Source organism: Tamandua tetradactyla, chromosome 19 (assembly GCF_023851605.1).
Source record: "Tamandua tetradactyla isolate mTamTet1 chromosome 19, mTamTet1.pri, whole genome shotgun sequence".
Lineage (NCBI taxonomy): Eukaryota > Metazoa > Chordata > Mammalia > Pilosa > Myrmecophagidae > Tamandua > Tamandua tetradactyla.
Window position 1 is genome coordinate 58679032 of NC_135345.1, and position 72089 is coordinate 58751120.

Consider the following 72089-nt stretch of genomic DNA (forward strand, 5'->3'; position numbering starts at 1 on the left):
TTCATTTGAAAAGTTATTTAAAGCTGATGATGGTGTGGAAAGGGAGGAGGGGCACTAACAATCAAAGTCACCTGGAGATTGTAGCGTGCATTACAAAATACATGTACCTATTCCCTGAATATTCAGCTGGGGATATCATACTCATTCCTGAAGATTCCAAAATCCCTTGAAGGGTGGATGGCCATGAACATTTCAACTCATTTTTTTATTATCACAAGAAATTCGTGTGCTTTTTGTAAATGGAGGCATTTTCTAGAAATAGCTAATTCCACTTGTCTTTGAATGAGGAATTTCAAATCAAATGTTTCCTCCTAATTAAATACATAATATACTAGACAATGTGGACTTTGGGACCAGGCAGTCAGAGGAGACAGCATTCAAACCCATCTTGACTTGTGTGTGACATGAGAATTTTATGATGCCTCTAAACTAAAGTTGTTTTCTTCAGAAAAGAGGTTTAACAATTTCACAATTGTGTTTTAAGAATGGGATCAGAAAGTATATGTAAAATGGTCCATATGGAGTACTTCCTTTCTCAGAGTTATTCCCTTTTCCCCTGCCAGTTAAAATGATTAATGAAATAGGCCACAGTTAGTTTCCTTATGGGAAGAAGAGGTTGAGGATTAGGGCAGTTCTTTCTTGAGAAAGTATTTCACTGCTCCTGGATGAAGTTTTATTTGCTCTGTAAATGATGACTTGTTGCTTTAGCTTTTCTGCTGGGGAAAAGCAGGTCTTACTTTCTCTCAGCAGTCCATATCAATCCCCCATGCCTGGGTGACAGAATGCTGTGGTACATATTGTAGAGTGGGTGTTTTTCCATTATTTACTTCCTCTGAAGAGAAACATTGATCAAATCCAGCTCATCTGTACTGGTGATTTATTATTCCATTTTATTCTTATACAAGAGGATTAATGAGGACTTAAAAGTCCATTCAACTAGAGAAGTGAATATATATGCTACTTAGTTATTTTATTACACCAAAAGAATCTCAAGTCTTTAATGTTCCATTGGGTTTAAGATACCTTTGAGCACAAGTTGTAAATTTTCCATTGAGAAATTTTATTTTATTTTTTGGTAATTAAGGTATAATATTCTGAGCTCTAAAATTCACTGTCAATATTTAAATCTCATACTTAAATCAAGCTGACAGAATGAGTTTTAGAAAAAATCACTATGGAACTCTGGTTTTTCTGAAAAGAAAGATTTGTTCCTGCATGAAGAAACAGGAGGATTTGAAAGCTTCACTTCATCTTGTACCTCGAGAGTTCATCTTGTGAAAGCAAAATCTACCACGAAAGGGTAAAGCAGACACCTACAGTTCTTTAGGCCACACCTTTATCTTTGCAGTCAGTGGGTCTATAATTTGCTTTTCTATGCTGGATTGTACACTAATGCCTCTGGGGATGGGATACTAAATATTGACCAAAGCTGCCATGTGTACTACTTCCCCATCGACTGCTTGATCTCAGAGTCGCCTCATGGCCCCATTTCCTAACAAAACTAGCAAACACTCTCTGGTTTCTCTTCTTTAGCTTCTATTCCAAACTTAATGATTAGTCTTTTGAACTTCTCTCTTACCAACATCTTCAATTTCCTTATTCTTAGCTTTCCTTCTGTCCTAGTCAGAAAACCTCCATGCCAGGATACAGATGTAATTCTCTCTCTCTTCTTATATCTCAATTTTTGGAAGCTGTATTAGTTAAGGTTCTCTAGAGAAACAGGATCAACAGGGAACACTTGCAAATATAAAATTTATAAAAGTGTCTCATGTGACCGTAGGAATGCAGAGTCCAAAATCTGCAGGGCAGGATGTGAAGCCAAAGATTCCAATGGAAGGTCTGGATGAACTCCACAGGAGAGGTTCACCAGCCAAAGCAGGAGGAGAGCTTGTCTCTTCTGAATGTCCTTAAAAGGCTTCCAGTGATTAGCTTGAGCATCTTTCATTGCAGAAAACACTCCCCTTGGCTGATTACAAATGCAATCAGCTGTAGATGCAGCTGAGGTGATCATGATCTAATTCTAAGAAATGTCCTCATTGCAACAGACAGGCCAGCACTTGCCCAACCAGACAAACAGGTGTCACCACTTGGCCAAGTTGACACATGAACCTGACCATGACAGTCCACCCCTTGTCAACTTGACAGCTATATATATCACCTTAAACCATACTTTATTTCTAAATAAAAAACATTAAAACACATTTTTTTTCTTTCACCTAACAATATTCAACTGCTCTGCATATAACTGGAAACACGCTAACTCTCTCCAAAATAGGGTGCAAGTCCTCGGGTAATATTCATTCTTAAACTTGTTATCTTACAACTTAAATAGTATAACAGGAAGAAAACAGCAACACAGTCCTTGTTTCTGTAACTGATCACATGGTCGTAGTTCATATTTCTCACTACCTTCTTTCACTACCCATTCCATGTTCCCTTTACCCTCAGCAAGCACTTCAGCTGGCCATGGTTCTTTGCCTGGTGGGGTGACCCAAACCTTCATTCTTGAAGTTTCAGACCCATTGGTAGTCCTGCCTGGATTGGGCTGTTGCAGTTTTCCATTGATTTTAATCCCAGCACATGGCAGTACTAAAAGACACCCTAGGGTATCTCATATATTCCAAGAAAACTCTTCTTTACCTCCATTGTGTAGTTGCAGTCCTATATCCCCCTGATAGTCAGGGTCAATCACCCCAGACAATAATGCAATCCCCTTCTTGGCTTGTTGATCCAGGGGCATGAGTAGCCCAAAGTGACCAGGTGGCAGTCTTAGATTCCAGTTCAATGGAATTATTGTTGTTTCTCCTGGTGGAAGTACTCCCCCTTTTGGAACTAAAACCTGTAGATCAGCAGAGTTCAGGGTTGCAGGAACAGGAAGCAAAAATTTTCCTAGTGGATCACTAGGGGTAATAGTGAGTGGTACCACTCCCATCTCCACCCCCTGGTTCCTGGACCCATAGATCCTGGCTATGGGAGAAACAGCACCATACAGTGGATGCTGATTCAGAGCATATGTAGCTTCCTGGAGAACATTACTCCAGCCTTTCAAGGTGTTGCCACATAGTTGGCACCATAATTGAGTTTTCAAAACCCATTCCACTGTTCTATCAATCCAGCTGCTTCTGGATGATGGGGAATATGGTAAGAACAGAGAATTCCATGAGCATGTGCTCATTCCCACACTTCATTTGCTGTGAAGTGTGTTCCTTGATCAGAAGCAATGCTATGTGGAATACCATGACGATGAATAAGGCATTCTGTAAGCCCACGGATGGCCACTCTCAGTACAAAGATGTATTAGTTAGCATTCTCTAGAGAAACAGAATCAACAGGGAATACTTGCAAATTAAAAATTTATAAAAGTGTGTCACGTGACGGTGGGAACGCAGAGTCCAAAATCTGCAGGGCAGGCTGTGAAGCTGACAATTCCGATGGAGGGTCTGGACGAACTCCACAGAAGAGGCTAGCCAGCCAAAGCAGGAAGAGAGCCTGTCTCTTCTGAATCTCCTTAAAAGGCTTCCAGTGATTAGACTGAGCATCACTCATTGCAGAAGACACTCCCCTTGGCTGATTACAAATAGAATCAGCTGTAGATGCAGCTGAGATGATTATAATCTAATCCTATGAAATGTCCTCATTGCAACAGACAGGACAGCACTTGCCCAACCTGACAGACAGGTACCACAACTTGGCCAAGTTGACACATGACCCTGACCATGACAGAAGCTGTTACAGGAAAACACACACACATACAAGTTTGCACGCTGTTACCACTGAGCATTCATATTCTTCAGTTTCCTTTGTACTCGAGCATGATCATCTGTTATTTTATAAAAACTAATCAGGCTTTTTACTATTTTTCTTAACAATGAAACTAACCTTCATCATTCTCCTCAATCATTCTCCATGTGACAATTGTACACTCAACAGAACTACAATAACTTAGAAATATTAGCCCAGTTGGGTCTAGCACACACGGCAAAGGGGGTGGTACCTACTGCTAAAGGACAAAGGCAAATTCATTCCCGAGTATTTTTATTAAGTTACTTAAGAATTCGTTAAAGAAAGATATATAAAAAGCTATGAAAACTAGTAAATATAATGCATTATTAAAATACTTTCATATGTGATCTTTCTCCACTGTTCCATACATTTCCGCATTCCCACAATTGCAACCACATTCGTCCTTACTTACTTTCTTAGGTTCAAATACTGAAGTCTTAAGATCGTTATCTCCTTAAATCCAGCAACTTCTGTCTCATGTATCCTGGCAATAAAATATTGAAGAAATAAAATATTTCTTCTGTCTCATGTATCTTCCCAATGTAATCATCCTTGACTATTTCTTCTCTGTCTACAAAAATATTTTACTATTTTCCATCTTTCAAAAGAACACTTCTTATATCACCTGTTCCTTTCTAGTTACCTTTTACTGTCTCTTTTTTTCTCTTTATCATCCAAACTGTTTATAAAAGTGATTAGCACTCATTTCTGTCCTTCCTTTTGCTCTCCAATGCATTCTAATTTAATTTATTTTCTTACCACCTCACTAAAATTGTTTCTGCCCTATCAGTAATAACTTACTAATTGCCAAGTCCAAAGGGCAGCTTTAATATTTAAGACTCTTGATCACAGTCTCCATTATAATACTCATATTAAAGGAGGACTAACTTTTACTAGAATTTTGTGATATGCAATGATTATACTTTTGTATTCATTATCTCTCTGAATTCTCACAATGACTCTGTGATGGGGTTATTATTACCCCCTTTTACTGACAAGAAAATTGGGGGTCAGAGAGATTATGTAAATTGCCAGGTTACACTGTTATGAAGCAGCAATGCCAGAGCACAGTCTAGATCTTCTTACTACCCGTTCCCTTATCTTTTGGGACATAACTCTCTTGTTTTCTCATTGATTCCACTGACTCTTCCATTTAGTCTTCTTCCTGGATTACTCTCTTCCGTTCACCACTCAATCACTGCTTCTCAATCTTGTTTGTGAGGTAGAATTAAAAGTATTTTTAAGACTACAGAGATTATGACCTCATCCCCTAGCCAGTGAATAAGAATATCTGGAGTTGGAGCCAAAGAATCTGTATTTTAAACTTTCACACTGATTTATGTATACAGTATAATTTGAGAGCCTCTGCTATACTATATCATTAATGAGTTCATCTAGTCTCAGAATTATACATACCAACGATAAACAGATATAGCCAAATGTATATTACCTGGGAAAATGTCTCAACTTTATCCTCCTGCCTCTGAAATCTGGACTCAAATATCCTTTCGCCTGTTGGACAACTCCATCTGTATGTACTGTAAAAAGTTACCTTTCGCTTCATGCCTCCACATAAGCCTGCAGATATGGTCACTCTGTCTCTAACTTCTTAGATTATTCCTTTGCCTGAAAGATTATATTTTAGATTCTTAATATGGCATGCAAAACCCACAATAATCTGTCTGTACCAATATTCTAGAGTTTTTTCTCAGTAGTCCATAAGCCCCAATGTATTCTTCACCTTGTAGAGTACCTGTAGCTCCTTCACTATGCACATACAGTTCCTTGCTTCTTGGTTCTTTGCTCTGATGCTTATCTAGTATGCTTGTCCATAACCTGTCTTACTCCTTACAGAATTTTATAGGTATCCAATTATCAAAGACTGAATCATGTCTCCCACAAAAGGCATCTTCAGGTCCTAATCCCTGGCCCCATGGATATGAAACCATTTGTAAATAAGTCTTTAGAAGATGCTGTTGTTTAAGGAGTGCCCAAACTGAATGAAGCTACATAATCCAACATGATTGTAATCCTTATAAGCAAAGTGTATTAGACATGGAGAAAGTAGAAGCCATGGGGCAGAAATTGGAAGTCAGTGGAACCTGTAACAGAAAAGGAAAGTCACAGCTATGTGTGCTGCCACGTGATTGAAAAGCCAAGAACCATGGATTTTCTGCAGCTACCACCAGCATGCCATGGTCTTCTGGAAGAAAATATCACCTTGCTGACACTTCAATTGTAGATTTTGTCTCAAAATCATGAACCAGTAAATTCCCATTATTTGAACCAACCCACTGTATGGTATTTGTTTTAGCAACCAGAAAATTAATTTATCATTCTTCTAGGAATTCTCTATTGCAATCCTCTCTTCTACTAGCTGCTCATTTGGGATTAAAAATGTCCCTTATCTACATGCTCATAATACACTGTGCATGCATTTGTATAGTATTTATAATATTATATGATGATCTATTTTATACCAGATGAATAGATTAGGTTTCAAGTGCAGAAATAAAACTTATTCAACACTGTATCCCCAACAGCTCAGCGTTCTGAGCAGATAGTGGGTATAAGTATTTTGAATATATAAATGAATATATAAATACTGTTATAATAATAATAACAATAGCTTCTGTTTATGGAATGCTTCAAAAGTGCCAACCATTGGATAACTATTTTTTCTGATCATTACTAGAAATCTACAAGGAAGATATCATTCCTATTTTTAAGGAAAGAAAGGGAGCCTCAAAGAGGTTAAGGAAGGTTTTTCAGGATTTCATAGGTATTGTGTGGCGGAGTCAAGATTTGAACCCATGTGTATGGGTTCACACCATTTCTTTGACTACCTGATAGAATTCCTTAGTATATGTGGCTCAGCTATTCCGATCAGCATTCCAGGTCCTACCAGTGTTTGAGCTCCACTATGAGTGTGGGCTCTTTGATGTCCTGAGCCCCATAAAAATCTCCTGTCAGTCTCTTCTTTGAGAACCCCAGTGCAAAAATATTAGCTCATTGGGGCTATGGTGCTACTAATTTCTGTTTTGTCTGCTGCTGCATTGTACCCATATGATGAGATCTCCTAGCACATTATGGCTGACTGAAACCAAGCCAGAACAGCTCAAGCCAATGTTTGTTGGTTTACTGATTTCCTTATGAGTGGTTAAACATTGACTTAGGTAAATTTTTCAGGCTCATTTCAGCAAGTCCCTGCCTTATTCTCCTTTCCCACTAAGCTGTATAGCCAAGTTCCCAATGACATTGAACACACTGCAACTATTACAAGCTAAGTTCTTGAGGAGGAGGACAAATATGATTTAGTATGGCAGATGATACAATACCATAGAAAAAGTATGTATGACGGCTAAGAGAATACTGAGAAATAAGCCTCTGTCTTTCTACTGAAAGAGCATCAAGGACATACCCATAGATTAGGTGATTTTGAGCTGGGTCTAAGTTAATAAATGCAGGTACTTTTAGTTTCAGGAAAATTTGGGTCATACCAGAAATGATGTATTTTCTTTTACAAACCAGCTAGATGAGTTATTTGCTGTATAGTCATTTTTCTTAAAAATAAAACATCCTTGAAACCATGATTATTTATCTATCATTCATTTATAGTTTGAAAGAATGCTTAAGTAGTTGACACATAGTTGACAGCATTGAACAATTCCTGAAGCACCATCAATACTGTTGTATTTTACTGCATTTGAACTTAAGTGCTACCATCTTTATAGTGGTAATATTATTCACACTGCATACTATATGAATATTGCTCCTTGAAGTTAGATGATACAGTAGTCCTGGGTAAAAGCAATTAATAGACAAATTTATGGAGCAACAAGTATATATCCATTCCTGGGCTAGGTCTCCTAGGTCTTTGGGGACATTGAAACAAACATGAGATCTGCTTTTCTGAAATCAAGAATTCTAAGGCAAGGTGCAGAAAAATAACTTACACATGTGTCTGACACAGGGTAATGCACAGCATTAAATAAATAAATGCTAAATTGTTAGGCATAAGGGAAATTTTTGGAGAGCAAAAGTTAATGTAAACCAGAATATAGTGGAAAGTCTGTTGAAAGCAGAATAGTGTGGATGATCAAGGACAATAGCTGAGTAATGCAGCACAAACTAAGGCATGGTAAATGGAAGTATATAATGCCGAAATGTAGAGAAGAGTTCAGAAAATCTCTCAAACTATTTGTGGTCAGCAGAGAATGCTGAAAAATGTTCAATCCACCAATCAGGACTAAGGAGATCAGCATTCTGTTTGCTTGTTTATGAGTTGTTTTTTGCCACTATTTAGTATTGTATTATCTCATAAACAGTGTTCAGAATTGGAGGAAGAACTGCTACCCATGGGCATCAAGGCAAACCAAGTAACCATTTATAAGGAGCAGTTAGTTCCTTTCTTCCTGGCCTTGATTTTATTTACTCAATTAATTATTTAATCTTAACAAGGACAGGCCTCCCTGTGCTCTCCTCATCCCTTTGAAGTCATCAGCAGTGAAGGGAGGCAATGCAGTAAGTGCATGGAGGACTAAATAAGAGGATCGTGGGTAACTGTTATTTTAAATACCATGAACATAACAGCAGCAGCTCAGTAATAATAAAGAAGTAATTTATATTGAGCACATCTTATGAAAAGTTATTATGTGAAGAATGATGATCAGACAGACATAGAGGAAGATGATCTGGGTTTCAATATTAGTAGACATAGTATTAAAAGAGAGAGTAATGTTTTCCCAGGAAGACTTTAAAATAAAAAGGAATGGTTATTCATCCATCAAGAACATTTGTAGATGGAGTCTATGTGCAGCCTGGGGCTATGGATTCAAATACTCTCTTGTAGAAGATTATCACTGGGATTTTTAATATATACATTGGAATTCCTAGAGATTTGATTCCTAGAATAACATCATATGCTGTTTGGATAGTACTTCACATCATGATGCTGTTTTCTTTGTGAGGTGGATGTTTTACTTTCAATTTTTCAGTGGACTCAATACAAGCTGAAAGTTTATGGGAACTAGCCAAGGTTGCACAGCTAATTGCAGAGTAGAATGTAAAACTAGGCTTTTTGATGCCAAAGTCAATGCTTTTAATTGCATCCTTGCCAGGAAAGACATTTAAAGATATTCTATAATGACCCTTCAGTTATTGCTGAAAAAATAGATAGTTAAAATAGAGCCAAAATAGTTTAAATTACAAATGTTTACTAAGAGTAGGATTTGAATTTCCCGTCTTCCATACAAGTACTAACCACCACCCTCTTAAACACTCCTTTACATATAAAAGGAAGAATGAGTGAGTGCTTGCACGTGCACCCTCCCCTACCTCACAGAGTCAGCAGCAGGGATAGAAAGGGTGATCTCCTTCTTTTGTTTTTTGTCCTTTGGTGAAAAGACAAAATATTAAAGTCTAAGAATTCATGGCCCTACCCTCATTTCCTTTCTTCCAAAGATGTGATTTTTGTTTGTGCTGATAGCCCCCCAGGTTGTTGCTGATAGCAGTAATGAAGTCAGAGGGACTTGGAAAAAACAAGACAAGGGCAATTGACCAACATTTCCATTAGAAGCAGCCTAGAGTTGCTTATGGAAGGCAACAAGATTAAAAAGGCTGGAGGAAGAGGTGGGTGAAAGAGTGGGGAATGAAGCAGGAGAGGGGATCAAGCTGTATTAGGAGTGAGGGGATAGAAATGGAGAAATAATGATTTTCTAAAGCAATTGCTATGACAAGAAGGAATCTGGGAAGAAAAATGTCTATTTAAGATATGTAATGGAGTTTACCTGGTTTGGGTGATATAATTCCTCACCTTTCTTCTTGATCCCCTGCCACCTTTGCAAGGGAATTCAGTGAAGTTCTGCATTACTCTGCAATGCTTTTGAAGCCAGGATTTCTGGTTTACCACTCCACACTTCAAAATTAACTTCACAATAAAATTTATACTTCTTCCTTGGTCTAGAGGACCACCATTATTTAGACAAAATCCAACCGTTCTCACTTCCTTCTAGTGGGCTTTGTGCTATGTGTGCCATATACAAGGAATCACTTTAAGTTCCATAAGCATTCTGATGTTTCTTCATGTGTATGGTTTTTGTATATATCATATCTGAATCCTTTTTTTTATTTGGCTTTTCTTTAGATCTAAGGATTTTAACCTTCACATTGAAACTTGAATATCACCTATGTCCTCTTTCCTGTATTCCCAAGGTACAAGGTACAAGAATTTCCTCCCACCTTTGCACAGTTAAGGATTTGGAGCATACCTTCGTCATGGTACATACCACAGTATTGTTCAAAGGTTGAGTTCTTACCTGTTTTCTGTTGGTTTTTATACATTATGTACATTTGCACATATTGTCTCTGTATCCTGTATCCTTTCCCTTTAGCTTTTTTTGCCTAAAGTAACACCTGGCATATAGAAGGTACTAATTAAAATTTTGTTGAATGAAATTGAATTTGATTTGTGGTCAAATTTCTTAAAAAAGTGACCTGATAGTACTGCATGGATTAAATCAATATATTTCAAGAAAAAGAACAGTCATGCATCACACACCTTCTCTGGTGCATTTTCCTTCATTCTTTCATCAATGCAAATGTGTTTATACAATGGTTATAGGATTCTTTTAAATATACTCCCTTGTTATCTGCCATGGAAGGTGGCCTGCACAAGTCTTGATAAAAGTCAAGTCTTTCTTGGGGGGTGGGGGGTGCCACCAAATGGGGCTAGAGAAGAAGGAAAGGGAGCTGGAAGGCCCCAGGTTAAGGGATACTGAGTATTACATGGGTGATGAAGAAAGTGAATGAAAGCACAAATATCTTTGGACCATTCCTGACTCCTAAATTACAACTTTTATAGATACTTAAATTGTCCTTGCTGTATTCTTTGTTTCATGTGATGGCAAAGACCAAATCATTCATTTGTTTTAACTCCTACCATCTACTCTCTTGAAAGAGGTGAAGACTAGTACCTATGAACAATTAAGGGGAAAACGGAAGTTTGTGTGGTATGTTAGACAGAAAGAATGGAAGATTATTATCACATTTAGTGCCTCCATTTAGCCTGGTTTATGTAGTTGTAAATCCATTTTTGTATTAACTGCCTGCAGCAACCCCTTTCTTCATGAGGGTTTTCCCTTTACAGATGTTTTCCAGGGTCCACTTAAAAGGTCAACTTAAAATTTAATTCCTAACAATTGACTCCTTTTGTGATGTTTGAGGGACATTTACCTTTATTTTCCAAAAAATGGAAAAAAAAAAAGTTTTTTGGCCTCACTGCTGACCTGTTGGTTTTGTGATCCCAAAGTTAGAAAGCAGTAAAAAGTAGTATAATGCCTGTGTATTTTATTCAGTATCATTTCTATCAGGACATTTCTATAGGTAACCAAAAACTTATTTATAATATGGAAGAAACTGCAGCATGAACCTCACAGTTGTTATAAAAGAACAAAACAGCCTAGGAATAGTCATTGACACAAGAAAATTATACTTTTCTGTCATTTCCTCAGCCAAGATCTTATGCTTTGAAAGTTGCCCTCATTACTTAGAGGAATCCTCTGTTGTAAATTTGCTAAAAGAAGATAAAATTGATCCTGGAGGCTTTTTTTTTTTCATGTTTGATATTTTATTAGGTAATAGAATGACTTTTTGTTGTTGCTGCTGTTCTTTGGTCTCTGATGGCGGTAGCAGTTCTCTCACTTTCAGTTTAAGAATAATTGAACTTGAGATTAGCTGCACACAGTTGCTGGTAAATCTTGCCATGTGTTGCCTAAAAACAAATTCTTACTTCAGTTTGAATAGCACCTTCCATATCACTGCCCCAAATTGCTTCACAGTAATATATCATCAATATTTCACAACATGACATCTCTGAGCATCAGAGTCAATGATTCAGCTATCACTGCAAATAATCTAGAGAAGCAACAAACAGAGGAAAGTAGGTCTTTTTATCATACAGTGGTATAGATTTAATAATTTCCAAATGTTTTACTCTTACAGCATATTTAGAAGAACAATCTGGCACAAAGTTGCAAAACTGATTCAGGGCACCATTATTATTTGCACCAGTAAATCCAAATCAAACACAAATAAGCAAACCCTTATTGTTCATATAGGGCTAAACCTGTCATTTCATTTAGGATGTGTGCTTTGAGTACTGTATATGAAATATCTTAAAAATTAAGAACAAAAATTTACTTTATTTGAAAAATTAATTATGAGGTAAATGCCTAATTACCACCTAAGAATGCAACTTGCTCAAACTAGGAACAAGGACGTACTCTTGAGTTCCTTTTTTCCACTTCCCCAACTTATTCAGTTCCATCTCAATGTTTGTAGAGTCTTTATTATTTCTTCCCATCTTATTGTCATAAGCATAGTCCAGGTCTTCATTTTTCACTTGAGTTGTCTCAGCATTTTTCTGACTGCTGTTCTTGAATTTAGTTTTGCCTTAAAATCCTACCTTAAACCACCCCATATATTCCTCAAAGCAAGAATCAGAGTGAATTTTCTATAATGGGAACAGACAATGTCTTTTTCCAGCTAAAAATACTCTTGAATGACTCTCCATAAATTTCAGAATGTTTAAAATCCTCGGCATAGCATGTAAAACCTTTCATGGACTGATCCCTAAGTGTATTTCCATCTATATCTCTTTTTATTTACAAGATCAAAATCCACATTGCCTGGATTCTTGTCCTTGAACTCCTTGTACTTCCCCGAATATGTCTCTTCATTTTCTCTCTCATTTCTGGAATTTTAAACTCATGGAGTCTCTTGCCAAATATATAGAATTGTCTGCTTACTTGGATTTCTCCTTTATTACGACAAGACCTGTCACATTAAATCTCTAGTGTCTGATACTTGATACTTAATTCCTCACTCCTGAATTGAATATAATTAATATGAAGCATAAAACACCCATGCACTCATATCTCCTATTTGCTGTCAAAGATACACATGGTCTCCAATCTCAAAAAAATTAATTTTTAACATTTTAGAAGAATCATACATCACTTTTATAATCTGTTGAAAGCTATAGAACCTCTTGGAAGAATAAAATGCACAGACTATGCCACACAAAAATTTCCTTATGGATTCAGAGGGTTCATAATGCCTTAAATTCAATTTATGGTTTAGTAGCTAAAAATCTCTGCTCTAAGTCATTCTTAAAGTATGTTTACCACTGGGGAATTTATTCATTGAAGTGACTTGCTTGACTCCTTGACCTACCACAATTTAGAAAAGCATAAAATCTCAGGATGAGCAAACTGTCTAAATATTATTTATTCCAATTTCATATCTAATACATGAAGCATCTCTAAATGCCTATATCACAGGCTTTCCTCTTCAATGCCTAAATACTGGTATCCAATGACAGTGGAGTCTCTACTTCCTATGTCTTACTATTTCTATTTTGAGTGGTCTTGATTTTTAAAAAGCTATCTGAGATTTCTGGTTTGAACTCTGAGATGAAAAGAGCTTGGAAGTCATCATAGTTTTCCTTATAACAAGAAAAATAGAATAGACAAAGTAAAAATCAATGACTTTTCTTAGACTCATCAGAGAACTGAGATTGCAAGGTAAACTGTATCCCTGAAACCAGAAGAGACAGATACAGCCAGAGAGTCACAGCTGAGATCTGCTTAACTGGAACAGGTGTCACTGAGCCACACTGGTGGAAACACTCAAATGATAATTTCGATGAATTTCTGGAAGCTGACTATAGACTACCATGAGAGTGAGAGACTTGTGGGAACCACAGTCTTGGGGCAGTGGGAGGGAACACAATTCCCCGAGTTTTACCCCCAGGGATCCCACAAGTTCCTCATGGTGAAGATCTGAGAAAGATGCCCCTTGAGGTTCCAGCAGGGGGTGAGGAAGAGTAAACATTGTCAAGCACACCCAGAGACATGTCTATGGCAAAGACTTGCTGACCAGAGAAAAAGAATTTCTGGAGACTTATTCAATAGGAAGAAAAGGCGTTACTTCCACTCCAACTCCTCTTTAGCTTTCCTGTTTCATGTCAGGGGATAAAATCACAGTCAACAGAGGTTAGAGCTTTAAGAATTAGATTGAGAACACTTCGTCAGGGAAGGCAATAGGGACTAGGGAGTAATGGACTGTACCACTGGAGAAACACAGAGGCTAAGACTCACTAAAAGACTGAGATTTAATCAGAAAATTATAGAATGGTCCATTTTCCTACACCTTACCAACATGGCTCTAGTAAAATAATACTGAGTCCCAGCTTGAAGTGCTACAGAGACACAGGTTCTCACTGAAAAGAAACACTTACAGAAACCTAAGACAACAGGGAGGATAAAACCAGAGATAGTAGAGGAAATTGAAGTCTTTGACATCTATAGATAACACAAACATGAAGCACAGCCCAATTCTTAGTGAGATTAACACAAATACTTATATTAAATGCCTAATTAGCTCAGTTCCTATTTCTTAGTTCAATACATCTGGCTTTCAACAAATTATTACAACTCACGCCAAAAAGCAAAACAAACATAATCTTAGGAGACAAAGAAAGCATCAAAACCAAACTCAAATGTGACACAGATGTTGTATAATCACACAGGGAATTAAAAATAACTGTGAATAATAGGTTAAGCATTCTAATTGAAAACGGGCACAACATGCAAGAACAGAGGTGTAATGTAAGCAGAGATGAAGACCCTAAGAAAATTTTTTAAAATGCCATAATAAAGTGAAGATTTTCTTCAATGACTCGTCAGTAGATTCATCAAGACCAAACAAATAATACATCAATAGAAATTTCCCAAACTAAAATGCAAAGAAAAAAAGGAAAAAGAAGGAAAACAAAACACAGAAAGAACAGCACATCCAAGAATTGTGGGACAATTTCAAAGGGGTAACATAAGTGTAGCTGGAATACCAAAAGAAGAATAAAGAAAGTATGGGGAAGAAATATTGAAGTGATAATGGATGAGAACTTTCCAAAATTAACAACAGAAAACAAATCACAGATCCAGGAAGCTTAGTGAACATTATAAACAACAAAAAGGCAAATCAAATAAAAAGCTATCTAGGCATATGTATTAGTTAGGGTTCTCTAGAGAAACAGAATCAACAGGGAACACTCACAAATATAAAATTTATAAAAGTGTCTCACATGACTGTGGGAATGCAGAGTCCAAAATCTGCAGGGCAGGCTGTGAAGCCGACAATTCCGATGGAGGGTCCGGATGAACTTCACAGGAGAGGCTCGCCAGCTGAAGCAGGAATAGAGCCTGTCTCTTCTGAATCCTCCTTAAAAGGCTTCCCATGATTAGATTTAGCATCATTCATTGCAGAAGACACTCCCCTTGGCTGATTACAAATGGAATCAGCTGTGGATGCAGCTGCCATGATCATGATCTAATTCTATGAAATGTTCTCATTGCAACAGACAGGCCAGCACTTGCCCAACCAGACAAACAGGTACCACCACTTGGCCAAGTTGACACATGAACCTGACCATGACAGCATATCATATCCAAATAACAGAAAACCAAAAGTAAAAAGAAAATCTTCAAAGATACTAAAGGGGAAAATAAAAACACCTTACCTGTAGGGGAATAAAGATAAGAATTGCAGCAGAAGTTTTGTAAGAAACCAGGCAAGAAAGAAAATAGGGGAGTGGCATTTTTAAACTATTGAAAGAAAAAACAAACAAACAAAAAAGCCACTCTGTATTTTGTGAAATCACCCTTGAAAAATAAAACACAAATAAAGACTTCATAAGAAAAATAAAAACTGGAAGAATTCATCCCTAGCAAATGTTGTTTACAAGAAATGATAAAATGTGTTTTTCAAGCAGAAAAAAAATAATATAGATTGTAAATTGGTGTCTATGTCAAGAATGGAAAAGTTTCTGAGAAGGAATAAATTAAGGGAGAAATAAAATATTTAACATTTTTTAATTTTAATTGATCTAAAAGAAAACTGTTTTTAAAAATAGTAATAATAACAATATAGATCATGATTATAGAAAATAAAAAGTGAAATGAATGAAGGCAATATCACAAAGAATGTGAGGAAAAATTTGAGAGTAATAATTTAAAAGGTAACTGAAGTACAGCTAAAGGTGTATGGTATAGTGTTATTTAAAGATTAAATTAAATTATTTAGACTCTTTATTGCAAATTCCAGGGCAACATAATTTCTAATAGATACAATTTATTTATGCAAATAAATATATAATTAAGAAAATGAGAATAAATGATATGCTAAGAGGGAGTATAACATAAGATCTTATAGATGCTCATTTAAAACTAGAGATGCAAAAAAAGAAGGGAAAATAAACAGGAAATGCCAGAAATAGTAAATAGTTAAACTTATGTTAGGTATTAACTCAATTATATCAATAAGCCCTAAAAATATGAATGATCTAAATACAGCAGTTAAGAGTTTGTCAGATATTTGCAATTATAAGACACAACTATGTGTTATCTACAAGAAACCTACTTTACATATAAAGATATGAATAAATTAAAAGTAAAGGAATGTAGAAAGATATCACACACTAACACTATCCAAAAAAATCAAACTGGGGTATCTATACTTATTTCAGACAAGAAGACTTCAGAACAAAGAAAATAATGGGATAAAAAGTGGCAGTTATACTGATAAATAGCTCAATTCTCCAGGAAGATACAACAATTCAAAATGTCTGTGAACCTAATATCTAATCATAAAAATACATGAAACAAAAACTGATGGACCTATGGGAAAAATAGACAAATCTGTTATTATATTTGAAGACATCAATAACCCTCTCTCAGTAATTGATATATCAAGCAAAGAGAAAAGCAGTAAGGATACATTTGATTTGAACAGAGCTTCAAGTAACTTGATCTACATGGCATGTAAGCTTGATCTAAATCGCATTTATAGAATATTCCATCACTAACAATATATTACATATCCTTCTCAAACTCACATGGAACAGTCATCAAAATAGACCACATTCTGAGCCATAAAACGCACCTTAAAAAACTGGAAAAGATATATAGAAATCATTCAAGTATGTTCTCACACCACAATGGAGTTAATCTATAAATCAATAGCAAAAGGGCAGCTAAAAAATCACCAAGTAATTGGAAAATTAAGGATACACTCCTTAATAAAACATGGGTCAAAGAAGAAGTCTCAAGAGAAATTTAAAAAATATTGTGAATGACGTGCAAATGAAAATACAACTTAACAATATTGGTAGTATGCATTGAAAACAGTGCCTTAAGGGTAAATATGCACATATGTTGAAAAGAAGAAAGATCTAAAATTAATAATGTAAATCATAGAAAGTAGAAAAAATCAAATATATTGAAAACAGGAAAAGAGGAGAGGAAATAAATGAAATAAAAATTTGTTCTTCAAGAAGAACAATAAAATTTGATAATACTTTTAGGTTAAAAAATAGAGAAAATATGAACTACCAATATTAGAAAATAAAGAAGGAATATCACTACTAATCACAAAGACTATACAAAGTTTGGAAAGGAATACTACAAGCATTATGTCCACAAATTTGAAAAGATAGGTGAAATTGAAATAGACCAAATTTTTTGAAATATAGAAACTGTTAAGCCACCTCAAAGAGAAGTAGATAGCATGAATATCTCTACATCTATTAAAGACATTGAATCTATAATTAAAAAAATTCCAAGAAAGAAAACACCAATCTCTTTGGTTTCATTGTTGAACTATACCAAACATTTACAGATGAAATAATAACAAATCTTCGTAAACTTTTCCAGAAAATAAAAGAAGGGGAACCATTTCCTAATTTCTTCTATGAGGCCAGCATTACCTAAATAAAAAAAAAAGCAGAAAAAACATTACAAGAAAGAAAAACTACAGACCAACATCTCTCATAAAATTGAAACAAAAAGCCTCAATAAAACATTAACAAATCAGATCCAACAATATATATACCATGACCAAGTCAGGCTTCCCTCTGGTGTGCAAGATAGATGCAATGGTCAAGTATCAATGAATGTAATCTACCATATCAGCAAGCTATAGAAGAAAAAGCCAATGCTTACACCAATTGTTTCAGAGAAAGCATTTGAAAAAAAAAAAAAACAAAAAGAGCAATCATTCAGGAAAAATCTCAGTAAACTATAAAATAAGGGGAAATCCTTCAACTTGATAAAGGACATTTACAAAAACCTACAGCTAAAGCGCACTTACTATACACTTTCCCCTTAAGTTTGGAACAGTCAAGAATACCCTTTCAACCAATCTTAACATCATACTGAAAGTCTTAACTATTATAATAAGAAAAGAAAAGAATATAAAATGTACACAAGTTGGAAAGGAATAAACAGAACTTTCTTTATTCATACACAGATGACATGATCATTAATGTAGAAAAACAACAACAACAGTGATTTATAAAAATGTCTTGGAGTTAACAAGTGAGTTCAGTAAGACTGCAGGCTATAAAATGAATATAAAAATGACTATTTCTTTCTTATATACCAGCAATTACACCAAAGTATTGAGATATGATATTTAACAAAATACAGCACCATCAACAAAAGAACCAAAAAAAAGAAATAGTGTTTTGTAGTCAACCCACCACCAAAAACAAAGCTTTTTTTTGTGTGTTGAGACTGATGATGTCACACAAAATGGTATAAAGTTTTTATATTATATGGTGAGGCTCTCTGAGGAGAGCAGGACAGGTGTCCTAAAGCAGGTCCAAAAATGTCTTCAGAGAGTAAGGAAAGGAAATTTGCTTTTTAAAATAGAAATTAGAGGATGAGGCTGTTATAAAGTTATTTCATCTGTGGACAGGTCTTATTTGCTTTGAATCTCCCACCAGCAACAAGGAATGTTACGTTCAGAGTTTCTTATCAGCTTTCCCAGATGTGGAGTAGAAGAGGAAGAGGGAAAGGTAAGGTTTAAAAGCTCTCAGCAATGAAACACCAATAATGGAGTCAGATTTTTAAATTACAAAATATGCATAGAATCTTTATGCAGGAAACTACAAAATACAGGTGCAAGAAGTCAAAATATATTTAAAATAAAGAGACATATTCCATGTTCATGGATTGGAAGACAATATTGTTAAGATGCCAAATCATCTCAACTTAGTCACAGATTCAAATGCAACTCTAATAAAAATTCCAGAAAGAATTTGGCAAATATTGACAATCTATTTCTAAAATTTATGTGTAAAGACAAAAGACTAGCATAGTATTAAAGAAGATGAGCAAAGTTGGAAGACTCACATTATTAGGCTTCAAGATCTATTATAATGCTATGGTAATTAAGACATCACAGTATTGGTGAAAGAATAGACCCAAATAGCAGTGGAATAGAACAGAGAGCCGAGAAATAGACTCACACAATGATTTTTGACAAAGGCGCAATGAAGAGTCGTGGAGAAAGAATTGTCTTTTCAACAAACAGGGCTGGAACAATTTTATGTTTATATGTAATATATGATGCTAGATACAAAACTTATACCTTACACAGAAGTAAACACAGATCCAAATGAAAAATGCAAAAGGATAAAAGGTGTAGAAGAAAATTGGAGAAAATTGGCAAGACTTTAGGCTTGTTATTGATAAAAGCATGATCCATGAAAGAGAATTTGAGATGTTGGACTTTACTAAAATGAAAAAAACTTCTGTTCTGCAAAAGACACTGTTAAGAGAATGAAAAGGCAAGCCACTGACTGGGAGAAAATATTTGCAGAACACACATCTGATAAAGGACTGTTATCCAAAATGCAAAACAAAAGAAAACAAAAAAATACAACTATTAAAACTCAACAATAAGAAAATGACCCAATTAAAAAATGGGCAAACCTTCAAAAAAGATGCCTCACCAAAAGGGGTGAACAGATGGCAAATAATTATACAAAAAAGATACTCAAGATAATGTATTACTACAGAAATGCAAATTTTAAAATGAGACACCACTGCACACCTACATGTGTGAATAGCTAAAATAAAAATTCTGATGATAATAATTGCTGGAGAAGATGTGAAATCTCACTAATTGCTGATGGGAATAAAACATATATATATGAGGGTGTGGAAAAATCCCAGCATGAAATATAAAACTTGACAAAGGAATATGTCTTTATGATAAAGGTATGAACCAACCTCACTGAAGATGGAGGATGAGGAGATGGTGCTGACCTAAGTAACTTCGGAAATGAGCGAAGTCTTTAAAACCAAAGACAAAGGAACTGTAGTTGATAAAATTGCTTCCCACAGGTGAACAGGTTAATGATTTAACAAGTATATAAATGGATGATAGATCATGAGAACTAGGTTTCCACTATTGGAATGGGAAGTTGGAAATAAGCAAAAGAAGAAGGCTTCAATGATCCATATGGTAATGCACTAGTGTTGAAGACATTTAGGCAAAATCAAGTTTTGGCTTAGTGTAGATGCATAGAAATATTTATAGATATGGACATATTTATGGGTTGGTATACATTCATACATTTCCTTTTTCTGTCAGCACAGAGTTGCAAAAGGAGTGACACCTCTGTAGCAATGATCACCCAGATCTTGGCTTCCAATAATATTCTCCCTTGAAGTGAACCAGGGCTCCTTAGAAAAATTACTGATTTATGACTAGATGAGGAAATATACAAGGTGAACCTGAAGCAACCTGTCGTGGAAGAAATTAAGAAAGTGCTGAACATGCATACACATACATACACAGACCCTGATGATGGTTATGTCAAAGGGATATGGTAGTCTGAAAGAGCGCCCACTTCCAAAGCTGAAATAGTTCAAGTAAGACAATAAATAAAATAGTATTGTATTATAAACCAAAATATAAAATAACTATCTATATGCCCATACTCATATAAATAAATGATTGAATAAACAAGCAAAGTATATGGGAAAAAAGAGACAAATTTCTCATGCAGAAAAATTGCAAATAATCTACATACATACTCTACTCTCGAGGAGATAGCACATAACTTCCCAATCTTATTGAGGGCTGCATATAGTGACTTCCTTCCATAGTGTACAGTACAGATGTGGAAGGGAAGGAATTACTTTACATTGAGAAACCTGACAGCACTACTGCAACCAGAGATGGGTGATCAAGTTTAATATCAACAGTTATGCCATGTGGGTATAGATATCCTTGATATGATGTGATGAGAATAGCTCTTTGCCTCTGTGTTTCATTCCTGAAACCCATAACTTCATTCTAATCATGAGAAAAATGTCAGACAAACCCCAATTGACAGACATTCTAAAAACCCCATCTGACCAATACATCTCAAAAGTATCAAGGTCATCAAAAATAAGTAATGAGAAGTTGTCACAGCCAAGAGGAACCAAGAAGATTTCACAACTAAATCGATATGGTTTCCTGAATGAAACCCTGGGCGAAAGGGGATGGATTTTAGGGAAAAAACAGGAAAATCTGAATAAAATATGGACTTTTATAATAATGTATTAATGTCTGTTAATTAATTATGACAAATGATAGATGTGATTACTAGGGAAAACAAAATAGTACATGTGAGCTCTCTGTACTATTTTTGTAATTTTTCTGTAAATCTAAAATTTTAAAGAAAAAAGCTTAATTTCAAAAGTTATCTAATATGGTAAATTTCAAAATCACATGGAAATATCATCTATGGTTGAATACACTCATAAGTTTTTCCTTGCTAGTAAAATATTAAGTACAGCGTAATTAGTATTTTTCTCATGCTCTTCTCAATTTGTTGTGATAAACTTGGCTGAAAGATAAATAATGCTGTTATTTCTTTTCATTGGATGATGTGCTTTTAGCAGATTAGAATTAGATGTCTGAATTGTTGTCAATCCCTCTTTTATATCCTGAATTAGTGCCAGTACTGTGATTTTTATATTAAAATGGATCTGTGGATGTATAATCCCTATAAGGTTAGGCAATTCATTGTATGTTTTCTTAATATCACAATTTAATATTCATATATTTCATCACTTCAGGCAGTTATTTTCTCCTTTCAATTCCTCCGGGATTTGGTTCCTGTCTTTGTTACATCATTTACTAAAGTGTGCTGCATGTGTCCAAGTTATTTTCCAAATAGTTTTCTATTAAAATCAAACATGAGATCCTTGAAAGTATCTTTTTTTTTAGTTAGCTACTGCACTGGTTTGAAAATATTATGTGCCCAGAAAGGCCATGTTCTTTTAATCCATTCCTGTTGGTGTAGACCTATTGTGGGTGGGACATTTTGGTGAGGTTATTTTAATTGAGATGTGACCCACCCAATTCAAAGTGGGTCTTAATCCTTTATTGGAGTCCTTTATGAGAAGATAAAGCACAGAGAAGCTTGGAGAGAGAGCTCAGAGGGAAACTCTGGAGAGAGAGTTTATAGAGGGAGAAAAGTCCTGGGAGAAGCAAGCAAGGGTCCACAGAAACCAAAGAAAGCCAGGACCTGAAAGCAATAAAACCCATGAAAGAAGGATCAACAGACACTGTGTGCCTTTCCATGTAATAGAGGGAATCTCAGATGCCATCAGTCTTTCTTCAGAGAAGGTATTGTCAAGTTAATGCCTTAATTGAGACATTTTCATGGTCTTAGAACTGTAAATTTGTAAACAAACACATTCCCACTGTAAAAGTCAACCCATTTCTGGCTTATTGCATTCCAGCAACTTTAACAACTGAAACAGCTATTATTAAAAAAAATTCATCTAACAAACCATCCCAATATTCAATGACATACAACAATAAGCATTTATTTATTGATGAGATGAATGGGTTTGTGGAGGTCAGTTGACCTAACCTGAGCTCAATAGGGGGTATCTCATCTCCACGGATTTCTTATCATTTAACTGGGATCAGAACACTAATATAGATAGTTCTTCTCATTTCATTGACCAGAGGTAAAAGAGAACAAGTGGAAACAGGAAAAGGCTGTTGATGGATAGGTGTGCAGTTACATACTGTCAATCTTGCCTCATTCTGTTGGCCAAATAAAAGCATTTAGCTGTTTCTAAAACCAACAGTGAAGGTATCTACAGCTGAAGGCCACTTTAAATTTGTGAAAGGATATGGTAACAGAGAGAAGGGAAAATTAAAACCAGAAAACACAGTTAACAGCAGTATGCTTTATACACATTTCTATCTTTTCATCTTAGAACAATGCTGAAGCATACTAAATATTCAATAAATATCTATTGAATGAAAGGATGGGTAAAATTTGCCTTTGTGAATAAACCACTTTCTGAGGTTCTTTGGTACAGAAAAATGAAAGTGTTTTTATCTTGCATGTAAGCTTTCAATGTTTTAGAAATACTCTAATATTGTCACATTATTAGAGTATTATATGTTTGTGATTTGCAATTCAGCAATTTTGTTGCTATGTATAAAATAAACTAAATTTCAAGTGTTTTGCTCATACTTTTTCTATGAGAGTATAGACATCTGTGTGAAAAGTATTTTTTTCTCATCCTTTTTAACCCAAATTCTTTATTCAGAAAGACTGTGTATAATCAGCTTTTGCATTTCCATTTCACAATTGTGTGCCCTCTTTTAACGTTTCTTGACCTTCTTTCTGAAAATTGTCTCACCATTGAGAAGGTGTCAATTATTTGAGGTCTGTGTCCTTACATTGCTTGCCACCTGAGAAATATTTTCTTAAGCTGTTTTTTTCTTTTTTTCTAAATTCAAGAAATATAGCACTCTTTTAATTTTCCCTGTGATATTAAATTTTCTCTGAATTGTGATTTTGGTAGAAAACTTATCACTGAAATCCAGTTAACACAGAAATATACTGGCACCCTCAGGCACTGACAAACAACAATACTAGGGCTTTTTAGATAATTTCTGATGAAGTATCATTGTTTGGGTTTAAAACAAACAAAGATGGAGGGCTAGAACAACAATCATACTTTTGCTAACTTAGTGGATACTGTATTGCATTACCTAGATCTTCCCTTCTGAGCTGAGGTCCAAGAGCTAGGTGAGTTTTTGACTGATGGTTCATAAATAAATCCCCTTCCAGGATTGTCCCCTGTGGAAGGGGGCTGCCCCACCAAATGCCCCTCTCCTGCCACAGGGGAATCCTGCATTCAGTGACTGTTCTGTAAATGGGTGGAAATGCCTGGCCCCTTAATTCAATCTGAGATGACTCTTATGGGTCATTCCTTTCAAGCTCACCGTCATTTCAATCCTGCTTCCTTTACCCTTTTACAGGTACTCTCCAGAGCATTCTTCAATATTCCTCCTGCACTTAAATCTCTATGTAGAGTAAAATTTCAGGGAACCTGATTGTGCTGGTTTGAAGCTGTTATGTACCTCAGAAAAGGCCACTTTCTTTTAATCCATTCCTGTGGGTAAAGACCTACGGTAGGAGAGACTTTGATTAGGTTGTTTCAATTGAGATGTAACCCACCTAATTCAAGGTGGGTCTTACTCCATTTTATGAGAGGACGAAGATCACAGAAAAAGCCCAGAGATTCTAGTGAGAATTACCCAGAGAAAGCTGAGAGAGAAAAGCCTTAGAAATGCTAAGAGAGAACCCACAGAAGCTCATAGAGGAGGCCTCTTGAACCACAATTGAAAGACAAGACCTGGGAGCAAAGAACTGGCAGATGCTGGCCACGTGACTTATTTGAAAGAAGAACCCTGGATGCCAGCAGTCTGTTTTCAGAGTCCAGTTATCCTCCTGTTGATGCTCTAATTTGGACATTTCCATAACATTAGAAGTGTAAATTTTAAGTTAATAAATCCACATTGTAAAATCCAATCCAGTTTTCATATATTGCATCCTGCAGCTTTAGCAAACTGAAACACTCCAACTGAAAGCATAATTCAACTCAACTGGTGCATCTTTGTGCCCTCTCTTTCCTTTCTTTATGTCATATTTATAATACAAGGTGGCATATGTACTCTAGAGAACCACTTAATTGAAGAGTTTCTAACCTTATGCAAAAAAGTGTAAATATTCACTGACACAACAGAGAATAATTATTTTCCAAAATTTTCCTTAAAAAAAAGGAGATGTCTTCAACTATGGATGACTGTACATTAATATATTAAAAACCAAGTATGTGAATCTATGTCTTGATCAACAGCTTTCTCTGTGTTTTACAAATAGCAAAAGCAAAAGCAAGTGCTGGAGGAAATCTGAAACATGATACTGAGAGATAATCAATTATTAATTGTGGTTATAATGTTTCTAGCTATGTTTTTCCTTAGTTGAATGTTTTATCAATAATTACAACATGTTTGCCAAAAGGATGAAATGAGAAATCAGTAAGTTTTTCAGAAAATAAAAATATATACCTTATTGGGCATAAGTAATAATCTTTTCATAAAAGTGCTTAAGTCTGGAACAGCTAAAGAATTCATAAACTATCTTAAAGAATTACTATACCTCCCAAAGTACTAAAACTATTACTAGAATGAATCTTTAATCTTGGAGAATCTAGTCTTATAAACACATTTTTACCCTCCAAATTAAAATAACCTAAAATAGCATAACTTTTTGATGTTCTTTTGGAAACTTTGAGAAAAAAAATCTATCATCCCTGTTAATTATCTTAAAATGAAATTGTTGCTTTACTAGGCATTAGAAACAGTGTTTTATAGAAAGCAAAGAGAAATCAGGCTCTAAAGTGGTGGCATTACATTGAGTATAAAACATAATAGCTATGAAAGAATACACCACAGAAGCATGAGTTTTTTGCTGATTCATTGTGGATATTATTTTTCGTTTTTCTTGCACACAGGTATTCAATCTGCCACATCCAACCACACAGCTGAATATCTAAATGTGAGGTTGGCATTCCTTTACATCTTTTTACAAATTCCAAAGCATTATTCTTTTATCCCCATGGGGTGAAAATCCCTTCTCCTTTGTAGATAATATGTGTATGTGCCACCAGCCAACAACTTTGGCAAGTCTATTCATTGAAGTCTTTGATACTTTCTCTTTATCACATAATGTTAAGTGTCACCTGGGGGAATTCAGTGTTTGCATTAATAATGAATCCAATACTATAGTTCTTTGGTTCCTTAATACCCTGGTTTCAAATAGACTTCATTTTCACCCTACTTTAATCACCAACACACCCAGCTAGTCCATGGAATGATTATTTTTATAATCAGACACTGTACTCCATGATTTTACTTTCTGTTTACAGTCTTAGACACTTTCAGTACTTTCATATCTTTAAATCCAATTTTTAAAAAAATTCCAGAGCAACTTCTATTTCTTTTATGATACTTTGCTCTCAGTAGTTACTGCCATCTGACCTTTCTTTTGCTGCTCTCAGGGCAAGTCTTTTATGGATTTAATTCAATAACATCAACTATGTTGCGTATTTGCCTTTGGCCTCATCCTTTCAGCAAAATTGTAACTCTGTCAATGCTAAAAAGCTCCTTTTCATGCTGCTAATAGAATTTGAATAAAGGAAGCCAGCCTTGAAGATTGATGCAAACCCAAAAATCATATTCTTCAAACTCAGTTGGACCTTCAACATTGCAAAATACTTATTTTAATCATTTTTCATCAGTTACCTTTGTCCACTCCCACAGAAATTGCACAAACTCTTACTTGCCCTCTATCTCCCAGTTGACCTCATTTTCCCATTTTCTACTTCCAAAAGACTGAGTCTTCTACATATCAGATAACTCACTCTCCTGCCCCAAATTCACTGATATCAGAACCTATCCTCATTACTTTCCTTTAACATCAAAGGACAACACAGTAATCATTACTTTGTCAACAGGCAGGCCTGAAATATCCCAGCTTAGCCACACGTTCATGTTTATTCCAAGCATAGCTGTCAAGTCTTTTGTGTTTATTTGCTTTTTTATTCCCTTGTATCAGTTTCTCGACATGATGATGATGGATACCTTAGGAACTATCAGAATAATAGGTGGAAAGGTCACATTCTAAATATGATATTTATATAGCTCATTCAACTCAAAAGTTTAATGGCTTTTTTGAACAAAAGCATTCTAGTCTTATTTCGATAAGCAGTAGATTTTCTGAAAAACCCTGAATTTCTGGATTCTCTCTATTAGTTCTCATTTTTGCTTGGAAACAGACAAATTTCGCTTGCTTTTGTGTCTTTCTTGCAATGCTTTGCCAAATGAAGCCAAAAGTCTACACACAGGGCTACTTTCCTATTCTTTCTTAGAGCTATCATAGACAATTGATCTGCCTTTAAAATCACTGTAGGCAACAATTTTACCAAATGTTCTTCCATTCCTTAACATTGATCACTATCTTTCCTGTTCATCATTTCATTTTCTTCACCGACCTTGCCATACCAATAGACTAATACTATATAATTTTTACTTTGGCTCAAGTAGCAACACATTTCTTGTACCAATTTCTGCATTACAGTGAGAAACATTAGCTGACACAACAAAAAATAACAAAATCTCAGCGTCTTAGCACAACAAAGTTTTTTTCTCTTCAACTTTTCTGAATGTTTGAATATTTTTATAATAAAGAGTTGAAAGAGGATAGAACCTGAAAATGTTTACTTCTGGTCTGCAACTCTATAAAAGCAGATCTGGGTAACCTCCATTATTTGTAGCTATTCCATATGGAATGGATGTTTTCCAAGAGTTCTGTGAAAGGGAAAAGAGATTATGGAATAAAACAGGAAGCTTCCACAGCAAGCCCTGGCCCAGGAAACATAACTTCCAGGCATATTCCAGTGCCAGAATTAGGTCATGTGGCCCCAACCAACTACAACATCTGAAAAAAATATGACTAGATTTCCTGTGTGTCCAGGAAAATAAATTAATTAGTGAGCAATTAGTAGTTTCTGCCAGAGTCATACTATCTGCTTTTCAGGTATTTTGCCTAAAGCTGCTCATGACTATCTCCTCTTCTATATCCTTATTCCATTTTTTTTTTTTTGTATGCTGTATGGCAGTCACATTTCATTATTTTTTTCCATGTAGGTATCCTGTTATTGTGGCACCATTTGTTGAATTTTTGTTTGTTTGGTTTTTATTTGTTTTGCTTGTGTTTGTTTTGGGAAGTGCATGCACTGGGAATCAAACCTGAGTTCCCCACATGGCAGGTGGGAATCCTACCACTGAAACATCCTTGTGCCCCCTGTTATTCCACTTTACTTTTTTGTATGCTATATGGTGGGGTTCACATTTCATTCTTTTTCCATGTGAGTATCCCCTTATTGCAGCACCATTTGTTGAATTTTTTTGTTTGTTCAGTTTTTCTTTTGTTTGTTTGCTTGTTTGTTTGTTTGGGCCAAGAATTGAATCCGGGTCTCCTGCATGGTAGGTGAGAATTCCCCTTGTGGAGAGCCGCCTCCCGGGTCAGGCCTAGTGGTCGCGCTGCAGCCTGCTCTAGAGTTCCCCCCGCCCATCGAGTGAGTCAAGATGGCGCCCGCATCCTGTTTGCGCGTATGACGTACGCGCCCACCAACCCTATCTTCCAATCACCTCTGTATACATGGCACTAACCTATTGGGTTTGGGCACAGTATATAAGAGGTTACCCGGACAGGGTGGGTGGAGACGACCCACAGGGAGCCGTACCTGACGGCCGCATAGAGGTTGTTCCCCCGCGGGGTATCTTGTCCCGCGTGGAACCTGTAACAGAGAATGCAAGCTTAGCTCCAGTAAAGGTCTGTGCTCACAACTGCAGCGTGTCTCGAACCCGTGTCTGTCACTTGAGTCGGTCTGTCTGCGTCTGTCTCTCTCTCCCTCCTGTTCCCTTCGCCGGCCGGGGATCAGAAGCCGAACGAGACGGCGCCGGACAAGTGGTGGCCCGTACGGGGAACCTCCTCTCTCGACACCTCTTCTGCAAGGAGAGCCGTACTGTCTCTTCTTGAACTGAGAAGGACGTGCATCCTGAGCTCGCAGCGGACTTCCCGCGCCTGATCACCGCGAGAAGGTGAGTACTTCTTATTATGTGAGAGTTAAGGCCCGCGGGCTTTCAGGTAGCCCCGGGGACTCGGAAGAGCTCTCCGAGTGATTAAAGTACAGTGCCGACTGCAAGCATGGGGCAGTCAGGAAGTTCACCTTTGTTAGCTCCCTTAAAGACCCTTTTGAAGCAGTGGGGTATCTCGGTTAGGAAGAGTTCCCTCCTGCGGTTCTTAGACGATGTTGCTGCTTTTGCACCTTGGTTCGCCCACTCCGGGAGCCTTAGTCTGCCTTCTTGGTTAAAACTTGGTAATGACATAGAACGGGCGCCGGACGGGCCTTTGTATGGACCCGATCCTGGTCCCTATCTGGGAAACCGTCCGTGCTTGCCCTGAGGCAGAGTCTACTTCAGGCCTCAGTCCGTCTTCCGCCCTGCTGCAGGCACGGCACGCGCTCCAAGAAACTCAGTCAGTTTCGTCTGCGGACGGCTCCCGTAAAGGCAAGCCGCCAGAGTCAAGCGATAGTTCAGACAGCTCTGACTCAGAGTCAGATGGTGATGAGACCGAGGGTGCAGACGCGCCTCCGCTGATCGATTGGGGGAGGCCCCCTGTCTCACCCACGCAGCCTTCCGCCCCGCCAGCGCCTGCTGCAGGGGCGCGGCGGCTTCCGGTGAATGGTTTTGGTGATCTCGCCAAAAACCCTCACCACGGGCTCCCTCTGGTGGCCGAATCAGGTAATTACAGTGGCTGCTCTCCAACTTCTGAGCGCTTGTTAAAAGGAATGGGATATGTCCCCGGCAAAGGCTTAGGAGCCTCATTGCACGGGCGCGCAAGGCCTATACAAGCTGTCTCCAATTCTGACAGACGAGGCCTGGGTTTTTCCTAGGGGCCACTGAGGGGAGACTCCCACCCACCCCTATAAAACTAAAGTGGAAGACCAGTACCCCGGTGTGGGTGCCTCAGTGGCCCTTACCAAAAGAAAAGCTGTCAGCATTGCATACTCTAGTGTCTATACAGCTAAAAGAGAGCCATATCATTCCCTCCACATCGCCTTGGAACACACCCCTATTTTTGTCATAAAGAAAAAATCAGGCAGATGGAGATTGTTACATGATTTAAGAGCCATTAATAATTGCATGGAGTCTATGGTAAAATTAAATACCTGCATGTGTCAGTAGACACATGGTCTCAGATATTATTTGCCTCTGCTGAGACAGGAGAAAAAGTCCACCAAGTCATTGCACACTGCCTTGCCGCTTGGGCAGCGTGGGGTAAGCCAAAAATATTAAAGACAGATAATGGACCTGCTTACACCAGTAGAACCTTCCAAAAATTTTGTGATAATATGGAAGTCCAATTAAAGCATGGCATCCCTTATAACCCTCAGGGGCAAGGGATCATTGAGAGAGCACACAGGTCACTCAAAGATTTGCTTAGAAAACAAAAAGGGGGGATAGGCCACGGCCTGTCCCAAAAGGCTCAACTGTCCATAGCCTTGTTTACGTATAATTTTTTGAATGAAAATGCACAGGGAATGACACTTGCCCTTCAGCACACTACTCCGAGTCCTCCACATAGAGGTCTAGTCCGTTGGAAGGATGTCCTGTCAGGACAATGGCAAGGCCCTGACCCAGTGCTCAGCTGGGCCAGAGGCTCTGTTTGTGTTTTTCCCCAGGAGCCAGGACGTCAACCAGTGTGGGTTCCGGAAAGACTGGTGAGAACCGTGACATCGCCCGAGGAGGCCAAGGAGCTGCTGCCCAACAAATCAGCAAACCTTCAACCTGAACCACCAGATCCGGTCTCCAACTCTGCTGATGACGGCGGCGACTGACGAGATGGCAACAAAAACGCCGGTCACCCTTCGACTGTTTAGAAGAGGGACCAGTTTTAATACCCCCCACTCTCCCAACAGGTGGAATCAGACCTTAAAGTGCTTGGGAAGATCAAGTTAACCCCCGTTGCCTTCGACCTTTCCAAACTGGGCGAGACTGTACAAAGTCTGTGGAACCGAGTCACCTCTTGGTTCTCTTGGCCCAATTTGACTACTTGGATTCTCGTAGCGGTGGGACTATTAGTGGGATTAGTCACTGTTAAATGCTTGTTAGAACGCTTGTTCCAGACACAGCAGCAATTGCGTGTTACTACCATGTTGGCTATGTCACTCGCCCCTGATGCTCCTGACAATGACCGTCCTGCTGCCCGGTCCTCCCCCTCACCGGACGGTCCATCCCGGCCACTCAGGGCGGGGCGCTCGAAAACAGGATCTGCTGCAAAGCCCATGGCCGTGTCCCGGGTGTAAAAGGCGGCACCAGAAGTCATAATTTTTGTCTAAAGGATGATCTCTAAGGCAGAGTCACGGTCCTGGCCAGACTAGACTCCGGCCATTGCACAGAGACATCTAGTGACACCCTCGACTCTGGTTGCCGCTCTCCTGAGCCCCGCTTAGCCCAGTTGCGAGGCGAAGCACTGCAGGGAGAGTCACGTGGTTTCCAGTTCACGGGCTCTCCGGTCTCTATATGAGGAGGCATTCTGGTTGGTGCCTAGCAAGCCTAGTCCAGACTCCCCAAAGCACCAAAACAAGTAGTGGGCTAATCAAGCTCACGGGAGCTCACTCATCAATGGAGACACTGGGTCTAAGAAAGGGTCTACGGACCAAAAATAATTAAAAAGGGGGAGATGTGGAGAGCCGCCTCCCGGGTCAGGCTTAGTGGTCGCGCTGCAGCCTGCTCTAGAGTTCCCCCCGCCCATCGAGTGAGTCAAGATGGCGCCCGCATCCTGTTTCCGCGTATGACGTACGCGCCCACCAACCCTGTCTTCCAATCACCTCTGTATACGTGGCACTAACCTATTGGGTTTGGGCACAGTATATAAGAGGTTACCCGGACAGGGTGGGTGGAGACGACCCACAGGGAGCCGTACCTGACGGCCGCACAGAGGTTGTCTCCCCGCGGGGTATCTTGTCCCGCGTGGAACCTGTAACAGAGAATGCAAGCTTAACTCCAGTAAAGGTCTGTGCTCACAACCGTTGCGTGCCTCGAACCCGTGTTTATCACTCGAGTCGGTTTGCCTGCGCCTGTCTCTTTCTCCCCTCCTGTTCCCTTCGCCGGCCGGGGATCAGAAGCCGAACGAGACGGCTGCGGACACCCCTTACTCCACTCTTTATACTTTCCCATATGTCAACTTCCCCGCTTTCTCCTGCACTTCCTGCTTCTGGTTTTCCTTTTGAGTCTATAAATAAGCACAGCCCATTCTCCTATAAAGTAATTAACCAGCAATTAACCATTGTATACCAAAAACAAAAATTCCTTTGGTATACACACTCTTTCACCTATCATCCTAACTATTTTACCATTCAAACCCAAACTTCTTGAACAAAGAAGATTTTTCTATTCTCTTTTCTATCAATCACTGATTGTTTATACATGTCAATTATTTCCCTAAAATTATTCTTGATAAGCAAACTTTTGGTTGCTAAAACTAATGGACACTCTTTATTCTCCATAACTTGAGCAATCGACTCTATTTTCTTTCACAATAAGCATTTTTTTCTTAACTTTCATTAACTGTAGGGGAATTTTTAAATTGATCTCTATGGCTACTCCTTTAAAAACTTCGTTTTTGGCTCTCTTCCTCTGTATGCCCCCTAACTATAGATGAGACTTGGGGTCTTTCCTGGACCGTCATATCTACTTATCCAACATATCTTTCATGGGTCAACTTCGCTATAGCTTCAATATTCTTCTCCAATGATGTTGCTCAGTCTGCTTTACAAAATCACATCCCTCTGATGTGCTTCGGACCCATTTTCTAGCTTTTACTTAAACATTGCCAGTTGTGTATTTTCTGAGCATCTTGAATTAAACAAGCAAAAAACTTTTTGTTGCCCCCACATTTCTATCCTTAGTCTGAACCTCTTCCAGAGTTCTCTCAACACCTACCAAGCTGGTCAAGCATGACATCTGTACAATATCATCTTTGTTTCTTACATTTCTCTCACCAATCACTCTTTTGTGCATATGGCTAAGCACCAAGCCCTCTGAAATATACCAATTTCTAAAAATTCAAATGAACTTCTATCATCCAAACTTCCCTTACTATTGTCCAAATTATTGATTTTGCTGTAGCTCAGTTGACTGGCCTGATTCACTGCAACAACCTTCTGAAAACTTCTCCTAGCTTGCAATTCCATACAATCTAACTCATTCTCTACACGTTGGTCTGAGTAGTCTAATAATAACACTTAACAAAGCATTTAACTTGGTGAAATTAATTTCTTCCTTATATCAAACAGATATCACTTCCTCTGGAATTTCTTGTCCTCTTGATCTCTTAGTCTTGTTAAGCTTTTCCCTCCTCTATGTGTTTCCATAGTAACATATACTTCCTTATTTTAGCACTTTTGATGTAGAATAACTTCATGGTTATTTCACTTTTCTGTATTCTTTTTGAATCAGACATGATCTGCATATATCAGTGCCTTGCAAAAACAACTATTTATAGTTCCAACTGCCCAAGAACAGTTCTTTCTCGACATTAGAAATGTTGGGGTATAAATGCAGCCTCTAGCTCAAATGCTTTGGTCTCCAATGATTCTTACATTGTTTTCACAGAATTTTCTGAAAACTGCTTCTAGATTTATTACAATACCTTTTTTTCAACTTTCAGAATTTTTGAATGAGTGATTTTACTTAGTTTGATGAGTTGAATAGATGTCTTTTTGTAGAAAATGTTCCTCCAAGTATCTGATACCACTATTCTGAAGTCCCAACTCTGAACTCATTGGATTTTATCCAAAACATGATTCTCAGTTAAAAATATCACTAAATAAATATGCTGTTCACATGGGAACACAAGCAATAAACTTTACAAGTTTTCCTATGTTTCCTTATTTTCTTTACCACCTGTGCTGGTTTAAAACTGTTATGTGCCTCAGAAAAGAACTTTTCTCTTAACCCTAATTCAATTTTATGAGCACAGACCTGTTGTTTCAAGTAGGACATTTTGATTAGATTGTTTCCATAGAGATGTGACCTGTCCAATTGTGGGTATGACCTTTTGATTAGATTTTTTACATGGAGTTGTGACTCTGCCCATTCAAGGTGGGTTTTTAGTTAGTTTACTGGCATTCTTAAAAGAGCTTGCAGAGAGAGAAAGAGTTTAGGACTGACACTGAGAGCAGAGAGATGAAACCAAGACAGATGTCTGGAGATGCAGAAGAAGCCGAAAGAGCCATTTGAACCCAGAAACCAAGAAAGATGGACAGCAGACTTCAGCAGGTGCCTCCCCATATGATAGACAAATCCTGGAATTAGCCTCTCTTGAGAGAGGGTATTCTCTTGTTGGCACCTCAATATGGGCATTTTTATGAAGTGAAGATCACAAAAATTATTCCATTTTCAATAGCAATTTAAGAATCAAATATATAATGCTCAATAAGCACTTGTAAAGATGTTCAACAAAATTAGTCACTATGGAAATGCAAACCAAATCACAATAGATTCAAGTTCACACCAACCTATTCATGCAAAAGAAAAAAGATATAAATCCTAAGAAGAAAAGATTTGCAATACTAAGGAAGTAACAGAGAATTTTGAGAAAGTCTAGGAGGTAAAATTGACATGAATTCCTCATTAATTGGATATGCATATATTTTTTAGAGAAATGTCTATTCAAGTAGTTTGCTCATTTTTAATTGGGTTGTCTGTCTTTCTATTGTTTAGTTATGGAGTTTACATAGAAATGCTTAATATTGAAACATTATCAGATATATGTTTTACAAATGTTTTTACCTGTTCTATTTCCATTTTCATGATAACTCCTTTAATATATAAAAGTTTTTAATTTTAGCCAAGTCCTATTTACCTATTTTTTTCTTCTGTTGCTTTTATGTTTTATGTAAATGTTGTAATGTCTAAGAAACCATTGCTTAACAAAAGATCTTGAAGATATTTCCATATGCTTTCTTCTGCAAGTGTTACATTTTTGCTTTGTGTATTCAGGTCTTTGATTCATTGTGATTTAATTTTTATATATCATATAAGACAAGGGTCCACATTAATTCTTTTGTTTATGGATATCCCATTTTCCCAGCACTATCTTTGGAAGATACTACTCTTTCTCAGTTGAGTGCATTTGGCATCCATGTCAAAAATTCATAGGTGTGAGGATATGTTTTTGAAATCCTGATTCAATTCTATTGGTCTGTGTCTGTGCCAGTACCATGTTGTTTTGATTACTGCAACTTTATAATAACTTTTAAAATCAGTAAGCATAAGCCCTTCAGCTTTGCTTGTCTTTTTCAAGATTTTGACTATTTAGTATCCTTATCCTTCAATATACTTTTTTTGGGGGGGTGGTGGTGGTGGTGCATGGTCCAGGAATCAAACCTGGGTCTCCCGTATGGGGCATTCTAACCACTGAACTATCCGTGCACTTCCATATACTTTTGATGGTCAGCTTTTTCCTTTCTGAAAAAAACGGCTGTTGGAAGTTAGATTTGGATGGTGTTTGATCTGTAAATCACATTTAGTAGAATTGACATCTTAACATTTAGACTGCCAATCCATGAACGTGGAACGTTTTTCTATCAACTTGTCTTCTTTAATTTCTGTCAGTAATATTTTGTAGGTTTCTTTGTACAAATCCTTTAGATGTATGGCTAAATTTATTCCTAGGTATTTGATTCTTTAATTGCCATTGCAAATGGACTAATTTGCTTTGTGATTTTCACTTCAGAATGTTCATTACTATTTTATAGAAACACCACTGATTTTTCCATGTTGATCGTTACCCTGCCACATTGTTGAATTTGATCATTTGTTCTAGTAACCTTACTGTAAAGTTCTCAGGCTTTCCTATATATAGTATCATGCTATCTGTAAATTGGGAAAGTTTGACTTCTTCCTTTCCAAATTGGATTTTGTTAATTTCTTTCTTAATTCTAATTGTCCTGTATAGAACGTTCAATAAAATGTTGAATAATAGTGGTGACAATGGGCATACTCGCCTTATTCCTGATTGTTTTAGTCTCCAAGTCTGCTCAAAGCAATATACTACATATGAGTTGGCTTTTTAAGTGGGAGTTTATTAGTTTAAAAACTTATAGTTCTGAGGTTGTGAAAATGTCCAAATCATCAAGATATTGCTTTCTTCCTAAGACCAGCTGCTAGAGATTGTGAGCTCCTCTGTCTCATGGCAAGGCTAGTGTCTCCCTTCTCTTTTAGGTTTCATTGCCTCCAGCTTCTTGCATCCATGGCTTTCTCTCTCCTTCTGTGGCTTTTGGTCCTCAGTCATCTCATAAAGGACTCCAGTAAAAGGATTAAGACCTACTCTAATGGGGTGGGTCACATCTCAAATTGAAATAACCTAACCAAAAGGTCCCACACATGATAGTTTTTATCCACAGGAGTGGATTGAAAGAATATGAGTTTTTCTGGGATATATAAAAGTTTCAAACTATTACACTCCACCCTTTGGACCTTAAAAAGACATGTTCTTTCCATATGCAAAACATATTAATTCTATCACAATATCAAAAAAGCTTCAGAAACCATAACTAAGTATGAAGTCTCTTCAAAATCAGTTGTGGGTGGGCCACAGTGGCTCACCAGGCAGAGTTCTCGCCTGCCATGCCAGAGACCTGGGTTTGATTTCTGGTGCCTGCCCGTGCAAAAACTAAACAAAAACAAACAAATAAACAAAATCAGTTACATGTGTGGTCTGTCCTAAGGCAAAATTCTCCTTCAGCTATGACTAAGTTATCAGCTTCCAATATACCAAAGAAACAGTCATAGGATAATTTTTCCATTTCTGTAGGGAGGAACTGGAAGGAAAACAGGGGTCTGTGGACCCAACAGTTCCTTGCAGAGCACATTTCATTAGATTTTAAGGTTTGTGAGTCATGTATAGAGTTATGTTTTCTCTTCAAGTCTTGATAAAGTAGCAGTCCCACCCTTTCAAGGGCTTATGCAGTGGTCTTACAGTCTTCAAACACTGGGCTGAGGGTCCCAACATCTCCATACATGGGGAGATAGCCATGCTCTCTGTTCCAACCTCTTCAAGCTCCAGGGCAGCAGCCAGATTCTCTGCTATCTTTAGGACACAGGATCAACCATCTTAGAAGAGTAGGGTGGTGTATAGGCTCTCCCCAATTCCTAGGGAATGTTCTCTACCCTCTCTGAAGCCTAAGGCAGTAGCACCCTTCTTGAACAATGGGGCAGTGAAGCTCCTTAAATTCCCCAGGCATCTGAAAGACTTCAGGTGGCAGCACTCTTCCCGAACAAAGGGAAGGAAGGCCCACCTCTGCAAACTCTGAGCAAACTCACTCTTTTCAGATGCATGGTTGGGTCCCCTCTCCTGGACAGAGGTTTCTTGATGACAGACCTCATTTCTTCTTCCATCTTTCCCTTTCCTGTACCTTTAATCTGGAAAGGCAGTGGTTTCATTCATACAGATCTCACAAAAAACTCATTGCTTTCACATGTAGCACACAGGGTTCCCAACCATCAGACAATAGGACTTTCCACAAATACTTTCTGGATAGGTGCATCTCCAATCCTGACTTGTACTGAAGTAGCTGACTGGTTCCATGTTTGATTAAATCTTCACATGGGGCAGTATTCTCTGGGGACTCATTTTCTGAAAGCTCAGAATTTTCAAAACTATTAATTTTGGGTGATTTTTGGTTGCTTTGTACACAAGAGTGCAGTTCTCAGCTTATCCTCTGCTTCTCACATTTTACTATAAGCTGCAAGGTGAAGTCGGGCTGCATTTTCTACATTTAATTTGGAAATCTCTTCAGCTAAGTATCCAAGATCACCACTTTCAAATTCTGTCTAGCATCCAACATCAGGACTCGATACCCTTGAATATTTTATCATAATAATATATTATTCTATAATAAAATAGAGTTAATCAGGGGTACAATGTCACTGAAATGATTTTTGCTTCATATCTATAAAAATGAAAATTCTAACACTTTTGATTAAAAATATTGCACTTTGAATATTACTGTAAAGTTGCTGTAGGACTGTTATTTACAATAGTGAAAATTGAAGACAATATAAATCTATCAATGAACAAATGATCAAATAAAAGGCTTTACTGTATACATTATCACACCACAAAATTGATAATTAAAAATGGAAGTTACCACAACATGGAAAGACTGCTTATAATAATTCTAACTGAAAATCAGAACATTAAATGGTATTTTATGATAATTTCTATTATGCAAACTATATATAAACAGAAATATACATGAACAAAGATCTGAAATAGAAGATCATAAAACTGTATGTTCAAATAATAGGATTTTTTAAGAAGAACTATCTTGGGGAATTCAGGGTAAAGAGGAATATGCATGAATACAACACAACTTAAGTTATTGAAATATTGAAAATTGCATACCAGTATGCCATCATACTCAGAGAAGCCTAAAATTCTGTTGAAGAATGGAATAAATCAAAGAGTAATTTAAAGAATTGTTTCACTTCATTATGCAAGTTTCAAAGTGTTACTCAGACATTTGTTTCATAATGGCCATCGACATAGACAGCAGATGTTTAGACATGGAACTGGAAATGGTTTCTTTCTTTGAAGATTTTTAAGGTGTAAAGTTTCTGGAATGCTACTCTGTCAGGGGGTCCAGAGCCTCAGGCATATGTCCTATTGGAGGGTTGCCAAATTGTTTCCAGACAAAGGCCACGGGTTGTTTTGCTGATAAGCTCAATAACCAACTCCTGGCATAACACACATTGGGGTTTCAAAGAAGTTACTACTAGGTGCATAGTAGGAGAGCAGATGACCTATTAGCCTAAAATCTGTCTCCATTTTGTTAGTATTCTGTTAAGGATTTTTCCATCTGTATGCCTAGAGTATATTGGTCTGTAATTTTCTTTTCTTATAGTATCTTTATCAGGCTATGGAATGAAGGTGATTCTGGCCACACTGAATGAGTTAGAAAATATTCCCGTTTCAATTTTGAGTGATGATTTTGAGGTGGATTGGTGTTAATTCTTCATGGAATGTTTGGAAAAATTCCCCTATGAAGCCATCTGGTCCTGAGCTTTACTTTGCTGGGAGCTTTATGATTACCAATTCAATCTCTCTTCTTAATATTGATCTGTTGAGATCTTCTCTTTCTTCTAGAGTCAATGTAAATAGTTATTTTATTTTTTAGGAATGTGTTCATTTCATTTAGGTTATCTACTATTTTGATGTACAGTTGTTCAAAGAAACCACTTTTAAATCTTTTCTATTTATAGGAATGTTAGTAATGTCCCCTTTCAGTTTTAATTTTAGTTATTCATGCCCTTTCTCTTTTTTCTCTGTCAGTCTAGCTAAAGCTTTGTTGATTTTATTGATTTTCTCAAAGAATCAACTTCTGGTTTTGTTGATTTGCTTTTTTGTTTGTTTGTTTTCTGTAAGTCCCTATCTAATTCCTCTGCCCCCAATCTGTTATTTTCTTCCTTCTGCTCACTTTGGGTTTAGTTTGTTCTTTTTTCTAGTTACTCTATGTTTGGACTTAGCTTTCTTCTTTAAGATCTTTCTTCTTTATATTGAAAGCATTTAGAGCTATACATTTTCTTCTAAACACTGCCTTTTCTGCATACTCTAAGTTATTTTTCATAAAGTGTTTTAGTTTTCATTCACATCAAAATATTTCCTAATTTGTTTTGTGATTAGTCCATTTTCATTGGATGATACAGTGATTTGGTTCTATATATCCAAGAAAAAATACAGTCTTAATCTTAATCCATTCCCATGAGTGTGAACCCATTGGAAATAGGACCTTTTGATGAGTTTACTTCAGTTAGGATATGACCCAACTGAATCAGATTTGGTCTTAATCTTAGTTCTGGAGTCCTTCATTAGCAAAGCAAAATTCAGACATAGAAAGAGAAAGCCACAGGAAGAAACCGGAAGACAACAGAACCCAGAGCAGTGGAGAACCAAGAGTTCTGAAGAAGTCTCCATTTGACAGAAAACCAAGAGCCAACGATAACTAGCAGTCAGCTTCTAAATGCCACAATGTCCTGTAAGAAAGCAATGTCTTAATTATGTATTGATTTTGGACTTCTCCTACCCTGAAATTTGTGAACCAGTAAATTCTCATCATTTAAACCAACCCACTGCATGTTATTTGTTTTCCCAACCAGGAAACTAAGCCCTTGTTTAAGGGTTTCACTCCCTTCTCAGGTCCTTGTTTTATCTTGCCTCAATCTCCCCCCTAGAGAGTTCTTGCCCCTTTATCTTAAGCAATGTGGAGGGATGAGAGAATGTTTTCTGTAGGGCTTGCCAGGGGATTTAGAACCTGCCTGAAAGGGCATGGAACTTACTGGCTACTTCATTTAAGTTGAGAGGAGAAGAGTCTGAAGGGGAAGTTGGAATGGCTGAAAATCAGCATTGGTTTGGTGTGACAGTCTTCAAGTCTAGAAGAAATAAATTTGGTGAGAAGCCTAAAAAAATGTAAGAGCTGATCAATAGCAAGACATTAGACATGAACAGGCCTGGGAGAGGCACTAACCAAGTGAGACTGGGGAAGAAGAAGGGAAATGACCATCTTTCAGATCCAAGAGTGAGTTTCATGTGGGTGGCTCATTCCTGCTTCACTTGGGCATAAGAAGTTCCATATAGCAAGGTAAGGGGTGCAGGAATGAAGTTTAGAAGAGGTTTGATTGATTGGGCTGTAGCTTTGGTTGCTGTGTCATCCTGGTTATTACCTTGAGATATATTAGTATCATTTTTTTATTACTAGGGCAATTAATTACAGTTATTTCTCTGTTTGGTAAGAGCATAAAAATTAAGAAATTAAGTATTAAGTAAAAATTAAAAATTTAAGAAATTAAGAAATTGGTGGTATTTAATTGAGAAAAACTCTCACTCTTTTTACGCTGCTGCATTTTTCCCTTTCTTGGTTCTAGAACTCAGTTGAGAGCAATTAGTTTTGCTTTCTGGGCTAAAGACCCTGGTGGTAGTGTTTTGGTCTCAAAACGCTTGTTAAATTGGGAGACACTATTGCTTAAGAGAATAGCAAGAATTCACCAGATAGGGAAGTGAATTAGTTTTACTTTTTCTTTAACCTTTAAGAGACTTTGTAAATACTAGACAGATTATATTAAATAGGATGCTGTAGAAAATTTATGTCTTTTTAATAGTCTCTGTATGGAGTAATGCTCACTTTTAGAGCTGGAGAACCTTAATTTTGAGTTTTAGTTGTCACACAGATACTTAAACTTTAGTATTAGGGAATTATTAAGTTATTTAGTATTAGTGTACAATTACTAGAAAATATATATTATATTTCTAAATATATTTCAGAATTTAGAAATAACAGTAAAAGCTCAATAGTAAATTTGACTGCTATAAGAATTTAAATTTTTAAGCCTTAATTATTTATAAGCATTTTCAGTGAAGCTACTTTTAGAAATAAAAACACTTGATGGTTGTTTTATATTGGAGTTATATCAGGAGGTTTGTCCTGTTTTACCTTTACACATTTATTAGGGTTATTAATTAACAAATAGAATAGAATTTATATACTTATCTTGTTGCTTTTTTTAAGTTCTTTTGTGGAAAATAAAGTTTCAACTTTTAGCTTGCCTGTGTCTTTTTAGGGAAGCTTTAAAATAAAGTAGTGTAGCTGACAAAGTAAATCTCATTGTTGCTATGATTTGTAATTTTAGCATTATACAGATTAGTATTAGGATAGGACATTGTTAAGTTTTTAGGAACTTTAAACAATTTCCAAATACATCAATTATATTTACCTATGTAAATTTAGCTAACAGAAGGATAGAAATTTTCCTTAATTATTGTAATGCTTCTTAAATCCTTTTTAATGTAATATGTTGAACTATTATTGTACCTAATGTTTAAAAGGTGAGAGATCAAATTCTTTGTAATAGACTTCCTTTAAGAGTGAGGAGATCTCTTCTGAAATAAAGAGTGATAAGGGCAACATAAACATTAATAAGGATATTATTTTGAGATGGCATAAAATTTGTTCTCTAGATAGTGTACTTAGATGGCCAAGAAATTTTTTTAAATAACTTTGCACTGTGAGCAGTTTAACAGAAAGCAGCACTAAGACAGACAGAATTCATTTTTTGTAAACTGTTTATAAATTCTTGTAATCAGCAGTGACTGTATATACTTTTAAAATGTTCCCCACAACTTTCCACATCCACCTACAGTTTATAGTTAGCATTTGGCTACAAAACTCACTCTCTTAAACTTTCTACAATTTTCCATATCCATTCAGTTAGCAATGACTACAACAGACAAACTTTGCTTTCATGCTGGGAATATGTTACTCTGCATAGTTAACACTCTGCAAGATCATGCTCTGAGGCAGTTGGAGGTTGCAGGGTTTGCTGCTAAGTATTTTTAAAGATATGGGGATTATTTTGAAACTCTTGAGGTGACCCCCAAGGAGTGAAGATGATCTCTTCCTGGAAGGAGATGGGGCATTCAGGGACAATGAGAAATTGATGAGATACTAGAATGCCTTTCAGCTTTCAAAGAAGAAGGGTAGTGAATGTTTTTGTTTTTGTTTTACCATCAACTCCTATACTTAGACAAGTCTGAGTGGAGGTAGGCCTAGAATGGCAGTTTAGGACTGAATGGCTTGAGTGTTAAGTAAGAAATTAATAATCTTGTCTGTCACATTGAGAGTCACCCAGGTCTCCTCTAAGTTGGTCAGATGTGAAGTCAGGAGAGCCATATGTAGCTTCAGAATCCTCAGTCTTCTTCACTGGCCACAAGCAGAGCTTGAGGGTTGTCCTGCCCCACTCTGGGAGACAGTGCAGTCTCTGGACTCAAAGCCCATGTTGGGATACCCGGGGTAAGACTCCTGTGGCTCCCAAGGTTGAGGATTGTTTTGAGGTTTCTGGAACCCTCTCTGCCAGTGGCTCTCTGACTCAAAGTTGAAGTAAGGCCCTTGAGGCCTGGAGCCATGATTTGGGTGACCTGGAGAGGAAAGAGTACCATTAACAGTGACTGCAATAAGCTGAACCTGTTCTCTGGCTTTTCCTTACCTTTCTTTGCCTTCTCCTCCTTGGTCTTGTTTTAATTCTTAAGTACAGAACAGGCAGTTTCTAATTTTGTATCACCCATCACCCTGAGCCTCCTTGGATAGCTAGAAGCTCACAGTGAACTGAGTTTATGTCCTGGGGGAGCCAGATCAGAATACCTATATTCCTAGAGAAAACTATGAAAATGGTTTCACCCTTTCAGGAGGACACAGGTTGCATGAAAATGTAGGAGAGACTAGCAATGAGATAAGCAAGAAGAAAAGGTGAAAGTATGTGGCCAAGCCTCCCAATATTCACCAGTTCGAATGATTGGAGAGAAGTATCTCCTGTCTGGCTCACCAAACCACTTTGCTGGATTTTGGCTTCCAGATTCTTGGCATTGCCATTAGAAAGAAATTCAGGAGCACAGCCCAAAGAGTAAGCAGATAAAAAATTTACAGAGAACATATGTAGGAAAACAAGTAGACACTCTCACAAAGACAGAACTGGGAAAGGCAAGGGGTGGTGAGTAGGATATTAAGGTATGACCCACTTCATGCAGGGCGCCCTTTATAAGAGAATGAAACAGTAAAAAAAGGCCACAGAAGATGAGAGAGAAAGACACAAAAAACAGAAAGACAGAAAGAAGGCCATGGAAGCCAGAAGCTGAAAACACTGAACATATAAAAGAAGGAAGAAACCAGCAGATATCACTATGTGTCTTGCCATCTGACTGAAGAGTCCTGGATCACCAGCAGTCTGTCTTCAGGAAGCCAGCATCATCTTGATGATGACTTGTTTCAGACATTTGCACACCCTCAGGACTGGTAGCTTTTAAACTAATAAATTCCCATTGTTAAAAGCCAGCCCATTTTATGGTATCTGAATTTTGGCAACTCTTGCAGACAAAAACGCTATGTAAGATGTGTATCACAATTGCCTGCTAAATAACTTTTAGTGACTTTACCTTGCTTAATGGATGAATTACTCAACTCTGTCATGACAATATGGCTCCACATGTGAAGATCCTCTGCAGTCTCATATTTTCCCACACTCTGCCTTGCCACTTGTGTTAGATTCAGTTGTCAACTTGGCCAGGTGAGCATACCTAATCTTGTTGCTGCAGACATAAGCCAAAGGTATGTGAACCTCATCTGTTGCCAATTACATCTGCAGTCTGCTAGGAGGCGGAGGCATGCCTGCTGCAATGAGTGACATTTGACTTAATTGGCTGGTGCTTAAATGAGAGAACGCAATGTAGCACAGTCTAAGCAGCTCGGCATTCCTCATCTCAGCACTTGCAGCTCAGCCCAGGCCTTTGGAGATGCAGAAAGAAGTCTCCCCGGGGAAAGTTGTTGGAACCCAGGGGCCTGGTGAGAAGACCAGCAGAGACCATCTTGTGCCTTCCACGTAAGAAATAACCTCAGTGGAAAGTTAGCTGCCTTTCCTCTGAAGAACCAACAAAATAAATCCCCTTTTATTAAAAGCCAATCCATCTCTGGTATATTGCATTCCTGCAGCTAGCAAACTAGAACACCACTTATGCCATTTTATTTCACATTTTCATTTTTTTTTTTAAGCAGAATGTTCTCTTGTTTGGAATATCCATCTATATTCCTTTATCCTGAATTTTTTACTCATCTTTCAAGCCTCAATTCAGGCATTTTATACTACAAAGAGGTTTTCTGAGACCTCTTAGTTGTGCTAAGTATTCCATTTACGTTCTTCCCTAACTAGCAATGCAATGCTCCACTATGTTACAATTGAATTATATAGTCTGTGAGACAGTGTTCCATGAATCAGTGTTCCATGAACTCCTGCTTCAGTTCTTCAGTGACTTTTGATAGTTCTGAGGCTGTGGAGACTGAGGTCCTTAAAATGCCTATATGTCTCTGAATAGTCCACACAGTCTCTTTTTGAGACCTTTGCAGGGGCACTTCTCTTTCACACAGTAATATTTCTTTTACTATCTTCCACTCATTTCTACAATTGTCTTTGCATATAAGTACTTTGATCATGTTGGATTAAGGCCCACCCTCATTCAGTTTGGCCATTCATTAACTAATAACATCTTCAAAGATCCTATTTACAAATTGGTTCACACTTGTACCCTGACACATTTTAATTAATAGCATATTGAAAATCCTAATTGCAAATACGTTAACAACCTCAGGTCTAGACTGTTAGGACTTGAACATATCTTTGTAGGGAGGTTGATTTAATCACCAAAAGTAGCCTTAATTCTTTGCACAATGCCTGGTGCTTAGAACACATTTAATAACTAAATAGGCCGAATAAGCTTCCAGATTGTTGGTTTGCATTTACAAAGACACCACTTCTCACACTTAATATCTAGCACACGATAAGTTTTATGCTTTCCAACTGAAATTAATTTTGCAAATGGCAGACATTCTTGAAATGTTCAACTGAAAAATGAAACTATTAGGAAATATAGTAAACAGGTCGTATTTATATTTCAATTTTGCACTAAAATTGTGATTACTTCAAAATATGTTGAATATACTTAGTATTTTGGCCCTGACAATTAGATAGAATAGTGTTAGTTTTCCAAATTATCAGTCCTCCTTTTCTCTGTGAAGACTTGGTCAGCACCCTCCCAACCCCCAACATGTTACATCCTGAGTAAATCACCCCTGCTCATATGGCCTTTCCTTACATATGGAATCTGCCTCTATCATTTCAAGGGAGCACATTAGATTTTTTTTTATGTGTCTGTCTCCTATACTGAAATGTAGCTTTTTGAGGGAAGCCACTGTGTTGCTTTAATCTTCATCTCTTCCGCAACTACCATTGTGTCTGAGACAAATACATTTTTGGCTAATATTTATTCAAAGAAAAAATGAATCAATTAATCAGTGTCTCAGAATCACAAAATACTTTACATAGTGGAAACTGTAATAAATGATTTAGCCTAGAATTACTTCATCTGAAAAAACCTTTTTTTTCCTTCACAATAAATGGTAAGCTATACAATGTATTTTCTGCATTTCTTTATGTTTGACATTTTATGCTACTTTTAAGCTATTAATCATTTATTCTGCCCTCCAATGCTATCCTCTCTTGTTGTAAACCTTATATGATTTTGGATAAAACTCCAAATTAATAATTGATCATTGGGGCAACAGTATAATTAAGAGAGTGTGGTTATAATTACACTATCAAAATAAGAGTAATTGCTCTTGGATTTCCATACAGCAACTGCTTTTGAAGTCTCCAAAATGCTTGTATTAAAGGAAAAAAAAGGAATTCTGTTTTGTATTCGAATTCAAGAAGTGGTTAACCTGGTCAAAACCAAAAGATAATTTGCAAAATTTAATAGCAAATAACAACTACAGTTATAAAATAATTTTCATCAAAAATCTCATTAATGATCTAAAGACATTTCATTCATTTTAGAGAGTGTCAGCAAGTTCATATGTGTGCACTTCTGGTTTAATATACTATTTAATTTGCTAAAATACTATGCATTAATTTTGTACTGCTGATACAGGTAGGGATTTTAACCTCAGGACAGCTTTTAGAACATCGCTAAAGCCCCAGAAAGCAGTCACACAATGTATTTTTTACATTGCCATCCTTGGAGAAAGTTGGTCGTAGAATCAAAAATCGGCAATTATGAATCCCAATTTTCATGAGCAGCTCCGGTTTCACTTCTTCTAGAGTACAAAGATTCCAATGCAGACCCCAATTCTGAGACTTCTTCAATTTAAGCCAGCACTGTTATACATTCTATCAGCATAATGATTTTCTTTTACTCAAATAAGTGATTGGTTAAGAAATTTGAACATTCTTAGCTTTAAAAGAGTCATTTACAAAGTACGTAGATTACTTTTGCCTTTATCTCATACACTTTTTTTTTCCTTTTTTTCTTCCCTCTCTCTCACCCTTCCTCCTTCCTCCTACCTCTCTCTCACACATTCTATTTGGTAATTATCAACTAGCCAGCTCAATGCAATTTGATGATTGTGTAAGTTCTAATATTTAAGAAAGTGCTACCAGTTGGTAGAGATGGTAGCATAAAATCTATGGGGTCCTGTGTGAATAATAACTGAAACTCTATGAGCCCATTAATGTGAAATGCTTTTTCAACTGAAGTATTTACTATTTTTCTTCTGGTGTAGCTAGCTTATAAAGGAGTTCAAAGGATACTAACAATATTTAAGCATTGTATATAAGAAAAAAAGAGTTGAGGGTAAAAAAAAATCAGAGCTTAAAAGTTACTTACTCCTTTGTAACCAGTCACAGAGGCTGGCTTGTAATTTTAGAAGAAAATGGTAAAAAAATCAAAAAAGAAACATGGTTGTTTAAACAACTTCCTGAATAAAACTATGTTTAATTCAAACAAAACAGCTGAAAGATGTAATGAAGGAAAAGCATAAAACAGTTGCTTATGAAGCCATTTTCCATGCTCTTCTTGTTAATATTTTCATCAGAAGGGGCCTGTTACATTACGTTCTAATGTAATGGCATCTTTAGAAACATGGACAAGTGCAAGCAGAAATGGAACAGCAGCAGCAGCAAACCAGCTGATTTACACCACATTTTCTAGCATCAGAATTAACCTCACATGTGGATTTTTGCTCCTTTTAGACCAAATACCATTCTAAAAAATCAGCCTCATTTGGACCTACATGCCACCAGTGGGTGTACTTAATATGCCCTGGATTTCAGTGACTATAGCAGAATAAAGGCCAAATGCTATCCAGTATCAAAATGTGTTTTCTGGCCCTGTGTCAGAGTCCTTTAGCACTGCAACATTTGTAATTTCTGAACAATCCCCATAAAACTTAGGGGTTGTTGACCTGAACTAAACTCCCTATGGCTAGCGATGTCATTCTCCATCTCCTTTCACTTTCCAGGTTGATAAAAATCAATACATTCTCTCATAGAATTCTGACTTTTGAAGTAGCTTTTAGGTTCATGTGAATTGTGTGAAAGTGATAAAGGGACAGAAAGTGTTACTTTATCTTTCAAAGAGCTATTTCCTGTACCATCATTTAGACAATAATGTTAGAATTGTATTTAAAAAAATTTTGAAATTAATGAGTCTTGGATTTTTATAGTTGGTGTAATTTTCAAAAATACTTCACTATGTCATAAGCATTTACCTTCAATCAAACTACTGTTAAAATAAATTCAGTCCAATTCTTAGCTCTTACATCTATGATTGATTTCAATTATTGCTGTTTACTCTTAAATAAAGTAAGACTTATAGCTATTCCATGGCTTGCAATTAGAAAAAGCTAAAAGGAACATAGCACTATGATCTCCACTTTGGTTTACTCTTTAACTGAAAAATGAGGTGGAATGGATTTTCAAGAGATTCTCCTCATTCTTCATTTTTGAAAGTTCTGCATTCTGTGTAACTTTCCTAAAATGAAATCAATAGATATTCTAAAGATAATTCAATTTCCAGTTCTCTTGACTAGCAAGAGATGATACCATCACTTCAATATGGTAATTCAAAACCATGCTCTAAATCAGGGACTTGTGAATTTTTTTTCTATAAGGATCAGATAACAGGGTTTTGTGGCCATAAGATCTCTGTTGCAACTACCCAATACTCAACAGGTGCAATCAGCTGACTGATGATTTAATACACTAGCCTTCTGGTTTATCAACCTGCCATGAAATAGCCTTGCAGCAATGGTCAGGCCAGTGGGTGCCTGTACAGTGAACTGGATATAATCACTTGGTCAAGTTGACACCAGACCCTATCCAATACAGTCCACCCCTTGTCAACATAGAAGCTATACAGAACACCTTGAAAAACACTTAATTCTCAAATAGAACACAGAAATGTACTACATCTTTCCAGAATATGGTACAAGTCCTTAAGTGACATTCACTCTTAAACTTTGTATTCTATGATTTAAATGGTATAACATGTACAATACAGCTTATGTCATATGATAAGAGAACAAGGTATTTGCTATGTACAAATGCAAACATACTCAACAAAACAAGGGGAAAATATTCATACAATGGTCATAGTTCATATTCATCACTACTTTTTTCTACTACCTATTCCATGTTCCCTTTACCCTCATCAAGCACTTTAGCTGGCTATGGTTCTTTGCCAGGTGAGGTGACCCAAACCTTCATTCCTGAGGTTTCTGAGACATTGGTAGTCCTGCCTGGATTGGGTTGTTGCAGTTTTCCATTGACATTTATAACAGGGCATGGTAGTATTAAGAGATGCCCTTGGGGATCTTCTGTATTCCAGGAAAACATTTTACCTCCATTGTGTGGCTGCAGACTATTTCCCCTTGATTGTCAGAATCAATTACCCCAGACAGAATAGTAATCCACTTTCATGCCTGTTGATTCAGTGGCATGAGACGCCCAAAGTGTCCAGGTGGCAGTTTTTACTTCCAGTTCAATGGAATCATTGTTGTGTCTCCCAGTAGCAGCACTCCTCCTATTGGAACTAATGCCTGTAGACCAATGGAGCTTAAGTTTTCAGGGACAAGAAGCAAAAGTTTTCCTCGTGGATCACTAGGGTGATAGTGAGTGGTGTCACTACCATTTCCACCCCATGATTCTTAGACCCGTGAATCCTGACTATGGGAGAAACAGCACAGTAGGATGGATGCTGATTCAGAGCATACAGAGCCTCCTGAAGAACACTGACCCAGCTGTGCAAGGTATTGCCACAAAAGACCATTCTACTGTTCTTTTTTACCCAGCTGCCTCTGGATGATGGGGAATATGGTAAGAACAGAGAAATCCATGAGGATGTGCCCATTCCTGCACTCCATTTGCTGTGAAGTAGGTTCCTTGATCGGAAGGAATATCATAATGGTAGATAAGGCATTTCAAAGTCCATATGTGGTAGTTTTTACAAAAGTATTGCTTGCTGGGAATGCATACCCATATCCAGAGGATGTGTCTATTCCAGTTAGAACTAATCACTACCCCTCCTAAAATGGAGGAGGTCCAATGTGATCAATCTATAAGCAGGTAACAGGCTGATCCCCTTAGGCAAGGGTGCCATATCAGGGAGTGAGTTTGGGTCTTGCTGCTAGAAGATTGGGCCCTCAGCAGTGGCTGTAGCCAGGACTGCCTTGTGAATAGAAGTCCATATTACTGAGCCCATGCATAACCTCCATCCTTACCACCATGCCCACTTTTTTCATAAATCCATTGGGCAATGGAGCAGCTATGGAAAGAAGATGACCTGTATCCACAGGACAGATCATCTTCCTTTTATCCCCTTGATTATTAAAGCTTTACACTGTTGAAGTCACCTTCTTGTGAGCATTCACATGGGACACAAATATCTTCATATTCTTTGCCCAATGAGAAAGGTCTAGCCACATATCTCTTCCACAGACCTCTTTTATCACCACTTTTCCAATCATGCTCCTTCTAAGTCCTTGATCATCCAACCAAACCATTAGCAACAGCCCATAAATCAGTATACAAATACACATCTGGCCAAATGTCCTTCCAAGAAAAATGAAAAACCAGGTGTAAATGATTTTCCAGTATCCTTTAAGGGCACCCCAGAAGGGGGTTGCAGTGCTGTAGCTGTCCACTTCTGGGTGGTCCCTGAATATTGTGCAGAACCATATGTAAACCAGACCTGAGTTTTCTCTTCCTCAGTCAACTGATCATAAGGAATTCCCCAAGAGGCCATAGCTCTGATCTGGGAAAGAAAAGGTAATGTGGCAGGAGATGGGGCCTTGGGCATTTGAGCCCCTTTCTTTTTTAGTGTACTTGTACTTTCAGAGCTGCTCGAGCCCTATGTCACATATGCCATTTCCATATTATGACAAAGTGTTCCTTTATGCCCAACTTTATGGCTTGGTGGGCAAGACAACACCCAGCTCATGATAGACAACTCGGGTCTCATGGTGACTCAGTGCCCATGGTTAAGCATTCAAACTCTACTAAGCCCTGTAGTAGGCTAAAAGCTCTTTCTCAAAAAGAGAGTAGTTATTTGCAGTGGATACTAAGGTTTTGCTCCAAAATCCTAAGGGTCTCTGTTGTGATTTTCCCATAGAAGCCAGCCAAAACCTCCATACCGCATCCCTATTTGACACTGACACTTCTAGAACCATTGGACTTGCTGGGTCATATGACCCAATTTGCAGAGCAGGTTGCACAGCAGCCTGGACCTGTTGAAGAACCTTCTCTTCTTCCAGTCCTCATTCAAAACTCACACATTTTCTTGTCACTCAGTAAATGGATGGAATAGCACACCCAAATGAGGAATATGTTGTCTCCAAAATCCAGAGTAGTCAATGAGGTATTTTGCCTCTTATTTTTATCTTAGCAGGGACCAGATACTACAGCTTATCCTTCACTTCTACTTGCCCCACATTACTGGACACAGAAATCACTGAGGTGGAATGTCTCTGTAATTTTGTTGGATTTATCTTCCATCTCCTGACACACAGATTGTTACCTTAGCAATAAGTCTAGAGTAGGTGTTACTTCTTGCTCACTTGGTCCAATCAGCATATCATCAATATAATGGCCCAGTGTGATGTCTTGAGGGAGGGAGAAATGATCAAGTTCCCTTTGAAAAAGATTGTGACATAAGGCTGAAGAGTTGATATCTCCCTGAGGCAGGAGAGTGAAGGTATATTGCTCACTTTGCCAGGCAAATGCAAATGTTTCTGGTCACCCTTTCTGACAGCTATTGAAAAATAAAAGCATTTTCCAGGTCAATGGTGGCATATGTACCAGACAAAGTTTTGATTTGATCAAGCAATGTTACCACATCTGGAACAGCAGCTGCAATTGAAGTCACCACAAGGTTAAGTTTATGATAATCCACTGTAATCCTCCAAGTGCTACCTCTTTTCTGAACAGGCCAAATAGGAGATTTGAATGGAGATGTGGTGGTGATCACCACTCCTGCATCCTTCAAATCCATAAGCATGATGCTAATCTCTACAATCTCTCCAGGAATATGGTGTTGCTTCTGATTCATCATTTTGCTAGGTAGGGATAGTTCTAGTGTCTTCCACTTGGATTTTCCTACCATAAATGCCCTCACTCTATGAATTAAAGAAGCAATGTGGAGTTCTGCCAGTTGCTGAATATGTCAATTCCAATTATGTATTCTTGAACTGGGAAAAAGATAACAAAATAGGTCTGGGGACACACTGGATCCACTGTGAGATGGGTCTGAGCTAAAAGCCCATTGATCACCTGACCTTCATAAGCCTCTACTCTGGTGAACCAGAGTGACATTTTGGGTCTCCTGGAATTAGTAACTTCTGAGCCAGTGTCCAACAATCCCCAAAATATCTGATCAATTCCTTTTTCCCAGTGCACAGTCACCCTATTAAAAGGCCATAGTTCTCCCTGTGCAAGCCTGGGTGGAAGGTGAACAGTGTAAATTTTGAGCTGTGTAAAACTGTCCTTCCCCCAGGGTACCAGCCTTCCCCTCATTTGAGGGACTCTGGGTCTGTAAACTGTCTCAGGGCTGAGAATTGATTAAGAGGCTGTGACTCTCTGTTTTTGTAATTCCAGTTTGACTTCTGTTCACTTGACCTAGAATTCCTCTGCTTATGCACCTCAAATAAGAATTTAGTAGAATTCCCATCTAGTTTACTTCTAGCTGCTCCATGATCTACTAGCCAATGCCAAAATTAACTGTGAGTCAGATTATTTTGACTGCTACTTTGAGTCTGCTGTCCATTATCATGGCCATGCAGATATGATACCTTGTCTATGGTGATTAAGTGCAAGCACATGGCTTCTGACAACTCTGGATCCGATCATCCCAATTTTGTTTAAGGATTACAGCTCAGTGACAGCAGTTCTCAGTCATATCTGACCTACACAGAAGGGTGACCACATACCTCTTCAGAGATGATGGAACTGGTCTCACAAATTTATGTCTCAAAGTTCTGGTGAAAGAATGTCCCTTGGGCATCTCTGAGGTGTGAGAACAGGTCTTCCTTGATAAATCCACTCAAACATTCTAATCTCTCTAAACCTCTAGATCCCCCTCATCTACATTACAGAAAAGTTCTGGCATTTTGACTTCAGGTACATTGACCACATACTGATCCATGTTTCAGTCAACCATCTAAACTGTTATTGCCCTTTCTAACCCCTCAAGCTACAATGTTGGATGTAAAATCTCTGCTTAGTGGGCCCATATCAATAATTTCAGCTTGATCCAACTTTATATTCCTTCCTCCATTATTCCACACCCTCAATATCAATTATTATACATATTATCATGATTTCTGTCTAGATAGATTGGAAATATCATGCAATTCTTTTGGCATATAGCATACTTCCTCATGGGTCACACTTTGTACCTCACCTTTCAGGCTCTGTTGGGATTTTAGTCTAGTTATAGGTCTTGAAGAAAAGAGGGGTGATAGGTTTGGGTCATGAAAAGAAATAGAAGTGCCTTTCAATCCAATTAACTCAGGGCATTCCGTTATTTCATCTGGTGAAACATGATTAGTCACTCCAGACAGAAAAGTGAGGGCTGTTTCTCCAGGGAAGTTTGTTACAGGGTTAGCAGGCAATGAAGGGTTAATCTTTAGGTGGAGATTATATGGCAGACTCTTCTAGGGAGACTAGAGACTGGGAAGCTCTTTCTTTAAGAAAGTCTGGAGGGTGAGAACCTGTTTCCTCAGGGCAGTCCATTACAGGTCCATCCAGTGAAGTCTCATCAGATTCCAGGGATCCCGTCTCCTCATCACCATCATTATCAAGCCATATATCACCATCCCACATTTCAGAATCCCATTATTTTCTAATCAAATCCCTTACTTTAACAGCAGACACCTTGAAAAGTTGAGTGTTATTTTATGTTATAAATTCTCACCTTGCACAATGAGACTTTGTGTGTAGTTTTCAGACATCTCAAGAATGTGACCACAGGAAATAAGGTTTTTTTCAGGGAACATATGGAAAATTTTAAATCATTAATATGGCACTTAGGGTGAAAATTTGAAGACTTCAGCTCATCCATTTCTTTCATCACTGTATCCAGCATATCCAACAAAACCAACAAACATCATTATATCTCTTAATTCCACAAAAATCTATAAAGATGTTAAAAACATTGTCACCCAGAGCCTTGCCTCATAGAATGTACAGTTAACAGAATCTAATCATGATATTGTGAGTACCTTTTTTGCGAACTCACCACACGGATTGTCAGTGCCATCTTGATTATTGGAAACGGAGTCATTAGTGCCTCTGAATCTGAAGTGGCTTTTGCTTGGAGGAAAAATTCTAGTATGCAAGGCTTTCCAGAGAGGACTTTCAGCCCTTTCCAGCCAAGACAGAACCACTAATCCAGAAAGGTGGTGGACACTGGCTCCAATGTGTCCTGGAGGATACCAGCAGGATGTCAAGTGCTTCTCTTACGGCTTCCCAAATCTGTACTGCCCAACAAATGTAGCCCTTCAGCTAACTATTTTTTTTTTTGCAAACTTGAGAAAGTACTGCATCTTTAAATCTCCACCACCTCTGCCCCTGTTTGGAGAGGGTTAAAACAATGTCTGCCACCACTTTTACCTGGGGTGGGTTGAAACCATAACTGACCTCATAGCTGATTCCTCAGTGAGCTGAATTCACAAAACCAAGCTGTGATCTTTGATCAGCTGTACCCACCTTTCTTCTTGGGGAAGAGGAGTTTAATATCTTTTTTTGTTACCAGAGAGTCAGCTGGCTCTGGATCTATGGAAGCCTACTGTGAGAAAGGTGGATGAATACCAGTAGTCACTACATGGAGAGAGTTATTTAACATTATTTCCCATGATTTATTAGTCTCTTCTTCCTTCTCTTCCCTAGATACTCTACAGTGTTCTTTTGGCTCCCAGAGTTTCAAAATAGTCTTTTTTTTCCTTTCAGACAGTTCCTGCCTGTTTAATAGTTATCTTGGTTGAATAACTGAGTCCTGAACCCCCACTCTGCCACATTCCCTGGAAATTCCCACAGTTTACATTTAATGTGATAAAACAGTATGTTATTTCTGCAATGAAGTTGATTTAGTTGGATTGTTTTAGTAATGTGAATAGAGACTTCTAAATAAACTAATCTGAGGTTCTTGAGACTTCAAGGAGCTGCATTTGTATAAAGTTGGAAGCAGTTAATCTATTCTACACTGGTTTACACAAGAGAAGTTATTAAACTACAGAGGAGTGTGAGATAGTGACATTCAGAAGCACAGGTGAAAGGCTAGTCTAACATCTGCTCATTAATGGCAACACAGTAAGCCCAAATGGAAGCTTAAGGACTGATGGTCAGTTTCAGAAGGTATTAGTTATAGAAACTGAATTCCATGAAGGTATGTCACATTTGTCTTCTCTAAGGTTATATTCCCATGGTGCCTGACTATCTGAGTCAGGATCTAATGACAACTAGGATGGAGATTATATCACAGGACAAAAAAAAAAAATCTTTCATGGACATTTTTACACATGTGATATAAAAATCCCAGTATAATGGGATTAAACAATGAGGGCTCAAAGAGTTTTAAGGCAATCCTTACTAGGTATGGTATTTAAGTCATGCAACTTAGAAATTCAGATTGTTATATGGAAGTTCATTCACAACAAATTAGAGTACTGTTTTTCACTGGAATTTTATCTAATTCATAGCTCTAAGTTTTCTTGTTTGAAACTTATGCACCATAGAAAACCATGTTCTTCTAACCCTGTCTTGTGGGGGCAGACCTATTGTTTGGTGGGATCTTTCGATTAGGTTGCTTCCACGGACAGGTGACCCTGCCCATTCAAGGTGGGCCTTAATCCTTTCCTGAAGTCCTTTATGAAAGAAAGCTCAGAAATAATGCATAGAACAGAGACGTGAAACCAAGACACAGACATCTGGAGATGCAGAAGATGCTGAGAGAGCTGTTTGAATCCAGAAGCTGGGAGAGAAGGACAGCAGATGCTTGCCATGAGGTTTTACACATAACAGAGAAACTCCACAAGCAATCAGCTTTTCTTGAAAGAGAGAATCTTCTTCTTGGTGTGTAAATATGAACATTTTCACAGCCTTGTAAGTTACAAGTAACTTGTAACTTAATAAATCCCTTTATAAAAGCCAATCTATTTCTGGTATATTGCATTCCATAAGTGTTAGCAAATTGCAACAGGTTTTATTACCAGAGAAGAGGGGTGCTACAATTTGCAAATGCCCAAAATGCTGGAATGGTTTATAAATTGATAAGGTGAAGATTCTGGCAGAATTATGATATGCCTGATGTAAAATTTTGAATTGCTTGGAAAGACTGTTGGTAAGAATGCAGACCCTAAAGATAATTCTGATGAGGACTTAGACAGAAATGATGAATATGTCATTGTCAATTAGAAGAAAGGCAACCCTTGTTTTAAAGTGGCAGAGAATTTGGCATAGTGAATCCTGGTTTGGGATGGATGGCAGAATTTGAAAACAATGAGTTGGCTATCTGTCTGAGCAAATTTCCAAACTAAATATGGAAAATGCAGCCTGGATTTTTCTTGCAGCTTATAGTGAAATGCAACAGGAAAAGGATAAGTTGATACCTGAATTCTTGGGTACAAAGAAACTAGAAACTGATAGTTTGGAAAATTCTGAATTTTTGGAAAGTCAGACACCAGAGACTATTGCCCCATTGAGGATTTAACAAACATGGGGTCAGTCAGCTATCAGAAAGCAAGCCACATGGAGATTGAGTTGTCCAGAAATGATTTGTGAAAATCCTATTATCTGATGGTTGTGATAAGTGTATACTGTATGAGAAACTGACAATTATATTTTGGAATCTGTATAAACAGAATCACTGCCAGCCTGGACTAAAAGGGACAGAAAAGGGACAAATTGAAGGAAAAATGACTTCAACAGTAGAACCATGGAAGCTTAGGTTGGGAGCCAACAAATCTTGGCTTAGGAGGGTGGAACCACTAATCCATATTGGAAGGCTGAGTTTGCCTTGGAGGCAGTGAGTTGGTCTTGCTCTTTGATGTTCAGGAAGAGCTCTCCTACCACAGGAGTCAGAAAGGGTGAAAGGCATTCCCTCACAGTTAGGAAGAGCCTGGCTGACACCCTACTGTTCTGAAGGAGTTGAGCATGTGCCCTGAAGAACAAAGAAAGTCTACATGCCACCCAGGGCCAAGAATAAGATGCTGTCCCCAATACTTCCCAGTGTGACAATTCTCACCTTGGAGTTTGGAGAGAGAAGAGTCACTATGTAAATCCTTGGAAAAGGTGGGACTGCTGATTTTCCAAAACCCAGGATGAAACATCATTCTATAAATGATTTTCAGACCTTAAAATCTAATGGAGTATGTCCTGCTGGTTTTGAGAATTGTCTGGGGCCTGTGACTTTTGTCTTCCTTCCAATTTGTTCCTATGGCAACAGGAATGTTTACCCTATGACAGTACTTCCTTTGTATATTGGTAGCAGATAATTTGTTCTAAGTTTTACAGGTCCACAGCCAGAGCAGAATTTTGCCTTAAGACAGACTATGCCTTTAACTGACTTTGACGAGACTTTGCACTATTTTTGACTTGATATTATTTTTATCTGCATTTTATGGAAATTATTTAAGGCTTTTGTTATAATGTGATGGAATGAACACATTTCACATAGGAAAGAATGTCTTTTGGGAGTCCAGAGGGTGGAATGTGTTGGTGTGAAACTGTTATATACCCCAGAAAAGACATGTTCTTCTAATCTGACTTGGGAAGTAGACTTATTGTTGGATGAGACCTTTGGAATTGGTTATTCCCATGTAGATGTGATCCACCCAATTGTGGATAAGACATTTTGATTAGGTTGTTACCATGGAGATGTGATCCTGCCCATTCAAAATGGCTCTTAGTCATTTCCTGGAGCCCCTTATCAGAGAGAACTGATACCTAACAGAGATCAGAGGGATGAAACCAAGACAGAGATGTCTGGAGATGCAGAAGGAGCTGAGGGAACCATCTGAACTCCAAGTCAGGAGGAAAGGATAGCAGATATTACCACATGCCTTCTCATGTGACAGAGATACCTTGGACTTTATTTGTCTTTCTTGAGAAAATTATGATGCTATAATTTGGACGTTTTCACAGCTCTAGAATTGTAATTTGTAACTCTACATAAATTCCCTTATAAAAGCCAATCCATTTCTGGTATATTATACTCTGGCAGCTTTAGCAATCTGAAACACCAAGGAAATCTTTAAGTATTAGGGACAAAAATACTGTACTTTCTTTATCTATATAATTGTGTAATGGCTAACTTATTTTAATATATACCCTAGTTAAATTATTTTTAATAACTCTAATAACCTTAGACTCTCAAAACTGTAAAAAGGCATTATTTCATTATTTCTTCTAGTACTGCACATATATGGAATAAACAAATATTCATTTCCTAAACCTGACTGTTGAGAATTCTGCCTTAATGAAGATGACATATTTATCAATTTAAAAAACACAGATTTTTTTCAGCATGTAAATAAATGAACTTTCAGGTTGCTCAATGCAAATTTGAAGGGAAGGAAAATAAACCACAACACCTTTCAAAGTCTAGTTTGTTTCTTAGAAGCTAAAGAGAATGAAAGTCTGCAAAGTAAAGGTACAGAAATCAAACAGAGAACTGATTTTTTTGATAAAATAATTTGTTTCTTAATGGTGAACTCAGTTTCCCTAAAGTTAAAGGACAAGAATACATTTCCTCTTATCATGGAGTGTATTTCACCATAGAACCTCTTAGTTCTTTGACTTCCATAATAGAACTCCCAGTACTTGCCTAGGGAGAGACACTGGGGAAGACTGGGTCACTATTTGCAGATAGAGAATCATTATGACTCTGTGGATTTAAAAGTATAATAGCTCACATTTTCATATGTATTTATGCTTGTGTGTTCTATGTTGTAAATTGTAATGGAATGGCATCCAGAATTGTGGTACTTAGGTTCAGGTGTCAAGCTGGCCAGGTCAAGGTGCCTAGTTCCGTTGCTGTGGACATGAGCCAATGGCATGTGAACCTCATCTGTTGCTGATTACATCTGCAGTTGGCTAGGAGACGTGCCTGTTGTGATGAATGATGTTTGATTTAATTGGCTGGTGCTTAAATGAGAGAGCTCAATGTAGCACAGCCCAGGCAGCTCAGCATACCTCATCTCAGCATTCACAGCTCAGCCCAGGCCTTTGGAGACACAGAAAGGAATCACCTTGGTGAAAGTTGTTGGAACCCAGAGGCCTGGGGAGAAGACCAGCAGAGATCTCCCTGTGCCTTCCCATGCAAGTAGAACCTTGGTTGAAAGTTAGCTGGCTTTCCTCTGAAGAACTATACATTAGCTAAATAAACCCTTTAAAACTTTTAAAAGTTTAAAAATAAACTTTTTATTGAAAGCCAATCTGTCTCTGGTGTGTTGTATTCTGGCAGTTAGCAAACTAAAACAAGAATATAGTGCAAATGCATTTTTTTAAATAAACAACAGCATGCTATACACCAATTTTTATCCCTTGGCTTTCTGCCCTTAATATATTCCACCTATCACCCATAGATGCACACAGAGTTGTTTTTATTCCTTTTTAGAACTACCTGTTGTTCAATACTGTGGGTATATGATAATTTATCAAATATTGGGGGTTTAAAAATAATGTGGCTATGATAAGCCTTGTATATAAATTACATATCATATTTTTTGGCAGTGTTATGTTAAGATAGTTTCCTGAAAATGTACTTGCAGATTAAACAGGTAAATACAGGTGTTCATTTTGCTAGATATTGTCAAACAGCAAAGTCTGTGAGTGCTTGTCACAGCTTTGCTGAGAGCATGCTGTCAAACTTTTGCATCTTTGCCATTCTGTTACTATTTTATTTAGTTTTCAAATGTGCAATTCTCTGCTGATGAGAAGGCTGACCATTTTTCTTAAGGTTAGGGTTTCTTTTTCTGTGAGGTATACTTATAGTAGTGTTAGACCTTTTTGTTTATAAAAGCCCTGTATATATTAGGGAAATCAAATTTTTGTCATATAAGTTGTCATTATTTCCCAACTTTTCATTTATCTTTTTATTTTGCTTGTCTGTATTTTGTCATACAAAAGTTTTCCTTTTAAATTTTTTATGTAATTGAAGTTAATAATTTATCTGATTCTCAATCTTATGTCATTATTAGTAAAATTTCCCTTACTCCCAAATTATAGGGAAAGTCACATATGTTTTCCCCTAGTACATGAAGAATTTCATTTCATTCTCTGGTGCAATTAGAATTTATATTGCTTTTTTCTATAAAGATCTCCAGATATTAAAATACAACCTAATTTTCACTACAGATTTGAGATTTTGCATTACTTTTTTCTCAGAATTTTTATGCAAATAGACTACTCCTGGATTTGCCATTATGCCCATTCTAGGCATACACCAATGCCAGACGTTATTTTTCAATTCCAGAGGCTTTATGTTATGTGTCAATATTAACCTGGTCTGTTCCCTCATCAGGGAAATTATTTTTTTCAATGGTTCTTTACTTATTTTTTGCTAATGTGTGTGTGTGTTTGTGTTAGGATTGTTTCTTTTATAAATTTATGTTTTATAGAGCTATTGTAGCTTTACAGAAAAATCATGCAGAATATAGAGAGTTCACATACACCTCTCCATCACAAATATTGTTTTCCTTACTATTAACACTTTGCATTGGTACCATTTTTAAAACTTATGAAATAATATTATTATAATTATACAATTAATAGTAGCCCAGAGTATATAGTGGGTTCATTGAGTTGTGCAAACCTATGTTTATAAAAAAGCATTCTATTAACATGTATACAACTAAAAATGTCCCATTTTAACTAACTTCAGTACATGCTTCACGCTTTTTGGGAAACTATGGCTTCATGCTTAGATATTTATGATTATTATGTATTCCGATGAATTATCCCTATGTCTTTTTTTGTCTCTTTTAATTGCTTTACATTTGAAGTCTAATTAATCTGATATAAATATAGATACTGCATTTTTTCTGATTACTGTTTGCATGAAATATATTTTTCCAATCTTTCACTTTTAATGGTTTTTGTCCTTGGATCTTAAGTGAATCTCTCATAAACAGCATATAAATGGATCCGTTTTTTAAACCCATTCTGCCAACCTATGTCTTTTAATTGGGGAGTTTAATCTATTAAACAAAATGGTACTTACATCAACCATTTTGTCTTTTCAGTATCATTTACCATATTTCATCTTTTTTTCTCTCTCTTTTTACCCTATTAGTTACTCTTACTGCTAATCTTTATACAGTCTTATTCAAAACTCTTTTTCCTATTTGCCTGTGGCACTCCTTTTAGCATTTCTTATAGAGTAGGTCTCTTGTTCTTGAATTCTCAGTATCTGTTCATCTATAAATATTTTAAGCTCTTCTCATTTTTGAAGGACAGTTTTGCTGTATATAGAATTCTTGATTGATATTTTTTCTCTTCCATTATCTTAAATATATCATATCACTGCCTTCTTGCCTCCATGTTTTCTGTTGATAAGTCTACTCCTAGTTCTATTGAATATTTTGGTTTGTTAATGCTGCTGGAATGCAATTTACCAGAAATGGGTTGACTTTTATAAAGCATTTATATTAAGCTGCAAGTTTACAGTTATAAGGCCCTAATATCCAAACTAAGGCATCCAGATAAAGACAATTGACTCAAGAAAGTCTAACAGTGCCTGGAAAATACCTCTTTTAACTGCGAAGTCACATGGCTGGCATCTGCTTGTTGTTTGTCTTCTGATTTCAAACAGCTTCCCCAACAGTGTTTTATTTATGCATTACCAAAGTTCTCTGTCTCTGTCTGTTCTGAGCTCTTTCCCTTTCTGTGCATTCTCTTAAAAGACTCCAATAGACTATGACCACCTTGATTAGGCAGAGTCACATCTCCATATAATCAAAAGGTCCAACCCACAATTGGGGGTGTCAAGTCTCCATAGAAATAATCTAATCAAAACGTCACACCCAAAGTTAAGTTGGTCAATCTTCATAGAAACAATCTAATCAAAGTTTTCTACCATAAATAATAGGTCTGGCCCCACAAGATTGGACCAGGATTAAAACATGGCTTCTCTGGAGTACATAATACTTTCTAACCAGCACATTGAGATTCCCTTACATGTAATGGGTCACTTTTCTCTTGCTGCTTTCAGAATTCCCTCTTCATCTTTGACATTTGATAATCTGCTTAGTGATTTTCTTGGAGTAGGCCTATTTGGAGCTATTCTGTTTTGAGTATGCAGTTCTTGGACCTGTAATTTTATATCTTTCATAATAGTGGTAAATTTTTGGTGATTATTTTCTCCATTATTCTTTCTGCCCATTTTCCCTTCTTTTCTCTTCCAGAGACACTAATAACATGTATATTCATGTGCTTCATATTGTCACTCAATTTCCTGAGACCTGGCTCATATTTTTCCCTGTCTGTTCTTTTGTGTGTAGAATTTCAGATGTCTTGTCACTAGTTCACTAATCCTTTCTTCTGTCTCTTCACATCTGCTGTTGTATGTTTCCATTGCATTTTTCTTGTCCTCTATTGTGACTTTTATTCCCATAAATTTGGTCATTTGTTTTTTCAAGTTTTTCTTTCTGGTTACCCAGTGTTTTCTTTATGTCCTTCATCTCTTTCACCATGTTTTCCTTCACCTCATTGATTAGATTTTTAATTTTATTTAGATGATTTGTTTAATCATCTTTAACTAATTGTTTCAACTCCTTTGTCTCAGTTGAGGTGTTAGTTTGTTCCTTTGGATGGGCCACATGGTCATGCTTTTCTCCTGCTATCTAGGAATCTGATTTTCTTGATTGTTTTTTTCTGGAGACTAGTTCTTCTCTTTTGCCTAGAGTTTTCTTGTTGCATGGCTTTGTTCTCTATCTGTTCATCTCTCTTGCCCAACAGCTGCCAGAATGTCTCTGTCCTTGATCTCCCCCTAAAACCAGATGCCCACTACAGCTTGCCTTAAATATGTGTGCATTTTGTAGGCATTGGGCACCATATGAAGGTCTCTTTTTGTGGGTGAAACAAGTCTGCTGGGAACCGGCAGTCCTCTATGTTTTTATTACCCATAAGACCTGGGTTTCTTTTAGGGCACTACTTTAACAATTGGGTCATCTGTGTTTCTCAGTCAAAACAGGGGCATGTTCTCATGCAAGGTGTCTAAGTCAGCTCCAACTGGTCTGAGATATTCTCCTGAAGAGTCTTGTAAAAGCTTTTCAATTCTCTTGCACTTTCTGGTCTGTTCCACAGATGGTGCTGTGTGACATTTTTCTCTCTCTTTAATTTGGCATTTTTATGGTCCTTCTCCAGAACTCCCAGAGTTCTGAAAAATTCAGAATTGTCCTTTTTTTTCATTGAATCTCTGGGGGGAAATTTTCATTAGCTGTTTAGGGCATCATGTTGATGATGTCATTCCTCCCATTTTAACCAACTTCAAATAAAATTATTCCATGGAGTTAGCAATATTCATAGTACTGCACAATCATCACTATCATCAATTACCATTTCCATATTTCCAAACAGGAACTTTATATATTTTAAGCCTTAACTCTCTATTCTCTATCCCATCAGATCATCTGGTACACTATATTCTAGATTTTGACTCTATAAGTTTGCTTAATTCAATTGTCTCATATCAGTGAGATCATACATTATTTGCCTTTCTGTGTCTGACTTATTTCATTCCTCATGATGCCTACAAGATTCATCCATGTTCTTACATGTATCAGCACTTCATTCCTTTCTATGGATGAATAATATTGCATTGCATGTAAAACCTGCATTTTGTTTATCAGTTCACCTGTAGATGGACACTTGGATTGTTCTTATCATTTGACAACTGTGAATAATGTTGCTATGACTCTTGATGTACAAATATCTGTTTGATTCCCTGTTTTCCGTTTGTTTGATTTTATACCTAGAAATGGAATTTTTGGATCCCATTAACTGAATTAATTGGGCTATAATTTACTAAATTCTATACTTAAATTTTATGTTAAAATCTATTCCTAGGGCGGGCCGCGGTGGCTCAGCGGGCAAAGTGCTTGCCTGCTATGCTGGAGGACCTCGGTTCGATTCCCGGCCCCAGCCCATGTAACAAAAAACGGAAAAACAAAATACAATAAAAACAAGAAAATGTTTAAAGATGTTTCCCTTTCTTCCTTCCTTCCTTCCTTCTATCCTTCCTTCCTTCTATCTGTCTATGTTTCCCTTCCTTCCTTCCTTCCTTCCTTCTCTCTGTCTAAAAAAAAAAAAAAAAAAAAAAAAAAAAAAATCTATTCCTAATTTTGTGATGATCCACCAAACTGTTTCCTACAGCAATTGCATCACTTCACATTTCTGTCAAGAGTGAATATTTTAGTTTGTAAGCTGCCAGAATGTGATATATCAGAAACTGAATGGCTTTTGAAAAGGAGAATTTATTAAATTTTGTAAGTTTCACATTCTAAGACCATGAAAATGTTCAAATAAGGCAAGACCACAAAAATGTCCAAATGAAGGCATCCAGGTGTGTCTTTGTTTCAGAAGACCAGTGATGTTTGGGGTTTCTCTCTCAACTGGAAAGGCACATGGTGAATCTGCTAGCTTTCTCTTCAGGCTTCTTCAGTGGCTTCCAGAGGGGTTTTCTTACTTCATCTCCAATGGTCTCTGGCTGTATGGGCTCTGTTGTCTTTCATGGCTCTAAAATTTTTCCTGAAATGGTTCCCTCTTAAAGGACTCTAGTAAGCAACCCCACCTAGAAAGGGTGGAGACACATCTCCATGGGAAGCATCTAATCAAAAGCTACACCACAATTGGGTGGGTCACAGTAAAAAAGATCTCACCCAGCAATACTGAATGAGGATTAAAGACATGTCTTTTCTCTCTTTGCACCCGTTGGACCCCCAGAAGACATGTGCTTTCCAAATGCAAAATGCATTCATTCCATAGCAATAACAGAGACTTAAACCATTTCAGTAGCAAAGCACATACAAAATCAGAAACAGTACAAAATCTCATCAAAGTCAACTAAAGGCATGATCTGTCCTAAGGCAAAATTCTCTTGTGGCTCTGGACCTGTAAAACTCAGAACAAGTTATCTGCTGCCAATATACAAAGGGAGAGCAATCATAGGATAGATGTTCTCATTTCTTGTAGGAAGAAATTGAAAGGAAGACAGGGGTCACCAGACCAAGCGGTTTTGAAAAACTGCCAGGCAAACTCCATTAGATTTCAAAATCTGAGAGTCATTTATCCCTAGGGCTTGAGAAAGTGGCAGTCCCACTCTTTCCAAGGACCTGTGCAGTGGCCTGCCTCTCTTCAAATGCAATCTTGGGGGATATTGGGGAAAGCCACCTTTTTCTTGGCTCCACCATCTCCAAGCATCAGGGCCTCATGTAGGCTCTCTGCTAGCTCCAGGGCACATGCTCAATCCCTCCAGAACAATGTGATGGCAGCCAGTTCTCTCCCTAATCCTCAAGGAATGTGCTCCATCTTCTCCAATACCTGATGTGACACAATTCTTCCAGAGCAACAAGGTGGAAGGCCCACCCTCTGTCTCTGGGGAAAATTCACCCTTTCTTGGTGTTTGGGTGGATCTGCTCTCCTGACCCAAAGTTTCCTGGCTTCAGACCTTAGCATCCTTGGTTCTGCCTTTGAAGTTATTTTTCCTCCAGTGTTCCTCCTTTTTTTTACCCTCTTAATCCAGACTGGCAATGGTTCAATTTATACAGATCCTACAATACTCTTGTTGGTTTTCTAAGCAGTACACTGGGATCATGCCCATCAGACTAAAGGACTTTCCAACTTTTCTGGATAATGCCATCTCAAATCCTCATTTGTCCTATAATGGTTGACTGCTTCCTTATTTGGTTAAATCCTCACATGAAGCACAAGTCTCTGGAGTCTCCCTTTCTGGAAGTCCAGAATTTTCCAGACCACCAATTTTTGTTTTCTTTGTGTCCAAGAGTTCAGTTCTTAACTTTTATCCTTGCGTTCACATTTCACTATAAGCTGCAAGGATAAACCAGGCCACACTTTCCACATTTAATTGAAAGTCTCTTCTGCTAAATATCAAGGTTTGTGGCTTTTAAAATTTGCCTTCCATCTAAAACCAGTGGGCAATGTTGTCAGATTCTTTGCCACTTTAAAACAAGGATCACATTCTTTCCAGCTTTCAATAACACATGCATCATTTCTGTTTAAGTTCTCATCAGAGGTATCTTTAGAGTCCACATTTCTAGCAACAGTCTCTTCAAAGCATTCTAAACCTTCTCTATCAAGCTCCTCACAATTCTTCTAGAATCTTCCCCTTATCCATTTAAAAAATGATTCCAACATGCTTGGTATTTGCAAACCACAGCAGCACCCCACTTCTCTGGTATGAAAATCAGTTTTAGTTTGTAACCTGCTAGAATGTGATATACCCAAAATGGAACAGCTTTTAAAAAGAGAAATTTATTAAGCTGCAAGTTACAGTGTCCATTAAAATGTCCAAATTAAGGCATCCATAGAAGGCCAATGTAGTTTGGGGTTTCTCTCTCAGCTGGAAAGCACATGGTAATGTGTGCCAGTTTGAATCTGTTGTGTACTTCAGAAAAACCATGTCCTTTAATCCTCCTTCAATATTGCTGGGTGGGATCTTCTTTATTGTTTTCATGGAACTGTGGCCTGCTCAAATGTGCATGGTAACTTTTGACTAGATGGTTTCCATGGATATGTGTCTCTACCCATTCAAGTTGAGGTTGCTTGCTGTAGCCCTTTAAGAAGGAACCATTTTGTAAAGGGCCACAGAACTGACTGAGCCAACAGAATCGACAGAGTTCTGGGACAGCCATTGAAGAAGCCCAGAGAGAAAGCTAGCAGATGTCACCATGTGTCTTTCCAGCTGAGAGAGAAATTCTGAACATCATCAGCCTTCTTGCACCAAGGTATCTTTCCCTGGACACCTTAGATTAGACATTTTTATAGTCTTGCCTTGATTTGGACATTTTCATAGCTTTAGAACTGTAACCTTGCAACTTAATAAATTCCCCTTTTTAAAAAGTTAGCCCATTTCTGGCATATTACATTCCAGTAGCTTACAAATTAGAACATGACTTCTGCTAGCTTTCTCTCCAGGCTTCTTCAATGGCTTTCCTGGGGTTGTTTTCTTCCTTCATTGCAATGGTTTCTGGCTGTGTGGGTTCTGTTGGCTCTGGTGGCTCTAAAGCTTTTTCCAAAATTGTTCTCTGGTGAAGGACTCCAGTAAGCAACCCCACCTTGTGGGGGTGGAGTCACATCTCCACAGAAACCAGCTAATCACAAGTTACCACCCACAATTGGGTGGATTGTATCTCTATGAAAACAATAAAAAGAATCCCACTCAGCAACATTGAATGAGGATTAAAGGACATTGTTTTTCCTGGGGTACATAATAGCTTCAAACTGGCACAGTGAATAAGTGTTTTTATTTCTCCACATTAACTCCAGTATTAGTTATTTACCATTTTATTAATAATAGTAATTCTAAAAAATATTAAATTGTATCACATTGTGGTTTTGATTTGTATTTAATAGCTAGTGATGTGCTTTTCATCTACCTACTGACCATTTGTATATCTTTTGAAAATTCTCTATTCAATCTTTTGCTTGTTTTTAATTGTTTTGTTGTTGTTGTTATTCGGTCATACCTTGGCCTTATATATCCTGTGTATCAAACTCATAGATACGTGGTTTCCAAATATTTTCTCCCATTGTGAAGATTATATTTTTACTTGCACAAAAGTTTTCAATTTTGATGAAATCCCAATGATATACTTCTCTTTCATTACCTGTACTTTTGGTGTAAAGTCTAAAAACCCACTGAATAACACAAAATCCTAAAGATGTATCCCTATGTTTATGTTTTTTTCTAGGAATTTTATGGTTTTGGTTCTTATATTTATTTCTTTGATCTATTTTGAATTCAAAATGCATGTTTGTAAATAATGTGAAGTGGGGATCCACCTACATTCAACAACATATGTTGAAAAGATTATTCTTTCACATTGTGTGGACTCAGGACCCTTGTCAAAAATCAATTGGTCATAGATGGGTGTTTATTACTGAAATAAAAATTTGATTTCTGTGGTTTATATATCTGTCCTTTTGCCAGTAAAATGCAGCTTAGATTACTGTAGTTTTTTAGTAAGCTTTTTTTTGAGGCAGGGGTGGGGTGAGAGTGCATGGTCTGGGAATTGAACCTGGGTCTCTGGCATGGAAGGCAAGCTTTCTACAACTGAGCCACCCATGTACCATGTACCCTCAAAACAGAGACTTCACTATACACATGAAAGAACTAGAAAATGAAGAATAGACTAAACTTTTAAGGGAGAAGAAGGAAGGAATTAACAAAAATCACAGCGGTGATAAATGAAATCAAGAATAAAAAATAGGTAGAATCAATTAACTCAAAATATATTTCTTTGAAAAAATAAATACAATTCACAAATCTTTAGGTTAGACTGATAAACAAATAAGAGAGGTAAAATAATTCAAATTAGAAATGAAAAAGGGGAGCATTACTACCAACCCCACAGAAATAAAAAGGATTATAAGAGAATACTATAAACAACTGTATGCTAACACATTAACCTGTATGAAAGGAACAGATTCCTAGAAACACACAAACTACATGCATTGACTCAGGAAGAAATAGAAGATCTCAACAGACCCTAATTTTTGAAATAAAAAGTGTTGGATCTAAATTCATTCTTTTCCAAGGTGATTTTTGCTATTTGAGGCCCCTTAAATTCCATGCAAATTTTAAGATTGCAAAATTTTCTGCAAAAAAAGCTATGGAAATTTTCATTGAAATTGCATTGAATCTGTAAATTGCATTGAGTTGAATTGATATCTTAAAAATATTTTAAGGTCATATTGGCCTCATGGAATCATAGAAAATGTAGTCTTCTGTAAAATTTTTTGGAAGAATTACAACAAGTTACAACAAGACCATTGATAATTAGGAAATGTTTGGTAAAATTCTCTTGTGAAGCCATCTGGTCCTGAATTTTTCTTTGTTTAGAATTTCTTTTTTAATTACTAATTCAGTCTCTTGCTCGTTATGGGTCTGTTGAGATCTTCTATTTCTTCTTGAGTCAATGCATGTAGCTCGTGTGCTTCTAGGAATCTGTTCCTTTCATACAGGTTAATGTGTTAGCATGCAGTTGTTTATAGTATTCTCTTATAATCCTTTTTATTTCTGTGGAGCTGGTAGTAATGCTCCCCTTTTTCATTTCTAATTTGAATTATTTTACCTCTCTTATTTGTTTATCAGTCTAACCTAAAGATTTGTGAACTGTATTTATTTTTTCAAAGAAATATATTTTGAGTTAATTGATTCTACCTATTCTTTATCCTTGATTTCATTTATCACCGCTGTGATTTTTGTTAATTCCTTCCTTCTTCTCCCTTAAAAGTTTAGTCTATTCTTCACTTTCTAGTTCTTTCATGTGTATAGTGAAGTCTCTGTTTTGAGGTCTTTTAATTTTATTTTAAAGGTAAGCATTTAGAGCTATTAAAGCTCTCTCACACTGTTTCTGCTACTTCCCACAAGTTTCTGTATGCTGTGTTTCCAATTCCATGCCTCTCAAGGTCTTTCCTTGAGATTATATATACCTTGTGATTTCTTTTTGTTTCATTTGTTGTTTAATTTTTATATAATTTTAAATGTTCATCTCCCTGTGTTATATATTTCTACCTTCATTTCATTGTGATTGGAGAAGATACATTGCATTTTAAATATTTTCAATATTTAAAAATGTACTGTGACACAATATACAGTTTATCCTGGATAGTGATCCATGTGCACTAGAGTATAACGTGTGTTTTCTGTTTTTGAGTGAAATGTTGTATATATTTTGGATAGAGCTAGCTGATTTAGAGTAGTGTTCAAGTCTTCTGTTTCTTTATTGATCCACTCCCTAAATGTTCTATTTTTTAAAGTAGTGCCTTGAAGTCTCTTACTATTAATGTACAAATGTCAAATTTTCCATTCAAATCTTATATTAATTGCTTCCTATATTTGGGGGCTCTGCTCTTAGGTTTATGTATATTTATAATTTTTAAGTCTTCTTGATTAATTGATCCCTTTATCAGTAATGGTGATTTTCTTTGTCACTTAAATTTATTTAAAGTCTTTTTTTTTTCTGATATTAATATAGCAACTCCAGTGATCTTTTAGTTATAATCATCATGGTATATTTTTTCAACTTATAGTTCAGCCTGTATTTCTCAACCTATTTATGTCTTTCATATTATAATAAGTGTCTTTTGATAAGACAGCTTAATTGATTTCTGTTTAAAGTAACAACAGATAATGTCAGACTTTTTTCTACCATTTCACTATTTCGTATTTGTAAGCCTTGTAGCTATTTTTCTCCTTCAAATTTCCATTATTGCCTTATATATTTATTTGAGTTTTGTAGTGTACAATTTCAAAGCCACTTTTCCTTTCCTTTTCATATACTTTTCAGATATTCTCTTTGTGATTACCATGGGATTTAAATTTAAAATCCTAAACCTAAAAAATAATATTTGACTTGGTGTAAACTTAGCTTCAATAGCATACACAAAAACTGTTCCTATATTTCTTCATCCCCTAACTTTTTGTTGTACCTGTCACAAATTATATCTTCTTACATTGCATGGTCTGAACCATAGACTTATTACTTTTTATACATTTTCATTTTAGAAACTGTCAGAAGAAAAAACAGAGCTATGTAACAAAAAATGCAATAGTACTGACAATTATCATTACCCATATAGTTACATCTATTACAGGTCTTAATTTCTTTATGATAGTTTGATCAATTATCCAGTGTCCTTCCCTTTCAGTCTAAAGAATGCCTTTTAACTTTGTTTATAGGGCAGATCTAGTGGTGATGAACTCCATCAGCATTTGTATATCTGGGAATGTTTTAATCTCTCCCAGACAGTTACCAGAGAAAAAATTATTAGTTGACAATTGTTGTCCTTCAGTAATTTAAATTTTCACCCAACTGCCATCTTAACGTCATGGTTTTTTTTTTTTTAGAAATCATTCCATTCTACATATGCAATCAGTAATTCTTAACATCATCACATAGATGCATGATCATCATTTCTTAGTACATTTGCATCGATTTAGGAAAAGAACTAGCAAAACAACAGAAAAGATATAGAATGTTAATATAGAGAAAAAATAAAAATAATAATAATAGTAAAAAAAAAGAAAAGGAAAAAGAAAAAAAAGACACAAGAAAACAAAAACACAAACAAAAAAAAAAAACCTATAGCTCAGATGCAGCTTCATTCAGTGTTTTAACATGATTACTTTACAATTAGGTATTATTGTGCTGTCCATTTTTGAGTTTTTGTATCTAGTCCTGTTGCACAATCTGTACCCCTTCAGCTCCAATTACCCATTATCTTACCCTGTTTCTAACTCCTGCTGGTCTCTGTTACCAATGACATATTCCAAGTTTATTCTCGAATGTCAGTTCATATCAGTGGGACCATACAATATTTGTCCTTTAGTTTTTGGCTAGACTCACTCAGCATAATGTTCTCTAGGTCCATCGATGTTATTACATGCTTCATAAGTTTATTCTGTCTTAAAGCTGCATAATATTACATCATATGTATATACCAGTTTGTTTAGCCACTTGTCTGTTGATGGACATTTTGCCTATTTCCATCTCTTTGCAATTGTAAATAACACTGCTATAAACATTGGTGTGCAAATGTCGGTTTGTGTCTTTGCCCTTAAGTCCTTTGAGTAGATACCCAGCAATGGTATTGCTGGGTCATATGACAATTCTATATTCAGGTTTTTGAGGAACCACCAAACTGCCTTCCACAGTGGTTGCACCATTTGACATTTCCACCAACAGTGGATAAGTGTGCCTCTTTCTCCGCATCCTCTCCAGCACTTGTCATTTTCTGTTTTGTTGATAATGGCCATTCTGGTGGGTGTGAGATGATATCTCATTGTGGTTTTGATTTGCATTTCTCTAATGGCCAGGGACATTGAGCATCTCTTCATGTGCCTTTTGGCCATTTGTATTTCCTCTTCTGAGAGGTGTCTGTTCAAGTCTTTTTCCCATTTTGTAATTGGGTTGGCTGTCTTTTTGTCGTTGAGTTGGACAATCTCTTTATAAATTCTGGATACTAGACCTTTATCTGATATGTCATTTCCAAATATTGTCTCCCATTGTGTAGGCTGTCTTTCTACTTTCTTGATGAAGTTCTTTGATGCACAAAACTGTTTAATTTTGAAGAGCTCCCATTTATTTATTTCTTCAGTGCTGTTTCTTTAGGTTTAAGGTCCATAAAACCGCCTCCAATTGTAAGTTCCATAAGATATCTCCCTACATTTTCCTCTAACTGTTTTATGGTCTTAGACCTAATGTTTAGATCTTTGATCCATTTTGAGTTAAATTTTGTATAGGGTGTGAGATACAGGTCTTCTTTCATTCATTTGCATATGGATA

At 37.1% G+C, this 72089-nt stretch overlaps 1 long non-coding RNA gene across 1 annotated transcript; it reads right to left on the minus strand.

Annotated features, from left to right (window-relative positions):
* Positions 1-4190: 4190 nt before the first annotated feature.
* LOC143663640 (uncharacterized) lies at positions 4191-56973 on the minus strand. Its single transcript, XR_013166087.1, has 3 exons — positions 56804-56973; positions 5336-5409; positions 4191-4267 (listed from the first exon to the last, which is right to left on the minus strand). It is a non-coding gene; the product is annotated as an uncharacterized LOC143663640 (long non-coding RNA).
* Positions 56974-72089: the final 15116 nt, after the last annotated feature.